This window comes from Lissotriton vulgaris, chromosome 5, assembly GCF_964263255.1.
Source record: "Lissotriton vulgaris chromosome 5, aLisVul1.2, whole genome shotgun sequence".
NCBI classification, from domain to species: Eukaryota; Metazoa; Chordata; class Amphibia; order Caudata; family Salamandridae; genus Lissotriton; species Lissotriton vulgaris.
The window spans coordinates 1,936,353,926-1,936,426,014 of NC_141693.1; positions in this window are offsets into that span (position 1 = coordinate 1,936,353,926).

A 72,089-nucleotide genomic window follows, 5' to 3' on the forward strand; every position below is an offset into this window, starting at 1 on the left:
TTTGAAAATTACATTTTATTTAATTTCTTAGTGCTTTTTCTGTGTGTTTGTGTTGTTGAGGGTTGTCCTTCTTTGCCACTTCCTTGATATACAATTCTAGTCCTCGCTCTGTGTTTTTGAAATGTCCCGGTTTTTCAGTCGCATGATCTGGTCACCCTCTGTGGTAGGCATCCCCGACCAGAAGCTTCCTATTGGTTCTGGTCGGGTTCATTGCAGAGGTGGGCTGGGAGTCGTGGGTGTGGTCGGCCCGCAGGAGCAGGGTTGATGCATTCCTACAGGTTAGTAAACATCGATGTGATGTTTGGTGCCACAACAATTTATCTTAAGGGACCAGGTGCGTACCCATTCATATTAGTGCAACAGGAGCAGTGGCACCGGGCTCTGTCGATACTGGGGACAAGGCACTACACCACAGTTATGGTTGCATTTTACAACTGAACCAGGGCACCCTAGCTACGCCCCGACCCAGCACTGAAAGGAGCATTAAACATATCACTAGAATGTAACCAGGTAACCTATAGGTTACACATGCATCTCTGCAGTTGGTTCCTCAACCCGTTGAGCGGTCTCCCTTAGAACAGAAAGTGTGAGCTCAGTTGCAGGTTATATTCTGGGATAGCAGCCTCCTGAATAAACTGATAAGTCGATCATACCTTAAGCTGTGTAGCAAGCACATTACCCCTTGGGCCCCAAGTCATCAATCCAATAATATATGGAGAGTTCTGTAAACCAGATAAAGCATGGATATTTCCTGGATATGATCAGATAATGGCTAAGCCAATGTATACACTTTTAAACATATGTTCTGCACCTTTTACAAGGACAGTCATTAGCCAGACGCTCCAGTGAGCTATTTACGTAGCAGTAGATAATGTACATGAGAGTTAAGAAAGAAACAGATCTCTTTATTAATCAGACATGGAAGAATAGTTGGGACGAGCAACAAACGGAGCAATATCCTTTGAAGCCATGCACAGACTCTCACACTCTCACAGACTCTCACTCACTCACTGACACACACTAACTCTCACTCACACTGACTCACTCACACCACTGACTCACTCACACTGACTCACTCACACCACTGACTCACTCACACTGACTCTCTCACTCACTCTCTCACTCACACTGACTCTCTCACTCTCACTGACAGACTGTCCCACTCTCACTGTCACTAACTGACTCTCCCACTCTCTCACTCACTCTCAGTAACAGACTCTCACTGACCGACTCGCCCACTCTCTCCCACTCACTGACTCACTGTCCAGACTCTCACTGACCGACTCACCCACTCTCTCTCTCTCACTGACTCTCCCACTCACTGACTGACTCTCCCACTCATTCTCACTCACTGACTCACTCACTGACTCTCAACACATATTGTATTACAAATGTAATACGTGTCACATTTGCGAAAGTTTAAGCTATTGGCATTCTAAATGACAATGCTATTAATGTATCTATTTTCAAAACCAACACATAAATAAAAAAAGTGTCATTTACAATGCCAATAGCTCAAACTTTCCTAATGCGAGATCTATTGCATTGCAAGCTATTCGAGCAAGATGCATTGAAAAGTTGGGTGAGCAGCGGGCCCCAAAGATCCATATTGCACTTATAAAGATCAACAGGAACGCCATCAGGGCCTGGAGCTTTTACTCCTGCGCTTTCTTTTATGCTCACTATTACTTCGTTCAGAGCAATACCCAATTCCAATTTAGTCCTAGTCTGTGTTGTTTCTAACCTTACTCAATTGGAACTTTGTCCAGGTCGCTCTTAGCACAATGCAGTTCTTGATAATGTTTAACCCACTCATTATCAGAAATGGCTATTTCTACTCTGGCTTTTGTTTTATCAGAGAGGCGCATTTACTACTTTCCAAAAGGCCGCTGAGTCTTTGGACTGGGACGCTTCACACAATGCGTCCCATGCTTCCTTTTTAATAGTATCTTTCCTCTTCCTCAGAGTTTCCTTGTAGTTCTTCCTTAACGCCTTTATTAAGTCAATGTCTCTTGTGGATGCATTTAAGGCAAGCTTGAGTTTGGTATAGCTCTTAGTCCAGGCTGTATGAAACCAGCTCGATTGGTTCTCCTTAACTTTTTTTTATCTCTACCCAAAGACTATTTTTAATGTGTTCGGCAATAATCTTAAAATTTGTAATAACTATCAGATCATCCGCATTTTCCTCAAGACAAGCTTCAATACTAAAAATACATATCTTTAGTATTTTGATCAAAAAATCTTCAGGTACCACTTTACTCCATTTTAGGGTGTAACCATTCTGCCAGCTCAGATCAATATTCCGCACTTGCTCAATTGGGGCACGTATCTTGGGCCAATCTTTACCTAATTTTGTTATCTCCAGGCTTAAGGGGAAATGGTCACTCAGAGGATTATCAAGAGTTTTAAACTCTTGGACCTCCCCGCCATATCTGGCCGAAATCAATACAAAATCTATAGTGGTATATGCTCCTCTGCCATTAAACGTTGGGCGAAATGGGACATCACTGCGGCAAATTCTATTTGCGAACCCCAGATCGCAAGTAAAAATTATCTCATTCAGGTGATCCCCACAGATGGTATGTTCAAAATGACATAAGCTGGTCAGCTTATCCAGTATTAAGCCACAGGTACCCTTTTCCCCACGTTTACACAAGGAGCAATTAAAATGCCCGCCCCAAATGACACAAACGGATTTTACTCTTCCTTCCAGAAAACATTTAATGTCTTTGCCAATGTTTGTTCCATGGCTTCCACCAATACATTATTGTAAAAGTTAACAACAATCATATGAAGTTCTAAGTCAATGACTATCCTAATTATGTGATAGTACCTGTTATTAAAAACCATCTCAATCTTGCGGCACTTAAGCAGGTTCGACACATGGGTACATTGTCCCCCTTTAGCCCTTCCATGTATTGAACTAATTGCCGGTGAGTGAAAAGTCTTAAAGCCACACAGATGTAAAGCCTCTGTCAACCATGTCTCCTGTAGACTTACTATGTCATATTCATCGATCAGATTTACCCAATTGCTATTTAACATTTTTGATTTTTGGCCCCCCAATGTTCCAAAATATTATTGACCATGTTCCATTTATATTTATATTTGTAGCATTCACCATATTAATGGGTCCACAAATGCCTGCTACATCTACTGTCAGCATATTAACATCATTACCACTATTAACCGTAATACCTGCACTTTCCTTATCATTATCCCCTGCGTCTGTTCCTTGTCCCACCCAACTAGTTTGAGCTCCTTTAGTAGCCTCTCCCTGATTCAGGCTTTCATTTTTAGCAGGGGGGACCGGATGACTAAGCCCCAGTCAGTCCACCCCCTCCAATCCTCGGAGCATATCAAAACGGTTATACAAGGGAATGCGGAACTCATTTCTATGTGCATGGATTGGTTCCCTTTGCTGGATTTCTCTCACATTTAACGATGCAAAGGAAGGGCCGAGACCGGAGCATGGGTAAAAGTAGCTCAAATCATGGCTTTGGATACCACCATCACCTCTGTGGCCTTGCCAATCACAGACACTTGTGTCTCTAATATTCACAATGATGCAGTCTCCTCTTAACTTCTTCATTCTATGGCCCAACCAACTCACCCTTCGAACAAATAAAATTTCTGCGTGAATGTTGCCCGGGAGTGGTTTATTTTTATTAAGCCAAAAAGTAACCTTATTTTTCAGTTCACTGTGGCTTTCTGATTTACCATTGTGGATCTCAGGAACCCCAGTCAGTATCATTACATAAGGGGTGGTAGGTCAATGCGTGGGTGCTTAACTTTTTGATCCTCAACACTTATACTTCCCTGTTCTATGTTAGTTACTTCTTCAACCAGAACCGGTGCTGCAATTTCCTTTCCTCTCCCCCCCCCCAGTCTCTTTTGCTCCTACCCTAGTGGATGGATTTGTCCTTACTGCCACCTTCCTGTTCACATTACAGTTTACTTTTTGTAGCCCATTCCCTGACATTGGTATTGAAAGGGGTGTATCTGATGTAGTGTTAATGGTCTCATGAGCTATTCTAGTGTGTGATGCAGAGCCCAAGTTCTGTATACTAGCAGCAAGAGTATCCAATGTATACGAGTTAGCTGTTGCAACCCGTTCTAACTTCCCCAAATTCTCATTTATTACTTTCACTCTTTCGAATAAAGGTAGCATTAGAGACTTTATTAGCTGCTCTACTTGTTCCATAAAGCCTTCAGGGATTTGTGATGTTAAAGAGAGTTGCTGAGACGGCTGTAAGGTAGGAGTATTTGGAGTTCTAGTGGACGGTCGTGGGAGTGCACTATTTAATAATGGTTGGGTTGATGTTGTCAAGTTCCCCTCTTTGTTGGTTATTTTAATTACTTTCGAGCATCTTCCCTTTTGCGTTCCTCCCCCGTGCTTTCTTTTACCAATTGGTGCTAGCCCTGTTGCTTGTTTTTTAGATCGTAAATCAATCGAGACATTGGGAGTACTCACTTCTGCGTGTCTATGTTCTACTGATAGAGTGCTTTCCATTGTGGTATTGACCGAGGTATACACCAAGGGCCCGGCGGACCCTATGCTCACCCCCGAAAGTCTGTCACCATTAGATTTCTGGGCACATGACTGTTCCGGAGTTATAGCTGACATAATAGTGCCCAGCGATGAACGTTTAGAATATAAAGGTTCTAATGATAATCTCCTTTCAGTTAGGGCTATTTCATGCTCTAAAACTACCGCAGCTCTAGTTATGAACTGGTCCAAGGTCCCTGTGATGGTCCCCCCAATGGAGCCTGGCGCTGCTTTCCTCCCCTTCCCTAATCGCAGCGCCATTTCCCAGGCTGTTTAAAATAAGAATTTTTATCTTTGTTAAGTAAAGCCTAGAAACTAGTAACAACAGCAAAGTGACCGTATCCAGATCAAAATACATACAATAATGCAGAAGCAATAAATGAAAGTCTCACTTTGGTAACAACAAGTTAGGGGGGTGGCCCAGCCCAGCCTCCGCCGGCCTATGATGGCCGTAGATGGCCCGCCCTTGTCCCGGGCTTCTCCCGGCGCCGCCCGCGCGCGTCCCGCGTTGCGTAGGGGAAGGCGGTGCTTTAAGCACAATGCCAGCGCCTCCCCCAGCAGCAGCTGCTGTGTCAGATTGGGCTTGAGCGGCAGCAAGGGCTGTCAGATGCACCCTGGGACCATTAGTCCCACCAGGGTATCAGGTAAGTCAAAGCGGGCGTCTCCACCCACGCACAGAACGGCAACAGGACCGCAGCAAAGGTTGCAACAGGACTGCAGCAAAGGTTATATGGATACTTAATTACAAACCATTACTTCATTTGGTTATACAAAAATTGAAGAGCTGGAATAAACTTCCAATAACTATTATTGGTTGGTCCAATATAATTAAGATGACAATCCTGCCTAGGTTTTTATATTTGTTCTGAACTATTCCAATACCCCAACTATTTTTTCCAAAAATTGGAGGGTGCTATCAACAGTTTTATTTGGGGCGACAAGCAAGCACGTTGAGCGATACGCTTTCTTAAACTCCCCTATAAGCTGGGTGGATTACAACTTTCTGATTTTAAACTTTATTTTTGGGCAGCATTTACTGGCCGTTTGCGAACCTTATTAACTGATAAACAACCATATTTTAGCCTTTCTCTTGCTTTGGGCACAGGTAGCAAAGTGGTTTTGTATAGGATTAATGATCCTAATTATTATAAAAAAGGGTCCGCTTCAAGACCATTAGAGACAAGGTCCGTATATGGCACGGCATCCTCGATAATTGTTCACTTACTCTCGAAGATGTCATACAACATGACTACTTTAAACTATGGAATAATCCAATTCTCCCTAGCACATTTCATGATCTCACTGCTTGTAGGTGGGCAAGGTGTGAAATTGAACGGCTTGGCCAGCTTTATGATCTGAACGGTTTTTGTATCTTTGCCAATCTGCCTTTGGTCTTCCACAACGATCTTTTTTTTAAATATTTACAAATTAGAGATTATTTTTTAAAACGACAACGGATGCATCTCCCACATTCTTCTTAAATCTTTCGCTTGAAGCCAGAATTAGTTCAATATATTTACAATTCTGCCGTTTCAGCCAACACATTTTGTCCACCTCTGTATTCCGAATAAGGAAGCAACTTGGGCCATCTCTGGAGAATGCTGCAGTCTCTAACGGTTTATTGCCCATGAGCAAATTTGACCTCGGGGACCAAGAACTTAAATAAAGAAACTTTACTAAAGACGACGGGGAATATTACGAAGACCGCGAAGGCTCGGTCACAAGATCCATCCATTTACCACCTCAGAATGGTTGGAGGAAATTAATATGGCATATAAATATAAATATGGCTGTGGTGTAAAATTTCGAAGTTACGATCAAATGTACTGAAGAATCTCGACACTAATTACACCCTGACGAAGTCCACAGAGGTGGACGAAACGCGTTGGCTGATTTGAAAAGGAAATTTGTGAAGATTAAAGGAATTTATGGACATGAAATTTAATTGATTGACTACGTCTTTTTTTGGAAACTACTCTATGGTGGTGCATTTTCACAATTGAAAAAAATAACGTTGATCAGTTTGATCGCTCTCTGGGAACGGCGGGAGCAGTGGATGTGCACACCAATAAGATGAATATGGCTAGATATGGACTATGGGTAATTATTGAGGGAGGTGTGGATGTATTATAGCCTTGCTGTTTCTATATTGGTATTAGGTATTATTACGGATACCTCTGAGATTGTTTCTGCTTTGGACAGTTTAGATAATTCCATCCACTCTATAAGTTTAAAGCTGCAACAATTCCGAACTATCTGCATGCTTTACTATACGCCTGAAAGGATTAGTAAATGGCAACAAAAAACACAGGGGTCTTTGGGAGATGGCTTAGATTGATCATGTTGCCCCAAGTGCGGTCTTATGGCAGCTAACATTCCCCATATATTCCGCACTTGTCCTATGTTATGTGATTTTTGGGAGAAAGTTACACAATATATTGGTCGATGTTTGGGTTCTGATCTTTCTCTCACTAATAAAGAGATCATGGTGGGATTTAAAATCCAACAATGAGTTCCCTAAAGCAAGTCGTTGTAATAACTTGTGTTGTAATGGCACGTGTGGTAACGACGCATTTGTTGTAGTGCCTGCGTTGTAATGGCACTGCGCTGTTCTGACAGCGTTGTAAACGCTGTTTCCTCTTGAATGCACACATCGCTATTAGTACGCTTAAAACTAACACATTCAGAGGTGACAGGGGCATCCCAAATTTCACCACTTACTAAACTGCATTTCTTGCTAGACCACCCACCCACTCGGTCAAACAAAACTTACTCTCACTTCTTCTTTGGCTGAACATTTAAACGGAATTGGTTAGACCACTCTCTTTAATAAACCTATGTATGCTTAAACACATCAAGGCGCCTCACTCCTACTCGATTCTAAAATATACCATCTCAGTAGTGAAATCCCTAGGCAAATGTTTTGAAAATAGACTACACAAATCAGAGATTTTTTTTCTGTGGTTTGACCCACTCTTTAAAATAGACCATAATCACATTCCCTGGAAACATGGGCACAAGCAGGCATTCTTGTAATCGGCCAAACGACTGTCTGCGCCGTGGTTTACGGAGGCGTTGCGCATCGCTCGCAGCCAGTGTAAGGTGGCTGAGAGGGCATGGCGCCTTCAGTATGATGGGGAGGCCAGACTTGCCTATAGGTTGGCAGTTAAAGCCTACCATCGCAATATTCTCTGTGCTAAAAAGGAATATGTTGCCAGAAGGATAGAGGCGTCCTCCAACTCTTGCAAGGAGATCTTCACTGTGGTGAGGGAGTTTACGGCCCCTAGATCCAATCTGCCTCAATTAGTGTCATCTGACTCGTGGGTCTGTGATCTTGCCAGGTTCTTTACGGATAAGATCAAATCGATCCAGGCCTCCTTTTCAGAGAGGTCCGATGAAGGGTTTCTCAGCATTGGGGCGGGACCTGCTCCATCGTCCACGCCAGTTGCTGTTTTGGCGGAGTTCCCCGCGGTTTCCAGCGATGCCTCCCTGGTGCTTCTGGCCAGTCTTAAATCAGGTTCGCCATTAGACCCCTGTCCGGCCAAATTTCTGGCCAGGATGGCGCCGGTGGTGAACCCATTGGTCAATCCTCTCTTGAACGCGTCTCTGAGAGAGGGTAGGGTCCCGTGGTCCTGGAAAAGGGCTATGGTGATCCCCCTCCTTAAAAAGCCTGGATTAGATGCCGAGGTTCTGGCCAATTATAGGCCAATTTCCCTCCTCCCGGCTCTGGCTAAGATCATGGAGAAGCATGTGCATGGAGTTCTTTCTGGCTTTCTAGAATCAAATGACCTACTGCACCCCTCACAATCCGGCTTCCGGCCTAATTTAAGTACGGAGACGGCACTCCTTGAGGTGTCAGAGGTTATGCGGGAGACACTGGACGCAGGAGGCAAGGCCATGCTTGTCATGCTAGATTTGTCGGCGGCCTTTGACACCGTCCCCCATGAGGCGCTCCTCCCCAGACTTTATGACATCGGTCTAAGGGGGACGGTGCTCAAATGGTTTACATCTTTTCTTGAGGGCCGCCGACAAACGGTCTGGGCCTCCCCGAGCTCCGCTGAGATGCCGCCTCTGGGAGTCAGAGTTCCACAGGGTTCTGTGTTGAGCCCGACTCTTTTTAATATCTTTATGACCCCTCTGGCGGCACTGGTGGAGTCTTTTGGGGCCCAGATCGTGTCCTACGCGGATGACACGCAACTGCTCTTTACGTGCAGGAAAGATCAGGCATTCGATGGAGAGAGCATTCGGGGGTGTCTGGGGATGGTCTTTGACTGGTTCCAGAGGAGCAGCCTTAAGGCCAACTCCAGCAAATCGGAGGTTCTGTTCTTTGGCTGTGCCGCAGACCCTGAATGGCGGGAGTGGTGGCCAACGGACATGTGTCCCCCTGCTCAGTCATCTCAGGTGGCCAAAAACTTGGGAGTCAAGCTGGATAACAATCTCACGCTGAGATCTCACATTCTTGGTCTGGCGGGCACTTGTTTAGGTATCCTGAAGATGCTCCGTAAGTTTCTATCTTTACTTACAGAGGAGCACAGAAAGATCACTGTTCAAGCCTTAATAGGCTCTAGATTGGACTATGCCAATGCCCTTTATTTAGGGCTTCCGGATTATTTGGTTCAGCGGCTGCAGGTGGTGCAGAACTCCGCGGCTCGCGCCATCTTTGGCCTTCATAGGCGAGCAAGAGCATCCGGGTTGCTACAGTCGCTTCACTGGCTGCCCATCCGGAAGCGGATTATGTTTAAAACTCTGACTTTGGTGCATAAAGCACTTTTTGGCTCGGGAGCAAGGTATCTGCAGCGAAGGCTGGCTTTCTATCGTTCAGCTCGCTCACTTCGGTCGGAATCTCTGTTCACGGCCGTGGTTCCTCGAGTGAGGAAGGCTCGCACCGGGGGCCATTCCTTTAGTCTCAGGGCCCCCCAGCTGTGGAATTCTTTACCTTTGGCTTTACGCAGTACTCCCAATTTGTTCCTGTTTAGGAAGAGCCTTAAGACCTGGCTTTTTAACCTTTAGGTTGTTTCTCTTTTCTTCTGTTTCTGTTGTATGCTGTTATGTTTGTTAACGCTGAGCTGCATGTACAAAGCGCCGGGACACTCTTTCTGAGTAGCCGTGCGCTATACAAATAAAAGTATAACATAACATAACAGATCTTGGATCCCCTAAATCTCCTCTATCCTTCGTCCTGTTCTCAAGATCCATCCTTCGGAGTTGTACAATTTCTTGAAAATCAACGTTGCAATTCGAAAACTGGGTCCTGTTCACACATCGGATTGCATAAAATTCCTAGTTTCCACCCCCCAAAAAAGCCCATGTACCCATCACAATATACAAACTGATAATGAAACTCACAAAGGCAGGGGGGCGTGGCTTCGGAGCCGATGGAGTAGGAAGCGTGAGCCTGTAGCTCCGCACCAACCCCGCTAATTCTCCTGATTTAGGGGCTCCTTTGGTCCCCTAATATAATCCTTGCAGAGCGTAAGAGTGTCGGGAGGGGTCCCTGCCCGCGCTGGGGAGGGCGACACCTACTACGCAGAGCGGTGCCCATGAAGATCTCCGGGCTGGCGCACCTTGAAATAACTGGTGGCGCCCATCCTGGAGGACTGCCCGGTTGACCGTAGATTGGTATGAGGACTCTGCTGGGTGCTGCTGGCTCTGTGTGACCTTTGAGAGCCGGTTCGGACCGAGCAGACGGAGGCGGACGCAGGAGCCTTTCCCTGGTGGCAGGTTCAGAGGTGTGCCTGTGCCCTTGTGCTCCGTCAGAGCGGGACGGCACGGAAAGTGCCCTTGATCCTGGGGGATGCGGCTGGCCGCCCGGTGCTGGGGAAAACTGCTGGGAGCGAGGCCGGAGCTGCGTTGGGGTGACGCCGCCCATCGCGATTCCCCCGGAGCTGTCACGGGACATAGGTCTGCGAGGATCTGCGGGTAGCAGTTTTTCTGTCTGGAATAAGCCGTTTGCTGACTCGGCTGGTTTGGTGGACCCCCGGTGCCGCTAACGTCTTCCCCCCACCCTGTTGGATATTTATGGATACTCCGCTGTGACTGGTGTGGCCTTCTCCACGGCCTCTTTGCACGGAGGAGCTAATTGTTCTGGGGCCTCGCCTCCGCTGCAACTGAGAGCTGGGACCACTTCTTTGAACGTTTGGAGGCTGCGTGGGCCCTGCGGGGCATGGCAGCAGTGGGTTTGCTTGGGGGCCACATCCCGTATCTTCTTCCTGGCTGCTGGACTGACTGGATGCCGTGGGCTGAGGTATATGACTGTCATATCCCCTTGGGGTGCCGGCGGTGTAGGAGTGACGGCAGGTGACTGGCTGGGAATGTGGATCCATGCCGCCTCCCCTGGTTGGAGCATACGTGCATGGGACTACTGTGCAACACGGTGGTTTGGCTTGCGGTGGCTTGGCGCTGTCACCCGGTGGGGGGGCCCTGCCCTTGATCTCTGGGAGTGCGCACGGACTGCTCCTGCGTCCCGCCTTGAATCCCTGTTCCTGAAAGTGGTGGCGGCAGTGGGAGCCGTCTGGCCCTGCTAGAGGTGAGAGTTGATCATCGGAGTGGGCTGTGGGGTGCCTGCGGCGGAACAGTGCCAGGGAGATGGACTTTGGTTGGCCGCCAAGACTGAGTGATTCCTGCCTCGTGATAGTGCACGGCCAGTGCAGTGTATTGAGTGTGGTGGGACGCTTTACACTGGGGCCTGCACGTTGCAGACTGGACCTCTGGAGCGCAGTGGTGTTAGACCTGTCAGCCCTAGGGTGGTCTTTCCCTATTTTTTTTCGCCCTTGCCTCATTTTTCCCACCTTCTTTTTGTTGGCATTAGGTCTCCGGGCACCTTCCCATTGCTAATTAACGCTAAGGTGCAGGTGCTCTCTTCCCCCAACATGGCTGCCACTGACCCCTGCTACCGCAGCATGGTCTTGTTAGACGCACTCTAGTAGCCAGGAGCTGGCTGGAATCCCTAAACATTGTAGCAATGCCAGCCTGCCTGCCTGCCCATAGCTAGAGTGAGGAAGCTCCTGGAATCTTCCGGAATAGGGGAGTGGTCACCAACTGCACTATAAAAGAAAAGGGAGGGAAACTTTCTAGTCAGTTGGGGCATCACTTACCTGGGGGACCCTACGCAGGAGACTTAGGCGGGATGGCCTAGTAAGGAACCTATACCACTGGGGGTGACAGGGTTTAGGCGCTGCCCACCAAGCTGTGTGAGGAACACTGAACTAGCCCACTGATCTGGCCCGGCGGGAGGGGAACCCAGGGACCACCTGAAGTGACCTGCTGAGGAAAGCCTTCAACTCAACCCCCCCCCCCTCCTCAAGAAACCAAGAGACTGAATCTGTCAAGGGCGCAGGAACCACCAAGCGCCAAGAACAAACCTCACTGCAAGGACTACTGGGGATCAATCAGGTATAGGGCTTTGTCCACTCTGCGCCCCTTTCTGCCTTACCTGGGTCCCTGCGCTGTTCTGCCTAACTCCCCCTGACGGATCTGCCTGAATTGCTGTGCACTGAGGCGCTTTTCTCCTCGCGTGGAATCCTGAGGGGCCTCATTAATTGGACTGCCTGACTGGCCCCCTCGAATTGTAGTGCCTCTCCAGCGCTTCCCACTGTGCCCTTGGAGAAGCGTTGGATCCCTGTCACCTGTGCCAGCTACAGCGCTGTTGCCCCTGAGCGCTCTGTCCTGAGAAGCGCTATTGAGGAAGCCTCCCCCAAGCGCTGTAGCCTGTTGAGCTGCTGTCTGCCTCTAAGCGCTAGCACCCCCAAGCGCTGTGATTTGTGGGCCCGGCTGTGCCGGGAAGCACTGTTGTCCCTGTGAGCCCCCCTGACAAGAACTCACCATCGCGGCCCGGCATCACGTCAGAGGGGTGTCGCTATCATCCTCGGGGCCTCGGAGGGAATCGGGGCCTCGCCATCGCTGACGCGACCTTGGCGCTTCTCCCTGCGTGAGCCCGGCTGCTGTGTGTGCCTACGCGGCGCCCCCCGGTATCATTAGAGGACCGCCGGAATCCAAGGTAGGCCGCGCTAGGCCTTGCGAGGCCCGACGCCGCATACACCCGCACCACGTGACGGGGGCGCCCGGCCGGGTCATAGGCCGCGCCCCGGACTTCAGCTGTGATTGGCCGTCGGGCCGAACCCCTGCCATCCTGTCCTCCGAGTGGCCTGTTCCCGAAAAAGCTCCTGTCCGGCCCCCAGTTCATCGCGGAGGGGGCCAGAAGGAGCGACAGCCCCCTTGCTACTTGCTGCACCCTCGGGGCTGGCGGAATAATCGGCGTGGGGGCCCGTGAAGCCCGGCTGCGCCCCGCTTCTGGCCCCGCCTTGCAAGACCCACCGGAGGGCTCCAGAAGGAGCACAAGCCCTCCCTCAACAAGCTGTGCCGCCGCAAGGTGCCTAGAGGAGGCCTGAAGTTGAAAGGTAAACCTCCGGGGAGGAGGGCGGAAGGCCGAAGGAGGCCCTGGGTTCGCCCCTCCCCTGGGGAAGCTGAAGTTGGGCCCCATTGGCCCCCGATTAGCCCCTGATTAGCCCCTGAACCGTTTGAACTGGGCTAAAACTTTGATACGCCCCTGGAGCCGGGATAAGTTAACCCCTGCCTGGGATAAAGTTAAAGGCTCATTTAACTCTATACATGTTTGACCTGGCTACCAAAATGCTTTACTTCTGCTAATTAACTGGTCTGCATTTAATGAAAAGTCCTGCCTACCTAATGAGTTGCCTGTTTTCTTATAATGAGATGTTGCATGATCTTTACTGACATGTCTATTTTTACCAAATGAAAGGCGTACTTTTGCCTAATGGAATGTTAACTTTTGCGTAATGCAGGGTTGAGGAAATGCTGACTAATTGTTCTATATGAGGAGACGTTATTCCTGCTAAATGAAACGGTATTCGAATGTCTCTCTAAGGAATTTCTTGCAGGTGCTGACTAGGAGCAAGGCTGATGCCAGGCCTACAGTTATTTACTATTTACTATTTATTTATTTATGTATTTATGGCTGAGTAATGAAAAATATGCGTTTTTAAGGAAAGGTAATGAGCTATTACTACTGTGATCTTTGATTGCCCTGATCTTGATCTTAGATAAAACGTATTCATTTGAATCAAACATACGGGTGTGGTCTCAGCCTCTGCTTGCACTTATTGTCTCTGTGGATGCGTGTGCTGTGCAGTTACTTAACACTTAAGCTTCGGGTGCCTACCTGCTCGGTCCATGCTACCCCCCGGGGATCTGGTGAACCCAGTTCCTACAAGGGGTATCTTATTGCCCGTGGGGGTACCATGCATCAAGCCCTTCTGCGAAGTCGCTGCACTGTGAGCAATCAATCTCTGTGAGGCAACTGCCCCTCTTGCACTGCGCCTACTGTCTCAGTGAGCTGTACCATGGGGAAGCCCCAGGGCAAACAAGGGAGTGCCTCCCAGGACCGTGAGGAGCCGGTGACGGAACAGGGGCCGCAGGATCTTGTGTCTTCCCCTCCTGGGATTCTGCTGCAGACCCAGGTGGACCAAATACTGCAGGCTATAACGGATACCAGAACGGCCCTGCAGCAGGACTTAGCGCAGGTGGCGACTTGCCTGGGGCTCTTAAAGGCTCACCATGCGAAGCTATCCGATAGGGTGCGACAAACAGAGGTCAGGTTAGAGAAAGTAGAGCCGGCACAGCGCAAGCTGGATCTTCAGATGGGAGAGGTACTGGACCGGATGCGGGCTTTGGAAAAGTGGGCTTATGACGCTGAAGGCCGCAACAGAAGAAATAAGGTCCGCGTGGTGGACCTGCCGGAAGGCATTGAAGGGCCGGACATGGTGGCCTACTTAGAACATTGATTCAAGGAAGTGATCGCACCGGAGGGACTGTCACAGTTTTATACCCTGGAAAGGGCTCCTGGGCGTCCACCCCGACCGGTGGTGGCTCGCCTCCTTCATTACAGGGATAGGGATTTACTCCTCCATAAGGTCAGGTCCTCAGGCCCCTATGCTGTTGACAACAGCAATGTCACGCTATTTCCAGATTACACGCTAGAAGTACACCGTGCCCGGTCGTCCTTCTTGGCAGTTAAGCGAGCACTCCGGGAAGAAGGCATACAATACTCCTTGATGTTCCCGCTCGATTGCGAATTGTATTGGATGATAAAACACATTTTAGCAACAGTCCTGAAGAAGTCTGGACATGGCTAGAATCTTATTAAAACATGCAAGGGAGCAGCTGGTCTCCCCTTGCGCCATGCAGTACGGGAACAACAACCTCGTTGATCTCGCCGAGTTAGAGGACGATGGACAACTCTTGAGGGCCCTTCTACGTCTCAGACGGAAACGGAACGGTTGGAGGCGCCACGGGCTGTTACGGATATCTCCACGTCCAAGTCCTCCATGCCGGTAGCATCCACTGGCTCGGAGAAAGAAGCAGGGGATACAGACACCGAGATCTCTGAGGCAAGCAGCCTGGTTCTCCCCCAGGTGACTCCGGGTACGGCGGACGACATGGTGGACGCCTCCTAGCAGGCAGGGACTCTGTGACTAACCCCGCTGGCGACTGTTGCTGAGTGACCCCCCAGTCAGCACGTCCCTTGTCACTTGATAATGTTGAGGTTGTGACACTTGCTGGTCAAAGGGGGCAATTGATCGTTAATATGTTACTGCCCTTTCACCCGGGGCCCCTTCACTAGTGGGGGATTGGTTCTTTTTGGGGGGTTGGTGCTGGACACGTCAGCTGACTGTTGTTGCTCTTCTAGGTTCTACCCTACCCCCACCGGATGGTTCCCAGTTAGTACGTCTTTGGTCCTCACTAGAGGGCGTTTGTTGGGATGGCAGTTTGGATGGGATTTACTATGTTAGTGCCTGTTCTGGGGAGGGAGGGTCATGGCGAGGGTGGGTTGGGGGTCTCTAGGGATGTTGGGGGTTTTGATTGGGAGATAGTGCTCACCGGCATGTCTAGGGGGAACTGGTGGCCTAATGTACCTCTGCAATTGATCCATGGGTCCGTTACCTGATGTAAAATGTATAACTTTGAATGTGCGGGCTTACACTCCATGCAGCGGCAACACAAGGTCCATTCTTATTTGGTGCGCAGAGGCGCTCAAATAGCATTTCTTCAAGAGACACACCTTACTAGAACTGAGGGGTTAGCATTGCAACGTAGGTGGAGAGGGCAGCTTTATTATACTACTTAATCGGCTTTTGCAAGAGGGGTGTTGATCTGGGTCAGAGCGGGAGTCCCTTTCCAGGTGACCGACCAGTTAGTGGACCCTGAGGGCCGCTATGTGGTGGTGGGCGTGATGTGACCCTTTGCAGTATATACACACCCTAACGTGGATCAAGCAACCTTCTTTACTCGTATGTCCGAGACTTTGGCCACCTACCTCATGAACCCGGTGATGTTAGGCGGAGACTTTAACTCTATAACGGGTGTGGCCATGGATAGATCCCATCCCACTTACCTGATTCCCCAATACATAAACTATCGAAAATCAGAGGTCAATGGCAAGACAGTTAAGGGCTTATTGATGTATGGCGGGTGCATCACCCCGGGGAACGGGATTATTCCTATTATTCAGCTTTACATGATTTGCATTTGTGAGAATTGATGCGGTTTTATGTAGCGCTGGCATCTCCGCCATGGTGGTCCACAGCCAATATTTATCGCGCACCATCTCGGATCATAATCCTCTGTTAGTGGGTCTCCTCTGGGCCCCGTAGCGTCTTCTATTCGGCCTATATAGATATCCTTGCCCCTAGATTACTGACGGTTTTCAGGGAAGCCAAGGAATTGGGGGTCCTGCCGGCCTCTGCTCGGGAAGCGGTCATTGTTCCTCTGCTTAAACCAGGGAAAGCTCCCACTGACCTAGCTGCGTATCGTCCCATATCCATGCTCACCACGGATTACAAAATCTTGAGCCGCATCCTTACCACCCGCTCCTCCCATACATGGTGCGACTGATTCATTCGGATCAGACTGGTTTCATTCCCACCCGTAACTCCGCCGGTAACGTATGACGATTACTGCGCATCCTCGATGAAGACCATGGAGAGGACAGCCTGGCGGTGGTCCTCTCTGTGGATATTGCAAAAGCGTTCGATAGTTTGGAGTGGCCCTACTTGTTTTCTATCATGAGAGTCTTTGGGGTTGGAGAGACCTATGTGCGCTGGACGAAAATATTGTATTGTTCAGCGAGAGCCAGAGTGAAGGTCGGAGCGGTCATTTCTTCCTCGTGGTGCGTGGTGCGCGTCAGGGATGCCCGCTATCCCCGTTGTTATTTGCCTTGGCCATTGAGCCATTGGCCGCTCGTGCTAGATTGGGGAGGGCATACCAGGGATTATATCTCCGTGGGCATATGCAATATATTTCATTATATGTGGATGACCTCTTGATGTTTTTGGCAAATACGGGAGACGCATTAGAAGGGGCATGCGCGTTTCTTCACGACTTTGGGGAGGTATCTGGACTCAGAGTGAACTGGGCAAAGACTTGTATATTTCCGATAGATCCGTTGCGTGACATCCCCACACATGTCCGAGACATAAAGGGGGAACCCCGCTGCCTTTTTTACCTTGGAATACACATTTACCACACTCAGGGGGACCTACTGGACGGAAATATCGGCAGAGCGATACAGAGGCTTAAGGGCAGCATGCAATTTTGGGGGACCTTGCCTCTGTCGGTGGCCGGTCTAGTTGCCCTCTTGAAGATGGTGGCCCTTTCCCGCTTGCTATATTATTTTCGGACATTGCCGGTGTGGATAACCGCTGCCACTTTTAGCCAGCTCCAATCCTTGCTTGGCGGCTTTATCTGGGGAAACGGGAGACGGAGGGTGGCGTTGGACACATTGATGCGCCCGAGAGGTGAGGGGGGGGCTTGCGGTGCCGGATTTTGAATGATATTACTAGCGGCACAGTTTCAGGGGTTCACCCAAGCTATAGCTCTAGAATTCAGGGGCCCCGGGCATGGGGGAGAGCCCGGAATACCTCGACACGTGCTGTCATTTATAGTGCTCCAGCAAAAATTGTACATGGGCTCATTGTCCCATGAGGAACGCACTCTGAAGCTTTGCTGGAGACGGTATCATTGCAGAGCCAAGGTACATCGCCCATATGCCCCGGAGATACCCTTGGGCATGTGCATGTGCACGGCCCTGCCATACGGTGGGGACTGGACAGCGCTCGAGGATTGGGAAATGCTTGGAGTACATGTACTTGGGGACCTATAAGAAGATGGCACTTTACTACCCTATCATGTAGTGCAGAAGCGGTTTGGGCTCCCACGGATGCATTATTTAGTTCACACAGCCCTGGTGGCGACCATCCAAAAATATTAGGGGAGGGGCCTGTTGGAACCACCGGTGAGCTTAGCTTGCCAATACGTGGTAATGGCAGCGGGCACTTATAAGGCCGTCACCTGCTTATATCGACGTGTGCTCAGAGAGGGCTTACCACCTTTACAGAAGATACGCGATCAACGGGAGACAGATATCAATAAAGAAATCCCTGACACGGACTGGACACACAAAGGGGCACATTATGATGGAGGATTTTCCGCATCCTCCGGGCCGGCGGATGCGGAAAATCCTCTGCGGACCCACCAAAGACCCACCGCCAAATTAGGATGGCTGGTGGGTCCTGGTTTAGGTCCGCTGCTTTTCCGCCGCGGTTGGCTTACAACCGCGGCGGAAAAGGCCTAATATGGTGGCGGTGTTTCTCAGACACCGCCAGCCATATCAGGATGTCTGAATTTCAATGCCTTTACACGGTGGCATGTCCGCCGTGCAAAGGCATACAGATTCTTGTTTGGGGGTCCGTTGCGGGCCCCCAGGGGTGGAGGGGGGAGGGTGGTGCAAATGGGGGGTACCTACGGTACCCCCCTGCCTTTGCGTGCACAGAGCAGCAGGCACCGCGCGTTGCCTGCCGCTTTGTGCATGCAAATGCATAGCTTTCATTTTTAACATTGCGGCGGGTGCTGCTTCAAGCAGCACCCGCCGCAATGTTAAAAATAAAGGATGTGACTGCCAGGGTGGCGGTCACATCCTAATTGCACAGGAGGGAATTCCGCAGGCCATGCGGAGGTTCCCTCCTCCTCTATGGTCAAGGGTTAAGCTGGGAGACTTTTTATCTCCTCCCACACCTGTGCAATCTGGGGTCCCTCAAGGGTCGGCATTAAGCCCGACCCTGTTTAACATCTATGTGGCCCCACTTGCTAGGTTGGTGAGATCGTATGGGATAGAGATAGTCTCCTATGCTGATGACACACAGATCTTGGTCTCTCTCCCTCACTCGGTGCGCGCTCCCATTCATAACTTTAGAAGTTGTACGGAGGCGGTTGCTGAGTGGATGATTAACAACTCACTCAAACTAAATGGGGAGAAGACCGAAGTTTTGGTCTTTGGTGGAAACGCCAACATCTAGATGGCCGAATGGTGGACTCCCTCGTTGGGAGCCTGCCCTACTCCTACAGATTCTGCTAAGAACCTGGGAGTAATTATGGACCTTGATCTTTCAATGGCACAGCAGGTCAATAGAACAGTTGCTACCTGTTAGGGCATTATTAAAATTCTTCGCAAAATTAAGCACTACTTGTCCACACAGGCTCGCAAGCAGGTTGTCGTTGCACTGGTGGCTTCGCGACTTGACGTTTGTAATGCTCTTTATGCTGGGGCCAACAAAGGCCTTTTGCAGCGCCTACAGACAGTCCAGAACGCGGCCACATTTGTATTGGATGCTCCTAGACTATCCTCCGCCACGGCGGCCGGGAAAACCTTACACTGGCTCCCTATTGAGTTTAGAATTGCCTTTAAGACTCTCTGTATGACTTATGGGGCGCTTACTGGTAATGGGGCTGAGGGCGTGAGGAAACTGTTGCATCCATACGTTCCGGAGAGAGCTCTCCGTTCCTCAACCAAGAGTTTGTTGGTGGCTCCTCGCGCTCGTAGAGCCAAATGGGGGGGAGGAGGGGGCGTTTTCAACAGTAGCCCCCAAACTGTGGAATAGCCTGCCGCTTAGAATTAAATCCCAGCCGTCACTCCAGAACTTTCGGAAAGCCCTAAAAATGTGGCTATTCTGCAAGGCGTATCCGTAGTGCTTGTTAACTGGTTATTCTGATTTGTTTTTTCTTAGGCGCCGTGATGCCTCCGGGCTTAGTAGCGCATGATAAGACTCGTTTCATTTCATTTCATTTCATTTCACTTCATATGGTCGCGGACAGACTCAAGTCCGTCCGCGATCATAATGACCCCCATAGTCAGGAGAGCATGGAAAAGCACTAGGAATGCCAGATTCCAGCTAGATCATTTTTTATACTGCATAGAGCATATCTAACCCCAGCGAAGATTAATCAATATTTCCGCGTAGATACTTCCCGGTGTCCCCGTTGTAGTCTTGTGGGAGCAGATCTACTGCATATGCTGTGGGATTGTCCCCAAATGGGTACATACTGGAAGGAAGTAGTGGCACTACTTTGTAATATTACGGAGCGGCGGCTTGAGCCAAACAGGGACAGCTGCCTACTGCATTGGTTCCTTCACACTAGTTAAACAAAGGTGACTAGTAAATTTCTCGATTTGGGGTTGCTGCAGGCCAAAAGGGAAATCACAAAGCACTGGAAGGCTAGAGGGGGGCCCAGCATCACCAGATGGAAGCCAACTTTAACTACATGGGCAGGGGGCGAGAGCATAGTTCCTTTGCAACAGGCCCAAAGATCTAATAACGACAAGGCACTGGAGGCTGCACGGGAATGGGAGGGCCTAGTCATAGATTTAAAGGCCCCGACTTGAATTCAGACAAGGACTCCAGTGCGCTTGCAGAGGCTGGAATCACGTGAGTGAGTACGATTATTGAAAGGTCTAGGAGAGCATGAGTGAAGCACCCCCCTGAGATAGATGTGTTATGGGAGAACAACATCAGCACGGACCCCCCTTGACTATTTAGTGCTGCTGAGGCATACTGTTGCGTTATGATGGGCTGCACACTATGACACTCCGGTGGGAGTGGGAGGGGTTAGGGGTGGGTTTAGTGAGGGTGGGATATTTTTGGTTATTACTGCATGGCTCTCCAAAGTGCAAATATTTACTCTTTGAATGAGACCTGGAGCACAGTGCCTGGATACCCCCAGGGGTGATTAGCCGCGCTATACCAATTCTGCTTGATTGATTGATAGATAAACGTCTTGTTGTGGATTCACAGGTTGCAGGATCCTGCGTGAGCTGTTTTGTTGATTGTGCTGCATCTCTCTCGTGCGACATGCCGACTGCATGCTCATTGTGTGTGGTGTCCGACTTACATGGTGCGGCCCTCTGAGGTGACGGCATACCCATAGTGGTGCCACATTCTACCTCAAGTGGCACTGCTGAATTTGCTCCTGTGTGTGTGTAACTGGAATTGCCTGGTGTGACCAGTATCAATACACCTAAGGTGTTGTGCCTCATTTCCAGGGAGCCTGGGATTTGCAACTCTTCATTGTGTGTGACCAGAATCATCTGCTGCAACAAGGATCAACGCATGTCGGGCGTTGTGCCTCATTTCCAGGGAGGCGCGGGATTTGCAGCTCTTCTTTGTGTGTGATCGGTATCATCTGGTACAACAAGGATCAATGCGCACCAGGCGTTGTGTCTCATTTTGAGGGAAGCGCAGGATTTGCAACTCTTCATTGTGTGAGACCGGTATTGTCTGGTGCGGCTGGTATCACTGCGCATCAGCTACTGCCTGGGTGCGACTTGGATCAACGTGTTTCCGGGCGAGTTGCCTCCTCCTACCAAGAGGCCTCCCCGCTATGTGCCCTATTCATTGCTTGTTCCTTTTTGGCCCTCAGTGCGGTGGACCAACTGCCCTCCTCATCCAGGCTCCTATGACATTGTGCAGCCAGGTGCTGTTGCCCGGATTGGGTCTGGGTATTGGGAGTGACTGACTGGGTCGAAGGTACGCTTCTGTGAATGATAATAAGCGGTTCAGTGGGCTGTGTGACCCCTTCCCTTAATTTGTGCTTCATAGTGCTAGGCTGGTACCGGAAGGCCCCTGGTGGACCCCTGTTTAGTTACCGATTGTTGCTCTCAGCCCTCTCCTGCTCCCCATCCTGTGGGTGAACTTCTTTTTTAATTTTTTTTAATTAAAAACCTTTATTGTACAGTTCAATAAAATTACAAGCACTGGCCAACAACAGCAGGGGCCGGCCGCAACACAAGAATAAGACCCACTATATTATCAAATGACACAGCTCTTCAGCCGACAACCCTGAGGTCCGGCAGCGAATCAGGATAAACATTGTATTGAGCTCACAGCACATTACAGGATAAGACGAAGGTTCCATTTTATGTTTAACCCCCCCCCCCAAACTAAAAAGCGAGGAAAAAGAAAGAGACATATCTGGTACCATACATTCAAACGCTATGATAAAGTGAGCAGGTACAAAAAATAGGATAATCACAGATCAATTTAAAGGGAACGACCGAGGCGCCCGCGCTAGCAAGCACAAAACCGGATGTACGACAAAGCGATCTATAACCCAACGCAGTCGCCCGCACACAGACCCCGCCCACCCATTAACGCCAGGATAGAAAAAGAAGTACGGTTACCAGATACCGGAATACATACGAAATCAGGATAAAACCCCAACGTTATGAAAGAAGAGCGAAAGGAAAGCATGAGATAAAGAAACCATAAACACTAAACTAACTAACAAAACTATAGACCCATCCCCCCACCCTGCACTCCTGCATGTGGCTTTCGCCTAACCCCAACTAGCAGCGTGCCTGTCGCCCAGACTAACTAAACTACAAAAATTAAAAGAAGAATGGAGGAGGAGAATGTCATACAAACTCCCGGTGACCTTTCCCCCCCGCCTGAAACTAACAGACCGAGCCAGACAGGGGGGACGTTAAACACCGCCCAACCTCCCGCAAGCATTACGTTAGCGAATCCCCTGTCCTTTAAAACCCGGAAATCAGACCCAGACCAACAGTCTCATCCTTGACCCCTCCGATCTTTCATGCGGACTCTGTCCAGTAACACCATCACCACCCCAGGAGAGTCAAAGTTCGTAGGAAGTTCAATTAAGATTAATATGAGACCGGTCGAACACATTGAGTCTCTACAAGCATCCGCCACCGGTAAGATCTCCCTCACCGACATGCAGTCCAGATATCCTTTCCTCCGTAGATGTAAAAGAACCACAAGGGCGGGAAGGGACAGTAGTGACTTTCAGTGTTTGCTAGTCGTAGTCTCAAGGGGTGAAAAACCAGGTAGCTCCACAATAATCGGCTGCGATGGTGAATGCAGCGATACCCCCAGAGAAACAATTCCGCAAGTATTCTGCAAACAGGTCAATGGCATCAAAACTTTATCGCTCACGGGGTCTCCATCCTCCTTTACTACGGGCATTGTGGGAGAATCAGTTCGTTGAAAGTCATGCAATAGAACAGAGTCCAGACTCGGTCTCCCAGTTTCGATGTCACCAGCGATCATTTTATGGACAAGGGTCTCCAGATGCAATTGAAGTTCCCCGATGGCGGCCATTACGGTCTTCAAGGACGGCTCACAGTTCGTCCGATCCGCCTCCACTCGCTCGGTTCCAAGCATGGCCGGGTCTCTCCGGGAGAAGAGGCAAGAGCGGAGCAGACGGCAACGGAGGGTGCATTATCGGTCAGCAGTACTCCACCGCGAGCGAGGGCCCCGTCCCAGCAGACCCGGGAGGTGGCGACCGGGTCGCCGTGGACGAGGACTCCCCCCCCACAGCCCCAGACGAAGCCTATCACCACTCCTTCAGTATAAAACAGACAGACGCTCGCCACCAAATCAGGCCAGGATAACCTCCAAATCAAGAGACCGGACCCTGTCTGAGTCCCACGGCCGATGTTATTCAACTGCAACCCGGCTGGGCAAGTACTCGAGGCCCCGGCTCAGAAGCTGGGTTAGGCCGAGATCTTAAACACGACACAACTCAGGATATCTGACAGAATCATCAAGCAGCAGACGGTGGTCGGCGGAGCCGGGAGCCTATGCGGCCATCTTGGTTGCTGGGTAGCTCCTCCCCCTCTGGTGAACTACTTGAGTGGTGGCCAACACCCCCATTTAACATTTAACAACATATCAGTGCTAAGTCAGTGTGTGTTTGCAGGAGTGACAGTCTGCGGACCGCCTGTGATTGATATCACTGGCCGGTGGGGTGTTACATGATAATTTCTTGCCAGAAGAACACTACGTTTGACATTGGTTTTACCTGTGAGATCTCAGCCAATGGTTCTGCTAAAAAGTGATATAATTCCTTGTATGTATATACTTCCAATATCGTGGCCTAGGGTGCACCTCATAACTATGTAGCATTGAATTATCAGAACTGCCATGGTGGGCCTAGGTTTCACAGTCTGTTGCACAGCATTAGGGTGTTGTGGGGGGGGGGTAGAGTGGATCTTTCCCCAGTGTGCATACTATTGATGTCATTTAAACACAGTTGGGCCTAGTACTGCCAGTAGTAAGTGTGATTTATGCCTAGAAGTACATGATGTTCATGTTGTGTTGATTATTATTTGTTGGATACAAATATTATTTACATAAATCATGTGAGAAGTCTCTTTTGTGACGCTCAGTATATTGATTATGAGTAAGTGCTATGCCAATGCTTTACACATTGCCTCTGTGATAAGCCTGGCTGCTCAGTGCCAAGCTACCTAAGGGTGAGTGTAATCACCCACCCCTGACGGAAGTGGCAGGTTCTGCCTGGCTAGGGCATCGCCTCAGCCAACCAGAATGGGCCAGTTCCAACATTTGGCGGTCAAGCGGCGGGATAGGACTTGCATTTGCATTGCATCGCGCAGTAACTAACTGCACCCCACAACTTCACATAGGCAAAGTGTTCCTTTGTTTCCTAAGGTGTTTCTGAAAAGGGACAGAGGGGTAGCTGGGTATTGGTGATTGTTTTTTGTTCCTCATAGATCACTATTTCTACTTCCAAGAGTTCGCTAACATGTCTGAGGGTCTACCTGAGGTAGAGTTTGAGCTGGAAACCTATACGGTGGCACTGCTCAAGAAGGTCAACCTTGTACAGGGGGGTAGCTTGCAAGAGAAGAGCCAAGAAGGTGGAGCTGCAGGAAGCCTTGAGCGTCTGAGCAGAGGCCCACCCCAACGGGGACCTGAATTATGGAGAAGAATCTGAGTATGGGGAAGAATCAGAGCTGGGCTGAGATGCCCTGACGGACATACTCTAGAGGGGGTGGAACCTCTTCTCCCAGACCTGAGGGACCATCCTAGAACCAGAAGCAGTCTATCCTCAAGGAGCCTGTCTCCAAGGAGCTGGAGGGAAGAAAGGAAGTTAAAGTTAGAGCATGATAGGACTGCCGAGGAGCAAGCCGTAGCCCATGCTAAATTAGAAAAAGAGCAGGTCCTGGCCAAATTGGACAAAGAGCAAGTTCTGGCTTTAAAGAGACCAGCCATTCAATGGAAAAGATGACCCATGAGCTTAGCCTCAGAGAGTTGGACTTTAGAGCCCTATAAATGGGGTCCTACAACAGTTATGGTGGCAGCCCCCCTGCAGTGTCTAACTATGAGAGCAGAGGTTAAATCCCACAGGAAATGGTACAGACTTACCAGGTGGGGGATGACATTGTCAAATGGCCGCCAGCCTATGAGGTGGCTCTGAAGGTACACTGTGTCCCCAAACAGAACTAAGGAGGTACTTTATGGTGGTACATGCCCCTGTGGGAAGGGACACCCTCGGAGGTAGGGGACCAGACTGACTAGCCTGCCATGAAGACCCTGTTGGTAAATAAGCTCGGATTGACCCCGTAGAAATACAGCCAGAGGTTTAGGGCCAGCCGACCACCCAAAACTGAGCAGGCTTCTAAGACTATGCGGGTAAAGCACTGAAGGATTGGGTGTTGGGCAGTAAGGTCAATGATTATGAGGTCCTGAGGGAGCACCTCCTTGAAGCCTGTTTCACCGACCTGCGGCAACACCTGGAATTCAGCAAGCTGGTGGATTGGCAGAAGCTTGCTGAGAAGGCGGACCTTTGGGTCAGCACAAGGGTGTCCAAAAAGGTAACTGGTTGGGGGGGAGGCAGGGAGACTCCCAAAAGGGGGGCCAGGGTCCCCAGTAGAAGGAGGAGGGGGTGACAAAAAGAAGGAGTCTTCTGTCAGCACTTAAAAACATTCCCCGGGAAATGGGTCTTGCACGAATTCCTACTCCGGTCCCCTGAAGAAAACTTACCAGGACAAGAGTCCACTGTTTAAGACCCCTAAGTGCTGTAAGTGCTACTGGTACTGACACTGCAAAGGAGTTCCTAAGTGTACAAAGCGAGTGCCCCCACCCGTTGAGGAAAGGCTCCAGGGGTGGCAAGTGTAGTAATGGAGGGTGGGGGGAGTGGGTAAATGGTTCCTGGTAATGGGGATAGGGTGACCAACTGTCATGGGTGCAAATTCAGGACGGTGAGTGTAAAAATTCAGGACAAAACTTCGGGACAAAAGCTCGTTTTACACATACATCAGAGGAGGTCGTGCAATAGTATATAAGTAATCCCATCTGTATCCAAACATATTCATTCATTTACAAACCTATCTACCCTGTATCCTTACATCCATCATTTCACTCACTCATCCATCCCTCCATCCACACTTTCACTCATCCATCCATCTACCCTTTCACCCTATCCATCCGTACACACATCCATCCAGCCATTTACCCTTTCACCCATCCAGACATCCTTTCACTTACTCATCCATCCACCCAGTCACTCCTCCTTCCACCCATTCACCTTTTCAATAATGCATCCACTCTCCCTTTCTCTCTCCATCGACCCTTTCACTTAGCCATCCTTACTTCCATCTACCCATCCTTCTAATCATCCACTCATGAATCCATCCATTGACCCTTTCACTCATCCATCTATCCTTTCGCTCATTATCCTTCTATTCATCCTTTCATTTATCCATTCACCCTTTCACTAATCCATCCAGGCATCCACCATCTCTTCCCTTACTCACTCACTCACATTTTCATATTAATTATGAGCTGAGCCTTTGTCTGCAGAGTTGCAGACAGAAGAGGCCCATCAAGAATTTCACCCTGCTGTAGTTCCTAAAGCAAGGGGTGGGGGTAGAGTTCACTATGCCCCTGTACATAGGCAGTCTGAAAAAGTGGAAGTCATAAGTCATGCATGATGCACAGTGCCATGCTATGGGGTGACTGTGACATGGTGTTTTTCCAGGGCTTTAAGCAGGATGAAAAAAAGGTGTGGGGTCCTCTCTAAATGGGGTGTTTGATGTAATTAAGTGTGTGGCTTAAAACACCTAAGATAAAAATCTGTGCTTAGCATAGTGTTCCACCGGACTGGTATGTTGTTTCTGTCATTGCAGCCAGATATATAATACAGTAAGTATCATTACACCAACAACAAGCCAGGACTATTGGCTTTGTCAATAGTTGTCAGTTGCATAAAATAAAAATGCAGCAACCATGGCTTCGTTGACTACTAATATTGAAAGTGCACTTTTCTAACATAATGAGACTGAAAGAACTCCAGCCCCTTCTTTTCAACTTCTTTCGCCAGCTTCTTTAAAGGAACTGGTTTCTCACATAGCAGCACTGGCGTGTTTGCACATTTCTTCTGACAGAAAGCACTGCCCTAAACTGTGGCAGGAAGAGGCTCATGCTTTGCCAGGACATGCTTTGCCAGGCCATTGTCATTCTGTATGTGCAATCAGCCGCATACAGAATGACAATGGGCGGGTGGGGCTGCTCTTGTGCTCCAGGCGGAGTGTGAGGCGGCCCCATCAGGGAGCTGAGGTTTCATGCAGGGAACAGCTCTGTTCCCTGCAAGGCCCAAAATTACGGACAAAAGGCGTCTGTAAAAGGAATCCTGACGGACAACGGACGTCAGGGCCAAATTACAGACGGTCCGTGAAATTTACTGACGGTTGGTCACCCTAAATGGGGAGGAGTTTAGTGGTGTCACCCTAATGCCCCTGGGTGACAGCGAGATGGTTCCCAGAATGAAAGTGTCTGATAATACAGCAACCTGCAGGCAAAGTGTCAATGGGCAAGGGATACAAGGGGCCAGCATGACTATGGCAAGGAGTCAGCTGGTCTACCCATAGCATGCAAATCCCCAAGCCACCCACCAGGTTGTGGTGGCTGATGACAAAGAGGGTTGTTTCCTGGTGGCCCAGGTGCCATTTGGATGGGGAGGGGGCTCGGCCTGTTGAAAGTCACTGTGAGTCCTGCCATGCCAGTGACTTGTCTGTTGGGTAATGACCTGGAGAACACCATTTGGAAGGAAGTAGAGCTCCGGGGTCATGTGGAAATGTTGTGTCTACCCAACTGAATCACTGCTATCACACGGTCCATGGCTACCCGAGAAGGGAGTCCGAAGGGACTGCAGTCTGGAACAATGGCCCACCCCTCTGCTAAGAAGGGGAGCAGAATAGGACAGGGGAAATACTCCGTGGAATGTATGGATGGGGAACTGACCGAAGCCCCCCTAGAGTCCACTGAATAGGACATTAATCCTGGTGCCCTGCCCCAGCTTGCTGGTTGGCAAGTGGAAGGAGGCCCCATCAAGGAGTAGTTTTGTAGGGCACAGAGAGAGCGCCGCACCCTCGAGGGCCCAAGGTGGCAAGCAGCTGGTGATGAATCTGAGACTCATCACCTTTACTGGGAGGACAACCTTCTGCACAGTGAGTCTAAGGCTCCTGGCCCAGGGGGCCCTCAGGGCCCTGGTGGCCCCCCAGTTTTATCAGGCCTTCCTATTGTAATTGGCCCATGACATTCCCCAGGCAGGACATTTGGGCCCGGACAAGACCTTTGCCCCAGCTTGCTCCTCACTTTTATTGGCCCAGAATCAGAGTAACCAGGACCTGTGTGACCTGCCAGGCCAGTGGCAAGGCAGGGCCGAAACGTAAAGCTCCCCTTAAGCCATAGCCCGTCGTTGACACCCTCTTTGAAAGGGTGGCATCAACATAGTAAAGCCTCTGGATCCCTAGATGGCCGCAGGGCACTGGTTAATCCTGGTTCTGGTGAATCATGCCACTTGGTACACAGAGGCGATCCCTCTAAGGACCATAACCGCCCTGGCGGTGTCAAAGGCCCTGATGGGGATTTTCACCTGGGTGGGATTCCCCAAAGAGATGGTGTCTGACAGGGGCACGAACTTCATATCTGCCTAAATGCAGGCCATGTGGAAGGAGTGTGGAGTGACATGTTAGTTCTCCACCCCTTAGCACCCCTAAACTATTGGGCTTGTTGAGAGATTCAACAAGACCCTGAAAGGCAAGATCAGAGGCCCAGTGGAAAAAGGGGGCGTCCTCTTACCATGCCTGTTGTTTGCCTACTAGGAGGTCCCTCAGAAGGGAGGGTATTTTAGCCCCTTCAAATTTCTATTCAGGCACCCAGTCAGGGGACCTCTGAGTTTGGTCAAGGAAGGGCTAGGAGCAGCATCACAAGAGAGCTCCCAGGGATGTAGTAAGCTATGTGCTGACCTTCTGGAGCCAAATGGCCAAGCTGTGGTAGCACATCTCCCTTAACTTAGAATTCAGTCAGGATATGATTGAGGAGTCATATGACAAGAACGCCACTCCAGTGGAGTTGACACCTGGACAGAAGGTATGGGTGATGGAGGCAGTAGAGCCGGGGACACACCAGGACTGATGGACCTGAGGTGATTGAGAGGAAGGGGGAGACCACCTACCTGGTAGATCTCAAGACCCAGAGGCATCCCCTCCAGGTACTGCACATCATTCGTCTCATGCCACAAATTGAAAGGTCTGATGTTACCATGCTAATGGTGACAGATGGGGATGTGGAAGAGGAGAGTGAACCTTTCTCTGGCCTCTAAGTAAATGGATGGACATGGGGAAGGGTTAATCTTTTCCCCCGACCATAACTCCTGACCAGCAGAGGGATTGTCCCCAAGTGTTGGGGCAGTTTTTCTCTCTATTCGCTCTTTTCCTGGGGATAACCCACCTGTGCACCCATGATGTGTACACAGGCAACAACCTCCCTGTCAAGACTAAATCTTAAAGGTTGTCCGATAAGGTGAAGTCTATTAGCAAGGTGGAGGTGCCTAAAAAGCAAGAAGCCCTCTAGCAGTCCCTGGTCCAGCCCAGTGGTACCAGTACCGAAAATCGCTCCGGCTGGATCCACACCTGAACTATGGTTGTGTGGACTATAGGGGGCTGAACTTGGATGCTTCTGATCATGCTACAAGGGTGATATGTCAGGCGTGGCTTGGGCGCCGATGGCGATGGTCGCCTGAGAGCTCGGCTCCGGGACTAAGCCCGAGATTATCCTGAAAATCGGAGGCTGCGGGGCACCCCAGACCCCGCATTCGGCTGAGCGAGGCGACGACACCCTGCCGGGGGCCTTGGTGGAGTTTGGACGAGGGTTGCTCCGAAGAAATGCCGAAGTTTGCGGAGTTGCGGAGTGCGACCCAACATGGCGCCCGGACTCCTTTGTCCCCTTGATCGAAACCACTGAGTTGAAGAGGTGTCGCGGGTGTCGACTGGCGCCCGGCTTCACCATCCTCGGTTGTTCCAGACATTGGACATTCACAGGATTGGACCTTTTGCATCGGGTTCATACTTGGTTGGACGGCCGGACGGGTGCCCGCGCACTGGAGGGCACCGGGTGCGGGTGCCCTCTGATCCAGGCGGTGGACCACATCGCGACTCCGCAACTAGCTACGATTTTCTGGCCAGTCCAACTACATGGGAGGCGCGACACTCTGGCGCCACAGATCGACCGAGGGAGTTGGTGGCCCTCACCCCGGAGCTATAGTGGGTGAACGGGTCTGCCCGACCCGGCGACGGTTGTCTCCGCCCCCTCATCGGTGCCCTCGGACGCCGTGGCGGTGGCGTGAGCCGAAGCGGCGGAGTCTCCACAGGCTCTGGAGAAGGAGATCGCCCATACCCGACGTGAGAACGAACACCTGGGAAGGTCGTGATCGACACCTGTACACGGAGACGCCTACTCCGGGACCCTCACGGAGAGCCCCTGGCAGCATGGGGAAACCTAAAGGGGCCAAGAGATCCAACCAGACCACCTCGGACTCTGAAGCCCAGGACAAGGAAGAGCATGGGGACCCGAAAAGATCTGGTAGCGCACCACTGCAGCAACAGTTCGACCGTGTACTGGAGGCGATAGAGGCTACGCGGTCGGCCCTCCAACAGGACATTGCTCAGGTGGCGACGGGCCTGGGCCTCCTTAGGGCGGACCATGGCAAACTCTCAGACCGGGTCAAGGAGGTGGAGGGCACGGTGAAAACTTTGGAACCGGCGCAGAGAACCTTGGCTGCGACGATAAAGGACGCCTTATCCCGAATCGAGACCCTCGAACGGAGGGCGGAGGATGCGGAAGGCCGCAACAGGAGGAATAACATCCGAGTGGTGGGCCTGCCGGAAAAAATCGAGGATGGCGATATGGTGCGATACTTGGAGACCTGGCTCCGAGACACGGTGGTCCCGGAGGGTCTGTCCTCCTTCTACACTCTAGAACGGGCCCACAGAGTCCCAGCACGGCCCCTACAACAGGGACGTACCCCGAGGCCGGTGGTGGCGCGGTTGCTACATTTTCGGGACAGGGACTCGATCCTCAATGCCGCCAGGCACAATGGCCCATTCCACGTTGCGAACAGTCAGGTGAACATCTTCCCTGACTACACCTACGAGACGCAGCGCAAGCGATTCTCCTTCCTAGCGGTTAAGCGCGAACTCAGGAGTGAGGGCATTCAATATTCACTCCTATATCCTGCAAAGCTCCGCGTCATTGTCGACGAGAAAACCCAGTTCTTCGACACCCCGGAGGAGGTCTGTGACTGGCTCGAACTGTACCGGACAGGGAAAGATGGTTTTGGCTCCTCGACCCAACAGGCGGATGAGCCGGAACAACGGAGGCGATCCAAGAGGGTCAGGAATCGCCGCGGCCGCACCGGAGGGCCCTCGACTGCGGAGACATCATCGGAACGGAGGGGAGTGTTGGAAGTTCTGTCGGAACTGTCGGGAGCAAGAGACGAAGCCATCGAGGAGGAAGAAATCCCGGGTGCTCAGGGGGCACCATCGGACTCGGAGGATTCAGTGGCAGACAGTACCCATACACCAGTGATCACACCGAAATCGGTGGAGGACCTTCTGGATGGACAAGGGTAACGGGGTATGCTGCCTTGTTTTGGGTGGGGGCCCGGCAGGGGGGAGGCGGTTGCCGTCCTTTATTGCTGACAATGAAGGAGAGAGGGTTGGGGGGCCTCTGCTCTTGCCCCGGAAGGTTTTGACACTGGGGGGGGCTTGCTATAGTCCTGGTAGCCTGGGCGACGAGGGCCCGCTGCCTCCGCCTAGCCCGCACCTGGCCCATAAGGCCTTCCTACGGTGGCGACCGTAGGACTAGTGGGGGTTCTGGGGTTGATATACGTCGAGGTTTGGATGGGATCTAGATGGTGCAGTTTGGGTCCTGTTCTGGGGTGGTTGGGGGGGGGCTTTGTTGGTTTTTGGGTGGTTTGGTTTTGGTTGGGGAAAATGGCCGCCATCAGCGCTGGGAGGATTGATGTTTCTTCTTTGTGGGGACCCGAACGGGGAGACTGTGCAAGAACACTCTGGGACAATGGCTGATGTTGCTAACTTGAAATGTGTTACTTGGAACGTGAGGGGGCTTCACACTATGTCCAGGCGTCACAAGGTCCATGCTTATTTAGTGCGTAGGGGAGTGCAAATGGCGCTGCTGCAGGAAACGCATCTGAACAAGGCGGAAGGGGCGGCGCTTCAGCGTAGATGGCGAGGGCAGGTCTTTTCCACGGCGTACTCTGCTTATGCCAGGGGGGCGCTAATATGGATCAGGGCAGGGGTCCCCTTCCAGGTCACGGGGACGGTGTTGGACCCAGAGGGGCGTTTCGTGGCCATCTCAGGCACTCTAGGAGGGAGGGACCTGAACGTTTGCTGTGTGTACGCTCCTAATGTAGACCAGACTGCCTTCCTTTCCAGGTTATCGGGCTCGTTGGCCCACTTTTTCGCCGGGCCCCTCCTGCTGGGGGGAGACTTTAACTCCGTAGTGGATGTGGACTTGGACCGCTCGCATCCCCCGCTCCCCGATTCCCCGGTCCGTCGCACGGCTAAGGGTCGTCAAGATTGGCAGACCCACTGGGGTTTGACGGACGTTTGGAGGGCGCATCACCCCGCGTCTAGGGATTATTCATACTTCTCGAGCCTCCATGAGCTGCATGTCAGGCTAGATGGCTTTCTTGGTTCGCCCGAACTAGTTTCGGCAGCGGTCCGTTCAGAATACTTATCGAGGACCATCTCGGACCATAACCCCCTCCTGCTGGACATTCGCTGGTTTCCTGGGACGCCGGCGGTACCCACCTGGAAGATGCGCCCCGAGATCCTTGAGGACAGTGTCTTCAAGGCGGACCTAGGGGAGAGAATCTCGGATTATTTTGCGTCCAACGGCGGTTCCGCGAGTACTAGGGCGTTCGAATGGGACGCTTTTAAGGTAGTGGTGAGGGGATACTGTATCTCTAAGAAGGTGGGCATGAGGCGTGTTATCCTGGCTGATTTAGACACAGCGGACCGGGCACTCCGCGTGCTTGAAGTTAGCCGCCCCGGACACCCGGAATTGCAAACACAAACGGTAGAGGCGAGGGAGAGGGTATCGGTGGAGGTCGAGCGGCTCCGCTGTTTTGATTATAAGGCCTATACGGTCCGGTCTATTGCGGAGGGAGACAGGTCGAGTGCGTTGCTGGCGTGGTTGGCCAACCCTACGCGCCAGTCCCAGACGACGACAAATATGCGTAGGGCAGATGGGACCGAGGTATGCACCCAACCGGAGATTCTTAGTTGCTTCCGGCATTACTACGAAAGTTTATACCGCAGTCGCTCCGCACGTGACCCAGACCGGCTTGATAACTATCTTCGCCCACTGGAACTCCGCACAGTAGGACAGGAAGTAGCGGAAACCCTGGGCTCTGATATCAACTTGGGGGAGATCCGCGGGGCCATCAAACGGATGGCGAGGAACAAGACCCCGGGCCTAGATGGCCTTCCGGTGGAGTTCTATGCAGCTTACGCTGACCTCTTGGCCCCTCGGTTACTGGTGGTCTACAGGGAGGCGAAGAGGTTGGGTCGACTCCCTGGCTCGATGTGTGAAGCGTTGGTGGTTCCTCTCCTCAAACCGGGCCGAGACTCATCTGACCCGGGGTCCTACCGTCCCCTATCAATGCTGACGGTAGACTACAAAATATTGAGCAGCATCTTGGCCTCGAGGCTGCTGGGACATATGAGTTCCCTAGTACATGAGGACCAGGCCGGCTTCATTCCACGGCGGAATACGACTATGAACATCCGAAGGTTGTTCCGATTGCTTGGGGAACCACTTGTGGATGCCCCGTCCCCGGTAGTCTTGTCGGTGGACATGGAGAAGGCTTTTGATAGCCTAGAGTGGGACTACCTATGCACGGTGTTACGGAGATTCGGCCTCGGGGAGGGATTTGTCAAATGGACTGCGGTCCTCTATGCTTCCGCTTCGGCCAGGGTTAGATCGGGCCCTTTGATTTCATCGCGATATCCGGTGGAACGTGGCACGCGGCAGGGGTGCTCCTTATCCCCGCTTCTTTTTGCACTAGCGGTGGAGCCACTGGCGATGCACCTTCGCTCGGGAGCCCACTATACGGGCTTATGGACGGCAGCGGGCCCGCATTATGTTTCGCTATATGCGGACGACCTGTTGCTCTTCCTGGAGGATCCGGTCGACGCTTTGCGGGGAGCGGAATTGGCGCTAACGGAGTTCGGAGCGGTTTCAGGCCTCCGAGTGAATTGGTCTAAGACCTGTCTCTTTCCGATGCGCAGGGGTACCCCCGCCCCTGCGCTAAGTAGGGAGATCAGATGGGAGCCCGACTGCTTTAAATACCTTGGGGTATTTGTTTACCACGACCAACCCGACCTCCTAGATGGGAACATTGCCCGTTGTATTCGAGCACTTCGAGGTTGCATGGACTTTTGGGCCACGCTGCCGCTCTCAGTGGCGGGACGTATCGCCCTGCTCAAAATGGTGGCGCTCCCCTGGCTATTGTATTACTTCCGAACTTTGCCGATCTGGGTCCCACCGGCCACGTTTCGTCGCTTACGTTCTATGGTGGTCGGGTTCCTCTGGGGAACGGGCCGGCGGCGGGTGGCCCTCAATACCCTGATGAGGCCGAAGGACGAGGGGGGGCTTGCTGTGCCGGACTTCGAGAAGTACTATCTGGCGGCGCAACTCCAGACCTTCGCCCAGGAGATAGCCAGGGAATTCAGAGGCCCGGAAGACGGTAGAGGGACGGGTATGGCCAGGCACGTCCTTTCCTTTATCGCGCTGCGACAACGCTTGGTCCTACGGGACTTGTCGATGGAGGAGCGGACTATCCGACTATGTTGGAATCGGGCTCACGCCAGAGGCCGCCTACGGACGCCATATGCGCCTGAAATACCGTTGGGGATGCTGACGGCCCTCCCCCACGGAGGGGATTGGTCACGATTGGCGGACTGGGAGGATTCCGGTTTACAGCTCGTCGGGGATCTGTACGAGGACGGAGCGCTCCTGTCCTTTCAGGATCTCATTGACCGCTTTGGGATCCCCCGGGGCGACTTTCTGCTGCACTCGGCCATTGTGCGAGCGATCCAGGCGCACTGGCAGAACGGGCTGGAGGAACCCCAATTGTCTCAGGTGTGCCAGTACGTGATGATGTCGGCGGGCACGGTGAAGGCGGTCACTTGCCTCTACGGCAGGTTGATTACCGAGGGGTTGGTTCCTCTCACCACATTAAGTCCCGCTGGGAAGAGGACATTGGTAGGGAGATCCCGGAGACGACCTGGGCCCAATTGGTGAGACGTGCCTGGAAGGGTACACGTAGCGCCCGTTTCCAACTGGTCCACTATTATGTTCTCCATAGAGCGTACCTGTCCCCGGTAAAGATCAGGCGTTATTTTGCCACGGCTTCAGCGGAATGTCCTAGGTGCCCGGCTCAGGAGGCGGACCTCCTACACATGTTATGGGCCTGTCCGGGACTGACGTCCTACTGGCAGGAGGTAGCGACGACTCTGGAGGAGGTGACGGGGAGGCACTTATCATTCGATGTGGCGGTAGGGCTCTTGCACTGGTTCCCCCACACCCCCCGGAATAAAATCTCCAGTAAATTTATCGACCTGGGGCTCCTACTTGCTAAGCGAGAGGTGACCAGGAACTGGAAGGCACGAGCTGGTCCGGCAGGTAGCAGATGGCACAGTGAGCTTTTGAAATGGGCGGCGGGTGAGAGCGCGCTGAGATACCAGCTGGCTTGGAGGCAGGGTAATGAGAAGGCGCAGGAGGCCGCGTTGGAGTGGGAAACGCTGGTGCAGGCCCTCAGGGATTATTGTGCCCCCAGCGACTCCGAAAGTGAAGAAGCGACTCGCCCCGAGTCCCGATGAACGTCAGCATTGACAGTACTATTACCTTCCCCGTGGGTCAAGTAGTGGATCCTATGTTGATAAGCTCCCTGGCGCTGATGGTGGGGGGGGGGGGAGGGGGGGTTTCACAGTTAAACGGGGATTTCGAGGGGGGGGCTTATTTTGGGGGTTTTGGGTTTGTTTAGAAAAGCAGACGACGGACAGTGTGTTATCCGGACCAGCTCCAGCATTCTACTGACCCCTGTTGCATTTCGCCGCCCAACCCTAGGGTTATGGGCTGGTTGGCTGTGTACAGACTTTACGGAGGGGGGTCGGTGGGCTTTATTCTGTATATGTTGCTTATGATACAATGCTGGTCGCTACTGTATTGATTTACTGATTCCTGCAATAAAAATATATTTAAAAAAAAAAAAAAAAAATACAAGGGTGATATGTCTCACCTGAACGAGTAGGGCCTTGACCAGCTGGTAGCCTTCATTGCCCAGAGGCTACTCCCCTAGGAACAAAGGTGGAGCGTGATAGAAAGAGAAGAGTTCCCAGTGGTCTGGGTCCTGAAGAAGTTGGGCCCTTATTTGTTTGGCACTCACTTTTTAGTTCAAACGGACCACTGACCCCTCCGGTGGTGAATGGCAATGAGTTGCAAGAATGCAAAGCTGTTGAGGTGGTCTCTTTCTTTACAGGGGATGGACTTTATGGTGGAGCACCAACCAGGGATCGACCACTGCAGATTCTCCTGTAGTGGCCTTGGGGCTCTGGGCACTTTCCCACTGTAAATGTAGTGTGAACGTGTGTGCTCCCTTCCTATCAATGTTAGGAAGTGGTGCTTACCAGATGATAAACATGTCACAGCCTGCCTTTGCAAGGTGGTGTGTTGCACCCTCGCATCTATGATGTGCTTAATTATGTGTCAAGCCTGCCAATGCAGGTGGTGTGTGCACACTGGCACCTGTAGTGTTTTTAACCATGTGTCCAGCCTGCCATTGCAGGCCGGTGTAGGCGTACTTGCGCCTATGGTGATTTGTGAACTGTGTCAAGCCTGCTATTGCATGCCTGTGGGTGCGCACTTGCACCTATGGTGTTTTTAAATGGGTCCATCCTGCCATTGCAGGCCTGTGGGTGCGCACTTGCACTGATGGGGTTTTTAAACATGTGTCCAGCCTGCCAATGCAGGCCTGGGAGTGCGCCATAGCGCTTATGTTTAGTAAGGAATCTGTGGTTAGATAGAGTCTCTACCAGATAAGATGTTACCGAAGGTAAGTAACTTGTCCATCTGATAGAGATTCTAGCCACTGATTCAAACCTTAGAATAGATACCCAGGACATACCTCTGCAAAGCCAATTAAATCAGAAAGTCCTGCAGGACAAAACAGGTGAAGTGCCTGTCACGACAGACCTGACTGTCCAGGCAGTAGTGCTTGGTGAATATGTGCTTGGACATTGCTCCCTGATAGATGTCCAGAACAGGAACACCACACGGAAACACAGTGGTTGCCACTTTGACTCTGGTGGAGTGAGCCCGCAAGCCTTCAGGGGGTTGCTTTTGGCCAATGCTTAGCAGATCTTAATGCATAGAACGATCCATCTCGAGATTGTCCGTTTCTGCACAGCCTTCCCTTTTTAGCTCCTACATATCCCACAAGGAGTTGATAATCCACCAGGAACTCTTTAGTGTGGTCAAGATGTAATGACAATGCTTTTTTGGGATTCAGATGGTGGAGTCTCTCCTCCGCTTTGGAGGGATGAGGCAAAGCAAAAAAGGTAGGCTGGGTTATGTTCTGGCCTACATGGTAAGGAGTCGTCCCAACCTTTGGAAGGAAGGGGCACGTGTCTGGAGAACTAGTTTGTCCAGGAAGAAGGTGGTATAAGGAGGGTGCAGAGAATAGCTGTAATTCTCTGACCTTCCTGACCGATATTATGGTGACTAAAAAGGCAGTTTTGATAGCCTAAGAGGGCAATTGTGCAGAGGATCAATTAGTGCACACATTAGAAAGGTATGGACAACGTTGAGGCATTAGGAATGGCATGGGGTGGGGGGACATATGCTGCAGGCCTTTAAGAAACCTAGCCACAACAAGTGGCTCAAGCAGAGAAGGTTGGTTGGGCAACCGCCAAAATTCTAAAATTGCAGAGAGATAATCTTGCCAAGAGCAGAGCCCTACTAGGCCAAAGATAAAGGAAACAAGAGAACCTTGGATAAAAGTGCAGAAAGAGGGTTTACATTGTGGGAAACACACCATGACACAAAATGATCCCAACGAAAGGCATATACCGACTTGGTGGAGGGACGCCTTGCTGCCAGAATAACTTCACTGACCTTGGAAGGTAGGTCAAAAGCTGTCAACTGTCACCGCTCAATCTTCACTCATGACTCTTCGTGCCCAATTTCGAACCATAAAAATGGCTTGCCTGGTCATTTCTTATATTCTTGTGAAGTCTGGGCAGGAGTCAAGTCAAGTCAAGTCAAGGAATTTATATAGCGCACTACATACCCGGAGGGTTTCAAGGCGCTTAGGAGGGGAGGAGGATTACTTGTCAAATATCCACGTTTTAAGTTGTTTTCTGAATGCTAGGTGGTTCTGGGTAAGGCGAAGGTAAGCGGGGAGAGAGTTCCATGTTTTAGCAGCCAGGTATGAAAAGGATCTGCCTCCCATGGTGGTCTTGTTGATGCGCGGTACAGTGGCGAGGGCTTGGCAGGAGTGGTTGGCAGAAAGGCATACAGAAGGCTGGAGCTCCACTCAAGACTAAAAGCATCTCCGAGCGAAAGCCACCTTGGAAACTCCAACATGCAGAACTGCCGACATTGCGTGTCCTGAGTGATGACGAACAGTTGTAACCAAGGCTCTCCCCACTGCTGAAAGAAACCTTGCACCACCTCTGGGTGGAGATGCAATTCGTGATTCGCTAGGCATCTTCGGCTGAGTTCATCCTTCCTGGTATTCAGAGAGCCTGCCAGGTGTTGAACCACCAGAGAAATGCCCTGACGTTCCAGCCATGCCCAGAGATGCAGAGCCTCTTGGTAAAAGGGTCCACCACCTCACGCTACCCTGTTTGTTGCAATACCACATGGCGGTGGTGTTGTTCGTGAACAGCTGCACCAGCCTACCTTTGATCGAAGGGAGAAAGGCTTTCAGTGCTTTCTGCATTTCTGGTAATCTGAGATCATTTCTCATCAGAAATGTTCTTCCTTCTACTGAGAGTGGAGCAGACCCTTTGACTCTAGCCTCATTATCAGGAGCTTGGATTAAGGTCCGGGAGCAGCTGTCTCTTTGGTCAGCTCCATGATATGTGAGAGACACCCTAAAATACATCTTTGTAGAGTTTAGTTGACCTGTCAATACCTTTCTCTGGGCCTTTTCCCTTTTTACCGAAAAAAGCAATTATAGAAGTTTGTATTTAAAAACGGAATCATGTTACGGAATTGAAGCCCATACGTGTCCTCATTTAACACAGGGCCAGAAATGCCAAACTCCTGAATTAAAAGGGATATATTTCCAGCAAGATCTCTCATTGCTAAAATGGAATAGACAGACATCCGCTAGAGCCGCTTTGGACTGTAGTACAGCAAAAGCATCATCCTTGACATCTTTAACCAGCAAAAGGACAGAATCATGAGACTTAGAAGGTTTGCCTCATTTTTTTTCCTTTGGGAAACACTCCTTGCTATCCAGGGTAACAGATGACCCACCTGATCGCCCTGCCAAATGCTTGCTCCTGAACCATGGGTCATTCTCAAGGCCAAGATGGGACTAAATGCAATTAGTTCATGAAAGCATGCAGCAATGGAGACCACGATAGTCACATTATGTCTGTAAATCCTCCCTACCTTCCAGAGGATAATTTGTGGAGAAAATTCCAGACACTGCTCTGAGACCTACATGTGTTAGTCTGTCATAATTACTAAAAAAAAAAGACTAAAACAAGATACATTGTCACAAAAAAAACTTAGTGTGTACTACAACCAAACTGGGGAAGTGGCTCACAATCAACTTTTGAGGGAAACTAACAAATTAACAATCATTTGCAAAGCCAATAGGTCTTGTCTTTGCTGATGCAATGTTCTTTTTTTTAATGCAAGCATATGCCTGAAAATAAGAGGAAGAAAAAAAAAAGCAGGCACCCAGTTGTGGCTGTCATACGCTTGTGATAAAAAAAAAACATTCACTGCGGTCACTACTTTACTAGTGACTTTTTTAAAAATAATAAGCCAGTTGTACCATGCATTTCATCATTATAATTACCACCAAATCAATGTTACAGTGCCATTTAAATACTTCATTACGGCAACATTAAAAAGCAGACCGAAAATAAATCACCATGTAACAGAGCAAGCAAGATAAATAAATAGCTACTATTTAAAGTTAATTAACAAATATGATCAAATAAAGTACACTTAGAACCAGTATTGTCAATGAGGAGAAAGGATTTTTTAGGTGACTGGGAACAACATGTACAAACGTAGGCCCATATTTATCATTGTGTTGTATGACCATTGCACCACGCAAGAGGGAACAAGGGCGATGCACCACTGAAGTAATGTAATGTAATGTAATGTGTCTTGTAAAGCGCACTGCTGCCCTGAGGCGTCGTGGCGCTGTAGACCGCTGGGGAACCTGTCCTGGCTATCCCTGTGAGATGGTCCCTACTGGGTATCTCCAAGGTGAAACCAGGCATCCCCGGCGAATGTGGGGGGCCGTTGTAGAGATGAGGCAAGCTAATGCCCAGAGTTGCCGAGTGTGATCCCTGGTTAGAGTAGGCACCGAGGCGAGAATTATCGAGTCCGCTGACCCTGGTCCACGACCCTGCCGCGTGGGGAATTGAACCCTGGTCCTGGGACGTGCTCTGCTTCCGGGTCTGCCGCCTCTAACCAGTGAGCCACACCACTCCACCCAGTGAGCCACACCACTCCACAGTCCGATTCATCAAGCAACACTGCATGGCTTGATCAATCTAAAATAAGGCAAGGCAGCGCAATGCACAGCCTTGCGTTACCCTGCCCCAGGGAGACGTTCAATGGGTGAAGCATGGGTGTTTCCATGCATCCACCCATGGATTCTCTAAAAATAAGAAGCTAAGCAGGGAATTTGTTCTGCTGGGTTTATTTATCGCAAAAAGACGCATAGCAATTGAATAGAAACGATCATCGCCCCCAAGGGTAGACAGATGGTTAACCACGTTTCAGGTTTTAATGTCTTTATTTCGATAATAAAATCATAAAAGACAAATTAAAAACATTACAAAACAAAACAACCACTATACATTAAGTTATATAAAAACCAATGAACATATTATTAACTTTGCACTGAAAACACGATTAAAACTAATTATTAAATATTAAACTTTGTTAGTTTTACAAGACATGTATAAACCTGGGGCAAAAAAGAGCAGAATTAGCACATTTTATAAGTGAGATCTTACATGATACAATTAAGATAAGTTCCTTCTGGCCCTAATTGCCCATGCCCAGCCTAAAAATTTGGCCACGCATATCACAAAAGTTTCCGAGGTATTAGTTTTCAACACCCAGATCGCCTCGGAAGACCTTCTACAAGAAAGGCGTTTGAACAGGGGTTTTAGCCATGTGGAACGAGGTTCTGAATACTGCGGACAAGCAAACAATAGATGACCTTCTGTTTCTTTTTGATCAGGGCACCAGCTACATGAACTAGAGGAAGTTTTACCCCAGGATGAAGTAAATGAATTCAAAGGTAAGGCACCCACACGAAACTGATGATAAAGTTTCTTGTCCAGTGGTCTGGTGATGGTGTCCCAGTAAATCTCGCGGGAGGGATCTAGCTTAGAGCTTAAGAATCTTCCAGTGAGGCTGCCAGAACTGGAGGCGGTTACCAAGGAGTGGCGGGTTGAGGCTCAAAATAGTTCTTTGAATTCTTTTTTAGATGGGAAAGTGTTGGTGCCTGGGGAGACCCACAGATGTTTTAAACCCATATCATGCAGGCTCTTTTTCACCGAACGAAGCCATGGGATTCGTTCAGAGCCCCCCGTGGACCTCACTTCTGCTAACTCCTTAGCAAAGAGTGTGAGATCCAGGGAGGTCCACAAGCGCCTCCAAGTAGCCACTACTCTAAATCTAGCCATGTCTGTAATTGGTGGGCAGCCCATATCATGACAGAGGGGTATCGATGGGGAGGATTGTGGCAACCCTACCAGGTTCCGAAGGAATTTGCACTGGCTTCTATAGAGACTAGAGAGGTCCATAAATCCCCATAACTCAGCCCCATAGAGTATGGCGGCGTGTATTTTAGTGTCATAAATTCTAATGGCAGGGATGACCCGTTTGGTAATAGATCTCTTCTGCTCACGCAAAAGACATCGGTCAATTGGGCGAATTTTAACTGCTGGGTCGCTATTTGATCTTTCCACGACAGACGGCGGTCCAGGGTGACCCCCAGATAAGTCATGGTTTCAACTTGTTCCAAGTCGACCCCGCTCATTTGAACGTTACTGCGTACGAAGTTATTCCTGGTTAAAACCATGAACTTAGTTTTGCCCACATTTACCTGGAGATAATTTTTCACACAAAACTCCTCAAAACGGTTCAAGGCCCGCTGTAGGCCTGTCCGGGTCTTGGATAGGAGTAAGGTGTCGTCGGCGAAGATAAGCATGGGGAATTTGGTCCCTGCCAAGGATGGGGCATCAGTATGGGTGGCCAAGAAGAATTTTGCTACTTGGTCTATAAAGAGTAGGAAGAGAGTGGGCGCGAGAACGCACCCCTATCGGACTCTTTGGGTTACAGGGAAGGAATCCGTATGTTGTCCTTGTTCTCCCCACCTTACCCTAGCGTAGTTCTCTTCGTGTAATCTAATGATCAACTCTAGTAATTCTCCAGGCATACCCAGGTCCCTCAGTACCTGCCACAATTTACCCCTAGGTACCAGATCGAAGGCTGACTTCAGGTCTATAAATGCGGCAAAGATGGTACCACCGCCTAGCGTAACAACCTTCCAGAAGATCATACAAAATCGGAGCACCTGATCAATGGTACTCATACCAGATCTAAAGCCCGCCTGCATGGGAGACAGTATGTTTTCAGAGTCCATCCACCCTTGCACTCTGGCCAAGATCATACAGGCAATGACCTTTTGGAGGCAGTCGATTAAACTAATCGGGCGAAAATTGCCCGGATTAGACCTGTCTCCTTTTTTATATATAGGAAGAATCTCAGCCCCCTTCCATGTTTTGGGGATGCGTGCACCCTTTGCTATAGCATTAGCTATATTTGTTAGAAATGGCACCCAGAGAGCAGTATTTGTTTTAAACAAATCGGCTGGTATTTGGTCCAACACAGGAGCATTCCCCTGCTGAGTCAAACCAAGGGCTAACTCTGTCTCGATATTAGTGAAGATCAGGGTCGTTTCACAAGTGGGCATTACAAGCAACTGATTCAAAATAGGGGGAGGGTCAATACCTTCTGAGCTAAATTGGGATGAATAATGGGTTATCCAGGCTTCTGGGGACACATGGTTGGTTGGAATACGGGAGTCACCATCCTTCCCCCATTTTACTATGTCCCAAAATTTAGTCTGGTTGTTTGACTTGGTGGCATCCAAGAAGTCGCCCAATAATCATCCTCCCACGCCCTCTTTGCTTCCCACTGTTCTCTTTTGTACCGTTTCCTAGCCTCCTTTACAGCACACATATTTCTAGATTTAACTTTTTCAACTAGGTTACTGTGAGCCTCCCTACAATCTTTGTTATACCATTTTGCCCGATTGGCAAGCGGTCGCCCAACACCCTTCTTACATGGTTTAGAGAGAAGTAGCTTAAGCTCAGCAAAACATTGATCATGCAAGTCCATAATTTTGTTTAGTTCAATGGTACCCCTCCCGAGGTCCTCTGACATCATTTTGTTTGATGCGAGCTTCACCACTTTCTCTATGTTAGTCTGTATGGTTTCATCTCCTGATATGTTAGACCATTTCAATCTCCTCCGATCATTTGATAAGATTACAACCCCTTGCCCCTTAGGATCTGGAACTTCCAATCTTACCACACCGTGCAACTTTAGTTTCAGAGACAGAGGGTTATGATCGCTTTCTGGGCGAGGGACAATTTCCATATCGACCATCAGACTCCAGAATTCCATTTTTAAGAAGATATAGTCTATACGGCTTTTTCTCCGGCCATTGTCAAAAGTAAAATTGGCGCCAAGGTCGGATGGAGTGCGTCCGTTTGCAGCCCTTAACCCCCAGGTAAGACAAAAAGCAGTCCAGTTCAAGGCAGCCTCCGTTGCTTTAACAGGTTTGCTGGTCAATAGATCCGGTATATTCCAAGTTGCATCCTCTGCGGACCCCCAGCTATCCCCTGCTAAGTAAAGCGGCTCAATGGTGCAATTTAAGTCTCCAGCTAACAGGATCAATGTTCCTTTGTTCCACCCTGCCAAAAGATTGTCCAAAATCGATTTACAAAAGGGGGTGGTGATGAACAGAGTGTCTGAATTGAGCAGACCACTCTTACCCAGTCCAAAGATCAGGGCTTGATCCATCACCGTTATTTATCTCACTGCCCCATCCCAGCTCAGAACCTGGCTATATGCAAATCAGTCTGTCCCTGGCCTAGTGCATCATGGGAACAGGGCAGACTAAACTACCAAGCCAATTCTTTACCAGAAAGGAGACAAGCTACCGGGGACCGGTTTCTGGCATTTCAGCCTCTTCGGCCCGGCTTGCTTGAATCCTGATGGAGCAGTGAGAAAGGGACTCATGTCTGAGTATACCCTGCCACACCTATAGTGGCCAAAATCGATTTACAAAAGGGGGTGGTGATGAACAGAGTGTCTGAATTGAGCAGACCACCCTAAGCGTGGAAGGGTATTCTCAGATGTGAGACCCTTGCTCATTGCACCATCAGGATTCAAGCAAACCGGGCCGAAGACGGCTGTAATGCCAGAAACCGGTCCCCGGGAGCTTGTTTCCTTCCCAGTGTAAGAATTGGCTTCTGTAGTTTGGTTTGTCCTGTTCCCATCATGCACTGGGACAGGAACAGACTAATTTGCATACAGCCAGGTTCTGAAACTGGGATGGTGCAGTGAGCTAAAAAACGGTGTTGGATCTAGCCCTGATCTTTTGACTGGGTGAGAGCTTTCTGCTTAATTCAGAGACTCTGTCCCTCACCACCCCTTTTTGTAAATATTTTTGTCCACCCTAAGCGTGGAAGGGTATTCTCAGATGTGAGACCCTTGCTCATTGCACCATCAGGATTCAAGCAAACCGGGCCGAAGACGGCTGTAATGCCAGAAACCGGTCCCCGGGAGCTTGTTTCCTTCCCAGTGTAAGAATTGGCTTCTGTAGTTTGGTTTGTCCTGTTCCCATCATGCACTGGGACAGGAACAGACTAATTTGCATACAGCCAGGTTCTGAAACTGGGATGGTGCAGTGAGCTAAAAAACGGTGTTGGATCTAGCCCTGATCTTTTGACTGGGTGAGAGCTTTCTGCTTAATTCAGAGACTCTGTCCCTCACCACCCCTTTTTGTAAATAAAAGATTGTCCAAGGCACCCACCATCGGGGGACATCGACCACCAGGGAGGCCACGAGAGTAGATGTTAATAATAAGCATGTCCTGACCACCTTCCTTGCTCAACCTAATAGCCAAGATATCGGGATTGTCCTCATAAAGTTCCGTGGTTGTATATCCCCAAGCCTGTTTAACCCACGTTGTCAAACCCCCCGAAGCGCGCCCTTTATTGCTCTTTGTTGCAGGTTTGAAAAAGTTTATGAAGCCAACTTTGTGTATAGGTTCCAGTTGCCCAAGTTTCTTGTAGTAACACTACGTCAAATTTGTCGATAAACTCCAGCCAATCCTCAGAGTCCATACGAGCCTTCGCTCCGGCAACATTCCAGGACACAATGTTAAATGTCGCTGTAGTGAGTTCTGTAAGGTTATTACCTAAATGGGGAGGGGAGGGGGAGTTGGTTAGGGTGGTGCTTATGGGCAAATTTCTGACCCCTTTTTCTTCAGTGTTGATTTTTTGCACACTTTCCCCCTCGGCCGGGACCATCCTATTTGCCTTTTTGTATGGCATAAACTGATTACCAAGTGTATGTGTCATAGGGGGTTTAAGTAGAATTTGTACTTCTTCCCCGCTATCATCGGTAGGGTTATTCGTCGTACTGGGTAAACACAGTCAATCCACCAACTCCAAGTCAGACAGCGCTCCAAAATGATTGAAAAATAGGGGGTACTGTTGTGGGTGGGGTGTTCTAGGCCCGCGAGACCTCCCATCTCTCACTCTCCACTGGTTTGGGTCTATGGGATAGTTGGTATGTGTATGAGGGTAAAAGTAAGCAAGGTCCAAAGTTTGGACGTCGCCCTGACGGGCAAATCTAGCATTCCGTCGTATTAGGTCGACCACCCAGGGGTCTTTGAATGATATCAAGATACAGTCCCCTTCCAAATCTTTGGTGCCCTTACCCACCCAGTCTACTCTCCTTACAAAAAGGATTTCAGTAGGGGATGATGGTGGAAGTGGGCTATTTTTGTTTAACCAGTAGATTACTTTATTCCGCAATTCCCCTTGGGTCTCCTTGATACTGTCCCTTAGGGGAGCTACGCCAGTTAAAACTATGGTATATTGGGACGCTTCTGGGGGTAGATTGACTCAGGGTGAGGGGCGCATCTTTTGTTTACTCACCAGCTGAGTCCTAGAAGATTGAGGGTTAGTTTTACCCCTACTAAGTGATTGGACTGGGGTACTATTAGATTGTTTTACCAAGCCATTTGACATAGACTGATTCGCTATAGCTGAGTTAGATGTGGGTGGGTGTTTTTCCCTTGGTAGGTTCTTTGAGGTACCTCTACTAGCAGTGGTTGTTGTAACAGCGGACTTTGCCCCTACTATGGGTTTATTAATATTGGTAGTTGCCCCTGGCGGTGCGGGCTTGGTTACCTGGGTCACTGAGGGATTACATGCTGGTTGTTTTTTACCCTGAGTCGGATTACGGATTAAGACATTGATAATTTTTGCAGTAGACCCAAATTGGTGTTTACTACTGTTTCCAGTGCATCAATTTTAACGGTCATCAGCCTTGTTCTCTCCAAAACCGGGAGCAGAATGGTTTTTAGCATAGCCTCAATTTTGACCAACAAGGTGTCGTCACTATTGAGGCATGTTGGGCAGGGATTAGATGACCCCAGGGGAGCTAATGATGGACAATACACAATTGGGAAACCATGGGGGGGGTTGTAAGGGTGGTATACTCACACTGCAAGTGTCATTCAATTTGGGCTGTTTTTGATCTTTTTCCCCCTGTGGGCTCGAAACATATTTTCTCTTCCGGGATATCGGTTTTGGACTCGTTTGAGTCAACTCAATCAAATTAGGTGGAGTAGAATCAATAGATTGGGGTGGATTGACCAAACTATATTCGTCATCCCCGGTATTCTGGCTTTCATCCCCATCCCTTGTCTGATTAACGTTGGATTTCTGGGCCCTGTTGTCTAGGGAAGGGGGTAAGGTCACCCCATCTCCATCCACGTGAACTATTGCCTCAGTCTCAATGGTAGAAATGCAGTTAAATGCTGCATGAGAGACAGGGCTTTTGGCTAAAGCTAAAGCACCCATTGAGGAGCGCTTTCCGGTGACTAGGTCGAGGGACAGCCTTTGTTCCACCATTTCTATTTATTTTTCCAAAATCCCAGTGGCTCTGGTGATAAAGGCGTCTAGGGGACCAGAGACTACGCCCTTAGAAGTTTGTATGTGGACTAAACGTTCTTTCCCTGATCTCAATGGCATGGTGAGATTCTAAGAGGATAAGTATATAAGTCAATAAATAGTTCCACTGTGCTTTGGGTGCTATATGTCCCCCTCCCTTGCGAAGGCTAATAATGACAAGATACCTTTTAGAGCCGTGCAAGAGGAATAACGTAGATCTGATGGTAATTTTGACAGGGGTCCGGGCCCAACCCAACCTTGTCCGACCACGGACGGCCACAGACAGTCCCGCCCTTGTCCCGGGCTTCTCCCGGCGCACTCCCGCGCAGCGGGACACAGCTGCTACTGATGTACAATCCTAAGAAATGGGGAGGAGCCTGCAGGGAGGAGCTGCAGGGAGAGCGTCCCAGGTGGTGGCGGTTGGGGGTTGCTGGCGCTCCTGGGACTTGTAGTCCTGCGCCGCAACATGCTCGCAGCCCTGCAGAGTCAACCTCCCACAAGGAGCCCCACACGAAGCGGGACCCGCGCAGCGGGTTCCGTGAGCAGTTAGGGTGAAGGCAGAGGTCCAAAACAGCAGACCAGGGTCCCAGCTCAAGGCAAAAGCAGTTTTCCAAAGTGATCCAACTTGCAGCCAACGGAGACAGCTTTTAACTGTGTTGTTTGCAGGGAGGAGCTGCAGGGAGAGCGTCCCAGGTGGTGGCGGTTGGGGGTTGCTGGTGCTGCTGGGACTTGTAGTCCTGCGCCGCAACACGCTCGCAGCCCTGCAGAGTCAACCTCCCACAAGGAGCCCCACACGAAGCGGGACCCGCGCAGCGGGTTCCGCGAGCAGTTAGGGTGAAGGCAGAGGTCCAAAACAGCAGACCAGGGTCCCAGCTCAAGGCAAAAGCAGTTTTCCAAAGTGATCCAACTTGCAGCCAACGGAGACAGCTTTTAACTGTGTTGTTTGCAGGGAGGAGCTGCAGGGAGAGCGTCCCAGGTGGTGGCGGTTGGGGGTTGCTGGCGCTCCTGGGACTTGTAGTCCAGCGCCGCAACACGCTCGCAGCCCTGCAGAGTCAACCTCCCACAAGGAGCCCCACACGAAGCGGGGACCCGCGCTGCGGGTTCCGCGAGCAGTTGGGGTGAAGGCAGAGGTCCAAAACAGCAGACCAGGGTCCCAGCTCAAGGCAAAAGCAGTTTTCCAAAGTGATCCAACTTGCAGCCAACGGAGACAGCTTTTAACTGTGTTGTTTGCAGGGAGGAGCTGCAGGGAGAGCGTCCCAGGTGGTGGCGGTTGGGGGTTGCTGGCGCTCCTGGGACTTGTAGTCCTGCGCCGCAACACGCTCGCAGCCCTGCAGAGTCAACCTCCCACAAGGAGCCCCACACGAAGCGGGACCCGCGCTGCGGGTTCCGCGAGCAGTTAGGGTGAAGGCAGAGGTCCAAAACAGCAGACCAGGGTCCCAGCTCAAGGCAAAAGCAGTTTTCCAAAGTGATCCAACTTGCAGCCAACGGAGACAGCTTTTAACTGTGTTGTTTGCAGGGAGAGCGTCCCAGGTGGTGGCGGTTGGGGGTTGCTGGCGCTCCTGGGACTTGTAGTCCTGCGCCGCAACACGCTCGCAGCCCTGCAGAGTCAACCTCCCACAAGGAGCCCCACACGAAGCGGGACCCGCGCAGCGGGTTCCGCGAGCAGTTAGGGTAAAGGCAGAGGTCCAAAACAGCAGACCAGGGTCCCAGCTCAGGGCAAAAGCAGTTTTCCAAAGTGATCCCAATATGTGTGAATGGGCCACTGCTGAGCACGTAAGAATGAAGTTAGTTAGGAAAGACGAAATTCTGCTTACAATGCAGGTACCCATGCACCTTGGTGCACGAGTGTCTTGTCTACCTTGGTACTAGGCGGCCAAAAGTGCACCAGCGCAAGGAAAGGACAGGAATATGCCCATTTATGTTAAATGCAGCGCACTCTTGCCCTTTCACACAGCTCAGAAAGGTAGCTTGCTGTGTTGCGCTACATGAAAGTATGATAAATATGCGCTGTGATGTAACTAACGTGAAGTGAGCCCTTGGGTAAAGTTGGCTGGCCCTTGGCCCCATTCAACATGCTGCAAGTGGGCAGAAGCGAAATGGGAATGCCAATTTAACAGACTAGTGGATGAAGGCCACTGTATTTTTTTATTATTTTTTTTAATAATAAAATGGTGAAATAGCTAAGGCACACTCAACTGCCAGAAAATTACAAAGATTATATTCCAAACCTATAATTAACAATCAGAGGGGGGAAAGAGAGAAATCAGAATGGATTCATTCTCCCTGGGCATATTTAAATAAACAGTTAGAATCCACTCCTTGAGATTAAGGGTGTCTCCTCCACAGTGGGGAACACCTTTATGTTTTTAGGTCCCCTCACACACCAACAGGCCTCTTGGTGTCATGCTTCATCATCGGGGTCATCGTACCCCTCTACGCGGTACGGCGTGCTGCGACCTACGGAGACGTGGGAGCACTTGTTAGACTATGTGTGGTGTTGGTGAGGGGGTATTTTGAATAAATGTGAGTATATTGTGGGGTTTGGGAAATAGTGATAGTTAAAAAGAACCTGGCTCGTGGGGTGACTAAAAATTATTTAATAAGCCCCCGGGCTGGTGCTGTTAAAAATGAGGGTGGGAGGTCAATACGCTGACAGTGTGCGTTACCTCCTTTTTGTGTGCGTCGACATGTTTCGGTGCCAGAAGCACCTTCTTCAGGACGGGGTGCACAAATCCCCACCTTACTCACGTTTCTCTAACTAATACCAGAATTTTCTAATAAAAGTGAAGAAAAATTACAGTGCAGGTAAAAGTAATGTACCTAGCAAAAAAAAACGTTGTCTATTGATCAACCTGTAAAGGAAAGAAGACAAAAAAAAATTTTCTGGCGGTCTCTCTCTCCATATCCATAGGTAAAATGTCCAGTGGTTACAGGTGACATACTATAGCTGTATTCCAGTGCTTATAGTGGGATAAAAATATTTTACAAAAAACACACTAGACTCACTGACACACAACATAGAGCACACACACTTAATGAGGAAATTTTTGATCAGATGTTTTCAAATCATTTCCTGGTCGTAACACTATTGTTGGTAAAGAGGGAAAGGACAAAGTTTGTGTTATATCCCTGTAAAGTGAGGAGGAAAAATGTCAATTTCATGCCATTACATATTTACAACATACTGTTTTGGAGTTGTAGATAAACCTCATGAGCCAAAACGTCAGGATCTGGTGTGCTAACTAGCACCTGTTTGAGAAAGAAAGGCATATTCAGGTCTTGGTTTAACTTACATTAATGTAGTGGTGGCAGTGCTCACAATCATCAGACCTTTCTACTCACGATTTCTACGAGGAAATACCTCCCGATCGATCCCTACGTGGCTCCGGTGATAATGCCAGAAGGAATTTTGAAACCGGGGTTTTATACCTTTTCCTGGGTTGGAGTTAATTAGTTAATTGCATGACTAAGGTTTCCTTATGGCCATATATGGTCATTGTCGGTTTTAGTTAGTTAATTGCATGATTGTGGTTTCCTTATGGCCATATATGGTCATTGCCGGTTTTAGTTAGTTAATTGCATGATTGTGGTTTCCTTATGGCCATATATGGTCATTGTCGGTTCCTTGCTCGCGGTCATTGTTTTCTCGCGTCTTTCCTTCGCGCATGCGTCAATGCGATGTGTTTTGTCCTGCTGCACATGCGCTGTTATGGGTGTCTTTGTTACCCGTTAAGCGCATGCGCTATCCTGCGCTTGTCTCATATCTCATGATGGTTAGTTATGGCAATACGAATGATGTTTTTCCTCCTAACGGACACAATGGGCATGACGTTTCGTTGGAAAAAATGCCACTTTGTTCATAATACTGCGTTTCATTGTTTGCTTGTTTTCTTTTGCCACGGGCAGAGAATACATATTACCAGGATGAGTGGATATATATTCTAAGGATGAATGAAAGATGCAGACCCCCGGGCATATTATGGTTCGTCTGGTAGATGCTCATGTGGGGAAAGTCTGGAAATCTTCATGAGACACTCTGTTTACATAAATTGTATTTACGCCGCGTTTAAGAGGACATTCATCAGGGCATCATCTAAGTTAACTGACCCCAGGGGATATTGTCATTTAGACCTGTAGTGTTAGTCCCCAGTCTAAAAACCCATCTCTGCTCTTTCTCAAAGAGTCCTTGTTCAGATGGGAGTTGTTCAACTACTGTCCACCTGATGTCATTCACACAATGTTCATTCTCAATGAAATGTGTGGCCATTTTTGTCGTCGTCTTCTTGCAACGGATATTGCTCTTATGTCCCCCGATTCGTGTTTTCACTGATCTTTTTGTCATGCCAATATACTCCAAATTGCAAGGGCAGGTTATCATATAAATGACATTTTTTGCTGTTGCAGTTGGTTAGTTTCCGTTGTTCCCACCTCGTTCCGTTAGTAAAAGTTAGATTCTTACTTTTCTGAGTCAGGTGACAGCTCGCACAGTTACCACATGGGTAGTGGCCTCCCAGTCCTTGTGGATGGAGTTGTGGCATTTGTTGCAGTTTTGGGCGTGTGTGCACTAGGATGTCCTTGAGATTTTTGCCTCGTTTGTGGGCAAATAAGGGTTTCTCAATGTTTAGTTTGCCACTTGTCAGGATGCGCCAATGTTTATTCAGAAGTTTGGAAACCTCATTGGTTTGGGGGCTGTAGGTAGTCACGCAGATGGGTCTGGCTGATGCCAGATTGCTCTGGGGTTTGTTTTCCAGTAGTGCCTCCCGATGGTTATTTCTCGCCCTTTTCAATGCGTTGTTGATGACCTTCTCTGGGTACTGTCTTCTCTGCAATTTGATTTTTAAATCCTTTGCTTGTGCCTTGTAGTCCTGGATTTGTGTGCAATTACGTCTCAGGCGTAGGAACTGACCATACGGCAAATTGGTGCGTAAGTGCCGTGGATGAAAGCTGTCATAGCGAAGGAGACAGTTCCTCGCCGTTGGTTTAAAGTGGGTATTGGTATGTAGTTTCCCGTCTTTTGGGAAGATGTTAGGATCCAGGAACACCAATGTTTCTCTTGACTCTGTATGAGTGAACTTTAAGAAATGGTTCTGCTGGTTTAACCAAACCATAAACTCCGAAACGGATTCTTGGTCCCCATGCCATATCACAAGCACATCATCGATGTACCTTCTCCATGTGTGTATGTGATGTCTGTATGGGTTGTCGGTATGTAGGATTTTTGTGCTCTCCATACAGGCCCGCCAGGCTCGGCGCGAAAGTGCTGCCCATACTGGTGCCATGGCGTTGGAGGTAGAGGGTCCCTTCATACTCAAAAAAGTTTCTCGTTAATGCAAGTGTGATGCACTCCATTACCACACCTCTCGGTGTTTGGTATTTCCAGTCGGTACTGTATAAAACCTCTTCTATGATAGCCAAGGAGGAGGAAAAATGTCAATTTCATGCCATTACATATTTACAACATACTGTTTTGGAGTTGTAGATAAACCTCATGAGCCAAAACGTCAGGATCTGGTGTGCTAACTAGCACCTGTTTGAGAAAGAAAGGCATATTCAGGTCTTGGTTTAACTTACATTCATGTAGTGGTGGCAGTGCTCACAATCATCAGACCTTTCTACTCACGATTTCTACGAGGAAATACCTCCCGATCGATCACTGTTGGTACATTTGGTTAGGTGGAGGTGGAGGGCCGTAGGGAAAAGGTGGAAACGGAGCAGGCCCCCCGTACTGTGAGTAGAAAGGTTGTGGTTGGTAACCCCTCCATCCTCTTTGTCTTGGGTAATTTTGGCCTCTTGACCTTTGTGTGCCCCTGTGTTTGGGGTTACTGCCGGTACTTGAACCCGACGATCCACTGTCTGAACCTTCACTGTCAACATCGCTGTTGACGTTCCGGGAGACGTAGTCATCCTTCGTATAGGGGTACGCAGTTTCTGGAGTGAAGCGGTCTTTATCTTTCCCTAGTTTTTTTAACTTGATCGTCGGGATCAAGTACCGGCAGTAACCCCAAACACAGGGGCACACAAAGGTCAAGAGGCCAAAATTACCCAAGACAAAGAGGATGGAGGGGTTACCAACCACAACCTTTCTACTCCGTTTCCACCTTTTGCCTACGGCCCTCCACTTCCACCTAACCAAATATACCAACAGTGGTGTAATGAATATGACAATGGTTTCTTTCAGAACCAGTCTTTTTTAGCCTCACGCCCAGGACCACGCAGAGGCAGAAACAGAAAAGGAAACAACGTGTCTTGGCAGGACCCGGCCCAAACGGATCCGAGAATGAATACCAGGAGTATGACGGGGGCCCTACCAGAGAACCCATCAACCAGCCGGAGGGGGACTTAGTAATAAACATTACCCCGTATGAACTAACTGATACCCAAAGGAGGGTCTTGAACAAAGGATTAGGCTTCGTTCCCAACAACAAGCTAGACCTATTCAAATTACACACTGAAGTACATGAATTTATACGGAAAATAAAACTACAGGTTTTCTTTGAAGGTAAAGAAAAACCCATGGAAACCGATACAGGACTAAGACCGAAATCGTCCTTTGTCCCACTAGACAATACACTACCTATAGATGTCCTGGCTTATGAAAATGCGGTGATGACTGAGTTACAAGCCCTGAACAAGGATAATCGCCAGGTCTTCCAAAATACCAACCGTTATGAACACGAAGCCATTCGTGACCTGGCTAACAACCAAGACATAACAATCAAGCCAGCGAACAAAGGGGGAGCTGTGGTAATCCAGACAACAACAGCCTATAGAAAGGAATGTCTTAGGCTACTGTCGGATCAACGGAATTATACCATCCTAAACGAAGACCCGACAGAATCCATTAGAATTCCATTGAAGCCATGGTGGAGGAAGCCCTGGCTCCTAATTGGTTGTCAAAGAAAGAAGCTGAATTTCTAGCCCAGAAGACACGAAAAACACCGTATTTCTACTGCATCCCGAAAATTCACAAGAGACTGGAAAATCCACCAGGCAGACCCATCGTCTCGGGGATAGGCTCCATCCTTGAGCCCCTGTCAAAATTTTCTGATGCCTTCTTGCGCACCTTAGGCCAGGGTACGAACACATACCTGAAGGACACAAAAGCAGTCCTCCAGCTTTTACAAGAACTGACTTTTGATCCAGAAAATTAACTACTTCTTAGCCTGCACGTGGAGAGACTCTACACGAGCCTCCCTCACGATGAAACCTTAGCTATCATAGAAGAGGTTTTATACAGTACCGACCGGAAATACCAAACACCGAGAGGTGTGGTAATAGAGTGCATCACACTTGGATTAACGAGAAACTTTTTGAGTATGAAGGAACCCTCTACCTCCAACGCCATGGCACCAGTATGGGCAGCACTTTCGCGCCGAGCCTGGCGGCCCTGTATGTCCACCACATGGAGAGCACAAAAATCCTACATACCGACAACCCATACAGACATCACATACACACATGGAGAAGGTACATCGATGATGTGCTTGTGATATGGCATGGGGACCAAGAATCTGTATCTGAGTTTATGGTTTGGTTAAACCAGCAGAACCATTTCTTAAAGTTCACTCATACAGTGTCAAGAGAAACATTGGTGTTCCTGGATTTTAACATCTTCCCAAAAGACGGGAAACTATATACCAATACCCACTTTAAACCAACGGCGAGGAACTGTCTCCTTCGCTATGACAGCTTTCATCCACGGCACTTATGCACCAATTTGCCGTATGGTCAGTTCCTACGCCTGAGACGTAATTGCACACAAATCCAGGACTACAAGGCACAAGCAAAGGATTTAAAAATCAAATTGCAGAGAAGACAGTACCCAGAGAAGGTCATCAACAACGCGATGAAAAGGGCGAGAAATAACCATCGGGAGGCACTACTGGAAAACAAACCCCAGAGCAATCTGGCATCAGCCAGACCCATCTGCGTGACTACCTACAGCCCCCAAACCAATGAGGTTTCCAAACTTCTGAATAAACATTGGCGCATCCTGACAAGTGGCAAACTAAACATTGAGAAACCCTTATTTGCCCACAAACGAGGCAAAAATCTCAAGGACATGCTAGTGCACACACGCCCAAAACTGCAACAAATGCCACAACTCCATCCACAAGGACTGGGAGGCCACTACCCATGTGGTAACTGTGCGAGCTGTCACCTGACTCAGAAAAGTAAGAATCTAACTTTTACTAACGGAACAAGGTGGGAACAACGGAAACCAACCAACTGCAACAGCAAAAATGTAATTTATATGATAACCTGCCCTTGCAATTTGGAGTATATTGGCATGACAAAAAGACCAGTGAAAACACGAATCGGGGGACATAAGAGCAATATCCGTTGAAAGAAGACGACGACAAAAATGGCCACACATTTCATTGAGAATGGACATTGTGTGAATGACATCAGGTGGACAGTAGTTGAACAACTCCCATCTGAACAAGGACTCTTTGAGAAAGAGCAGAGATGGGTTTTTAGACTGGGGACTAACACTACAGGACTAAATGACAATATCCCCTGGGGTCAGTTAACTTAGATGATGCCCTGATGAATGTCCTCTTCAACGCGGCGTAAATACAATTTATGTAAACAGAGTGTCTCATGAAGATTTCCAGACTTTCCCCACATGAGCATCTACCAGACGAACCATAATATGCCCGGGGGTCTGCATCTTTCATTCATCCTTAGAATATATATCCACTCATCCTGGTAATATGTATTCTCTGCCCCTTGGCAAAAGAAAACAAGCAAACAATGAAACGCAGTATTATGAACAAAGTGGGCGTTTTTTCCAACGAAACGCCATGTACATTTTGTCAGTTAGGAGGAAAAACATCATTCGTATTGCCATAACTAACCATCATGAGATATGAGACAAGCACAGGATAGCGCATGCGCATAACGGGTAACAAAGACACCCATAACAGCGCATGCGCAGCAGGACAAAACACACCGCATGGACGCATGCGCGAAGGAAAGACGCGAGAAAACAGTGACCGCGTGCAAGGAACCGACAATGACCATATATGGCCATAAGGAAACCACGATCATGCAATTAACTAACTAAAACCGACAATGACCATATATGGCCATAAGGAAACCACAATCATGCAATTAACTAACTAAAACCGACAATGACCATATATTGCCATAAGGAAACCTTAGTCATGCAATTAACTAATTAACTCCAACCCGGGAAAAGGTATAAAACCCCGGTTTCAAAATTCCTTCTGGCATTATCACCGGAGCCACGTAGGGATCGATCGGGAGGTATTTCCTCGTAGAAATCGTGAGTAGAAAGGTCTGATGATTGTGAGCACTGCCACCACTACATGAATGTAAGTTAAACCAAGACCTGAATATGCCTTTCTTTCTCAAACAGGTGCTAGTTAGCACACCAGATCCTGACGTTTTGGGTCATGAGGTTTATCTACAACTCCAAAACAGTATGTTGTAAATATGTAATGGCATGAAATTGACACTTTTTCCTCCTCACTTTACAGGGATATAACACAAACTTTGTCCTTTCCCTCTTTACCAACAATAGTGTTACGACCAGGAAATGATTTGAAAACTTCTGATCAAAAATTTCCCCATTAAGTGTGTGTGCTCTATGTTGTGTGTCAGTGAGTCTACTGTGTTTTTTTGTAAAATATTTTTATCCCACTATAAGCACTGGAATACAGCTATAGTATGTCACCTGTAACCACTGGACATTTTACCTATGGATATGGAGAGAGAGACCACCAGAAAAAATGTTTTTGTCTTCTTTCCTTTACAGGTTGATCAATAGACGTCTTTTTTTGCTAGGTACATTGCTTTTACCTGCACTGTAATTTTTCCTCACTTTTATTAGAAAATCCTGGTATTAGTTAGAGAAACGTGAGTAAGGTGGGGAGTTGTGCACCCCGTCCTGAAGAAGGTGCTTCTGGCACCGAAACATGTTGACGCACACAAAAAGGAGGTAACGCACACTGTCAGCGTAGTGACCTCCCACCCTCATTTTTAACAGCACCAGCCCGGGGGCTTATTAAATAATTTTTAGTCACCCCACGAGCCAGGTTCTTTTTAACTATCACTATTTCCCAAACCCAACAATACACTCACATTTATTCAAAATACCCCCTCACCAACACCACACATAGTCTAACAAGTGCTCCCACGTCTCCGTAGGTCGCAGCACGCCGTACCCCGTAGAGGGGTACGATGACCCCGATGATGAAGCATGACACCAAGGGGCCTGTTGGTGTGTGAGGGGACCTAAAAACATAAAGTTGTTCCCCACTGTGGAGGAGACACCCTTAATCTCAAGGAGTGGATTCTAACTGTTTATTTATATTCCAAACCTAACCTAGACAGCCTTCACACCGAGGGAAGACACCTGCACAGAAGTACTCTAGCGCCTCACTGTTTCGTGTCTCTTCTCTCTAAACCAGTGTTCTTCAAACGTTTTAATGCTGTGCCCCTGGGGAAACAAAATCACTAGGGGCCCCCTCAGAATTTTTCACAATTATACTATTCAATTGGCGATGTTTAACTATGTCTACACTTATTTAAACATTGCAATTAAGTTCTGTTACTATTAAAAAAAAATACATGCTTGCCAAACATACTATTTTGGTCAGGCAGCCTTACTAATGCGTACGAGAATCCACAGTGTTTTATTTATTAAGTTTTATATAGTGCGAACATGACCCTAGAGGGTATCAGAGCGCCTTAAATTACAACATACGGAAACAGATGGTTGGAGGGTAATATACATAAATTCAGTAAACAACATTAAATATAAAAAAGGTAGACAGTAGTATATAGGATAACATAAGTTGCTAACAGTGACATAAGGTTTAACGTTTTAGGGAATAAATGTGATTATTTGAAGCAGGGATGTGGGTTTTGAAAAATATTTGGAGTCCCTTCCCTTTAGACACATACTCTCAGCTAGGATATAAATTACAAAACGTGTTAGTGATGGCCCATTACAGAGTGGCTTACGGCCGCTCATTGTTTTAAACTCAAAACAAAGCACTGTTATTTGCATAATGCTTGTTTTGGCTAAAGGCTGGAGCCCCCCTGGGGTCACTTGAGGCCCCTCAGGTTGAATACCCCTGCTCTAAACCTGCTTGATCCAAGTTGGTGGAAAGCTGTTTTATTTTTTATTTTAATCAGGCGGCCTCCAGAGGGCGCCCTGTCATCGAGGCTGACGGACTGCTCATTTGGATAAATCCATTTCCTCAAGGGTCATTTTCGTTCCACTTCCTCCTCCACGCGGTCTGTCCGATCATGCAAATCTACCAAGGGGGCGTGGTCTTGTGTTTGCGTTCAGGCGTGGAGGTGTAATACTATGCTTGCTTTTCTGAAAATCACTTCCCTTTCCTCGTTTTTTCGTACTTGACAAAACGAAAACCACTTTGGTATAGTTTATCAGGAAGATATAACCAGTGAGAAAGTGCTCTGGAGCCAGATTCTCCTCCTATTACTGAAAATTACGGAAAATCTATAATATGTGGAATAAGTCGAAAGGCACAAAAAAAAATGTTGTCAAGTTGTGAAGCTAAGCGAAGAATAACGGTGAGACAAAAAATTGACCTAACTGTCGTTACCTAAAAAACGTTAAGAGAATGTTGGGAAATCGTCAGTACTTATAAAGGAAACACATTTAAAATAAGAACCTGTCAAAACCTGGCTAGTACCTGGGGAAATTATTGTCTAACAAAGATATTCAGCTCACATCCTGCAGAAACTTTACGACAAAGAAATATAGTTAAAAGCTCAAAGATGTATGAATATATGTGGGACCCCGCCGAAGACAGCGGAGAGAAGCATTGGGTAAAAGGCTACAGCCAGTGAGAGAGCAGAGGGGTAGCTGGGGTCTCTGCTATCTGGCTGGATGTCGTTGCATCGTGATCAGGGCCCCTGATCACAGGGCCCCTAAAGCCTCCATAACCACGCTCTCTCTCTTTCAGATGCATTTAATTAGTTATATAGCCCTAATGATACCAGTGCAAGGTGTCAGAGCACTTTGCATCTCACACAAATTACACAGAGACAATCAATCATGCATGGGTAAATCAGTTTATATGAAATGTTACACAAGACAGAGGACTACATGTGTTGGAGCCATGGGCCATCCATCCTGGTAGGCAGTATAGTTTAGGAGGGCTTGGTCTGAAGAAGCACAAACTCAGAACTGAAAATCCAACACCGTAGTTGGGGGTTCTCTTTAACAATAGGAATCAATTTCTACCCAAATGAACCCCTTTTGCAAACTAAGCTCTGATCTATACTTTGCAGTGTTCATGCAGTTCTTTGATGAAGGTTAATAATTCACTGTTCTACATCAGGATTTCAACTTATAAACTGCAAGTAACAAAAGGATGTCTGTTAAAAAAGCTGTAACCCACTCACCTATTTACATTATATGCACTTGGTGATCTGCATAGTATGTGTTCTTTGCAGCAGGCATATTAACCCTCTGTGTTATTTTATGATCAGTCAAACCCTCAACTGGACACAACTCTCATCTCTGTCCAGGAAGAACATTAATCACCAGAGTTATTTTGACATTTTGATTGTTGCCTGGAAATTGCTGAAGGCAAGGAATGCAGCAGCAGGTGCTTTTAAAACCAAAATAAGCATGCAAACTCTACGCCCCCTGAAGTTAGCACCTTGTGCTGTGGCACCGGTCACACCAGTCGTACTGCCCTATAGGCCCTGATCGTTATGTAGTGTTCCATAACAGAGGCGTCTCCAGTTCTGTCCTAAATTGGAGCAGGATTATGGAGGTCCTGTTGAGTACTGCCATGTTGTTCCAGATTCGGAGTTCATAAATGAAGAAATCATGTTGCCTTTTACCCCACTGTAATCGGTGTCCTGGTTGTGTGTGTGCGGAGGGCCACAGGAGATGGTAAGCTAGTCAGCCAGACACGAGGCATGCTGGTTGTGATGACTTTTTAAATGATGCAGCTGGTTTTGGAGATGGTTCGGGCCTTCAAAAGACACCAACGAAGTTCCATCAAGATGAAGATGATGTGATATATCCTTGGCCTTGGATGAGATGTGGTGCGGCATGCAGAATGCTCCTAAGGGGAGCCAAAGTACAGTCTGGAAGGCTATGGAGCCATCCAGATGTGAGAGTACGAGTGCTTGAACAGCAGTTCTGCAGAAGTATGTTTCTTGAGCGGGTGAATCAGAGAGCCTTAGCTTTGAGTTAAAGGTGAGACTCAAATAAATAGAAATTCATGTTAAGCCAGGTTTAGACTGGGGGGTGCTAGAGGGCGCAAAGCAGAATGGCCGCTCCGTAGAGCAGCTCCGCCGGCCGAGACACCGATCCGAATATCCTGCTTATTTGGTGTAATCGACCCCTCAACTGCTGTGGCCAAGAAGGAAAGTGTGAGGGCCAGATTTTGTGGTGTGCTGTGTCGTCCCGTGGGTGATGTGTAAGCTGAGAGAGAGCCCGGCAAACTTCTGGGCCTGCGGAACCAATATGACGGTCCAGCGCAGGCCCTAGTTGCGGTGTTGCAGTGAGTGCTGCGCTACTCCAGTTGTGGCTTAGTCCCGACGGGGTGGGGGTGAGGTGGGAGGTGGTTGTCGCTGCCTGACCGATGCTGAGTGAGCTGTCCGGTCAGTGCTGGCGAGCGCGAGTGCTGGTAACTGTCGCCATGGCTGCCAGACCTGCACTGTTTCTTGCCCGGCCCCGCATGGCGCTCTGATCGCGGGCTAGGTTGGCGGCATTTCCCACCCGTGGCTTGGTGCCTCGATAGCTGGACTGTGGCAACACGATCGCGGCATACTGCCGACTGCGGGCCGGTGTGCTGGGGGCGCATTGCTGTGTACGCCTTCCCCGCCTCACGGCCCTTCTCATAGCGGTATCTACTGCGGCCCCCCACTCCTGTATACTGCCTGGACCCTCGCCCCTATTACACTGAAGGTTTCTCACCTGCAGGCGCTCAACACCCATTGGGCTCACGGGGCTTCAGCCCCCCCCCGTTGTGTGTGTTAGCCCGGGCTGGGACAGCTTTGCGGGCTGGCGAGCATCTAATTGCAGCCGCACCCGAGTACTTAACAGGTCTTTAAAAGACCATTTACTTGTAATCTGGCCGCAAGGCCTCCTGCTTTGTCCAGCCCGAGCGTGCCTGCCGCCTGAAACGGAGACGGAGGGTTGGATTAGCGAGCTCCAGCCTGAGAATTGCTGTGCTGGACAAACTCTGCTGCGTGCCTGGGGATCCTCATACTCCATTTCATTGGACGGCGCCACGTGTCGAGATCCGGCATTGAGCGGCGCTTCCACATTTGTTGGCAATTGAACTAACTGGCGGCCAGGGCCTACTCCCTATGTCACCCATTTGCGCACCCACGAGAAGCTATTGCCTCCATCTCCTATTCAGTGCCTGTGTATATTCTAAACACACGATCTGCTGTGCAGCAGCGTCTGCTTTCTGTACCCTGCGACACATCTACTCTTTGCCTCTGTGCTGTCTGGCCTTGAACACTTTTGGCCCTAAGGGTTGTATCCGGAGCTGGCACCTTGCCCCAGACTATTGGTGGCCCCTGGTGGTGTTTGATCGTTGTGTGGACCGCGTAGCCGATGGTGGGGCGTATTGTAGCCTTATTTTCAGTCCTCAGTACCATTGCTTTGTGTCTCCCTCTGCTTGTCAAGTTTGCCCTTTCTGTTGCTGACTGTCCCCAACTGCACGGCCATTGGGGCTGGAGACAAGCGTGTACACCGGATCCGGGCACTTCCTACATTAACCTTCTTCCCGCTCTGTGTGTGCCAACATGGGGAAATCTGAGCGTAGTCAGCCGCGCCTCACCTTTGAGCCCTGTAGGTCCACCAAGACTTCTCAAGAGGCCGCCTCAGACTTGGAACTTGATGCCCCTGGTGACCATTTGTCCAGTATAGATAAAACTCTCCTTACTGTTCAAACCAGTTTGCAGTCAATCGATGGGAAGATTGACAACCTGAATCCCGCATGGATCACATGCCACAGAAACTGGACAAGCACGCATTCCGCTAGGGGAGGCAGAAACACGAATCTGAGACGCGGAGGATGGCCTGCACCAAGTGACCACGAAGACGACGTCCATGGAGAAGGTGCTGGCTGTAATACAGGCATGCAAAGGGGATCGGGAGGATAGATCGAGGTGCAATAATGTGCGCCTTACTGGGTTGCCGGAATCCACTAATAAGAGCCGCCCCAAGACATACATTGAGAATCTACTTCGCTAAATATTCGGCGCTGAACATTTCTCACAGGTGTTAATAGTTAAGCGGGCTCATAGATCTCTGGCTGCTCACCCCCCTCCTGGCGCGCCACCACGCCCTATTATCGCCTGTCTATTAAACTACCAGGACCGTGACACTATCCTTCGTATGGCCCATGAGAAAGGATATACCACCCATGAGGGTAACACTCTTGCTTTTTATCCTGACTTCACGTTGGCGGTACAGGAGGCTCGAAGCGAAAACCTGCCTGTTAAAAAGCTCCTTATGTCCGCAAAGATATCCTACGCCATGCTCTACCCTGCGCGGCTGCGCATTGATGATAACGGAAAACCTACGATTTTTACCACTCTTAAATCTGCTATGGACTTTGCGAAGACTTTGACAAGGCACAGCCGCTCCCCCACTGCGCAGCTGGATCCACTGGAGATATGGCAGATGAATGAGGACATTGTCGGGAGACGTGCATTGCTGACTGGTGTTTCTCCCTCCACTGTGCTTTGCCTTGCTTAGATGGCACCCTTATTTTTATGCTATGGTGTGATTAGATGACGTGCCCTGTGGCACTTATGGGGTCATGCTCTGTACCACTGTTGACACCTTATCTACGGCAGACTGAATGTTATGGAGAGGGTTCACTGTTTATCGCTATCGAAATATTGTATGCTACTAGCCAGATAACATTATTGCTACTGCTCGGCCACCTCCCACTACAACGGAAGGGGTATTGTGTTCCCACGCCCCCCTATGGGCATTCCCCGTTATTGTTTTCTCCCTTGTACTTGTATTCAAGGGTTACACTGGGAGGTTCAGGATGGCTTTGGCATGTAGGGGTCGCTGAAGTGGGTGGGGGGCGATGGGGGGGGGTTCGAAGGGTTTGGTTTTGTGGCTATTTTTCTGGTCAATATTGTGATTACTGCAAATGTGCATTTATAGTCTTGCATTGTCCTGTTCATGGTATGCTATGCTTCTGCATCACTGTAGTTAACTGTCTCACCTGGAATGTACGGGGGCTCAATACCCCAAAGAAGATTCGTCAAGTTTTGGCGTTCCTTGATAGATATGACGTTGCAGTCGCCCTACTTCAGGAGACGCATCTCACACCCCAATCAGACGGTCTGGCTGGGTCACAGTGGGCTGGTTAGCACTTAGCGTCCTCTTACTCCTCCTACTCATGAGGTGATCTCACATTAGTTAAGAAGCACCTGCCTTTCACCATGCTCCAAACCTGTATTGATGATGCCGGGCATTACGCTATAGTGCATGGGAAGTTAGCAGGCATTTAATCACCATAGCGAACACTTATGGCCCAATTATAGATGATCCAGGGTTTTTCGAACGCATACTCTCCGTGTTGCGCGCCTGGCCTGATGCTGTGATATTGTGGGGAGGTGATCTTAACACACATTTGGATGGTGGCAAAGGTGATCAATCACCTTGAGTGCCCCAGGTTATAAATGAAGGAATATCTGAGCTGGGTCTCATTGATGTCTGGTGGCAGCGGAATATGGAGACGCGCAAGGGCAAACATATCACAGCGCATAATAGTTGGTCTCGCCTAGACTACTGACTCCTGAGCAAGACGGCGGGAGGTGGGGTCTCCAAAACAGCTGGGCTGCCTTGTACACTCTCTGATCACAGCCCTGTTCTCCTGACGCTGCACCTCCCTATCACTGCGCACCGCACGTTCACATGGCGCCTCCACACAGAGGCTCTCCTTGAACCCCTTTATGTCACCACCATTCGCGAAGCCATTACACAATATATCTGAAAGAAACACGTTAGTATTAGATTCCTTACCTTAGAATATCCCCAGGCGTCAGTCTGGATCCGGAAACTTTTGCGTAGCAGTACCCCTGCGCGTCAGTAGGCGTCGTCTGCAGGCGTCCCCTGCGGCTCCGCGTCCGTCGTCGGCGTCGTGCACCGTGATGACGTCGCTGGAGTATATAGACGCCGCCTCCGCTCGCTGACGTCAGTTCTTCTTTTTTCCGCGCCAGTTAGCGCAGATCCGAAGAGCAGTACTCCGGTCTTTTGACCAAGTTTTGTTAAACTTCTTATAACTTTTTTGGTGCCGGTAGGATGCCCGGTTTTAAGGATTGTGACGGTTGTGACCGCACGATGTCGGTCACGGACCATCACCGACTGTGCCTCCGGTGCCTGGGCCCCGACCACGACGTGGACGCCTGCGTCGATTGCCGGGCCTTGACAAATAAAGCTAGGCGGGAGCGGTCCCGCAAGCTACTCGAGCTCCGAGTGTCGGCCCCGCGTCGAGAGCGGTCCCTGGAGCGGTCCCGGTCCGGACGGAGGTCCAGGGAGCATTCGAGGGAGCGGTCGCGGAGCCGTGCTGAGCGCTCCGGAAGTCGTCACCACTCGTCTGGTTCCTCAGGTAGGAAACACAAGAAGTCGGGGCGTCGTCATCGTACCTCCGGCTCCCCCCGACGCTCGCGCGACGCGGCCGGGGGTTCGGGTGACCCCACCCCCGCGGCTCTGCAAGAGTCGCCGGCGCGGCCTGCTCCATACCCTCCGGTCCCTGGGCTAGGCGCGACGCCTGAGGAGATTGAGGCGTTCCTCATGGCCATGAGGACGCTCACTTCTCCGACGGGGCCTACGGCGCCTTCGGGCCCAGTGCTACCGTCCGGGGGCCCTAGCGGTCCGGGTGTCCCTGCCTCGACGCCATCGGGTGCTCCGGCCCCGGTGCCGCCGACGGCTCCGACCCCGGCGCCGCAGGGGCCTTCGGGGTCGACGCCGGCTAGTCTTCCGGCCTCTCCGGCGCCGATTACATCGGGGTTACCCCCGACGCCGTCCCCGCGCGGCGCCGGTTCTCCTGCGCCGGCTCCGGGCGGCGTCGTCCCCATACCCTCCCCGAATCCGGACGCGGAGTCGGACCGGCGTCGCACGACGCCGGGCTCGACGTCGATGGGGCCTGTGAACCCCGAGGAGCCGGTCTACATTGTTGACTCCGAATATGGAGATGATGTGGAGTACGGAGAGGGTTGGGAGGGGTCTGAGGATCCTCTGTCACGTGAGTGCCAGTACGACGTGGACTGGACAGGTGATTTGGGTGATGCCAGTGGTCTACACGACTCTCCTAACCCTGGCTTTGTCTTTCCTCCTTCCATGGCGTCGGAGGAAGGGGCTGCCTATTCAGTGGTGTTGATGAGGGCTGCCAAGGCCTTACACCTTGAGCTCTCCGTCGCGGCCGTGAGGCCTAACATCCTCACTGAGGTCTTCAAACCGCAGTCATGCCCACAGGAGCCACTGCTGCCGTTTAACGAAGCCTTGTCAGACGTTCTGTTGGGCACGTGGTCCAGGCCCTCTTCAGGTTCGCCTGTTGATCGGAACGTGGCCAGACGCCACCGTCCTTGTCCGGACGACCCCAAGTTCCTGTCCACCCATCCCACCCCTCAGAGTCTGGTGATCCAGGCCTCGACTTCCCAGACCGCATTCCCGTCGGCCCCTTCCGACCGGAAATCTAAGAGGTATGACCAGTATGGCAAGAAGGTCTTCTCGTCCCTGAGTTTGGGACTGCGGTCTTGCAACACCGCTTGCCTCTTGGGCCGTTACACCCACTCTGTGTGGGATACGGTCGCAGACCTGCTGCCAGAATGCCCCATGGAGGTGCGGGCGAAGCGCGGCAAAGCTGTGGCTGAGGGCCCAGACGCAGCAAAATATTCCATACGGTGTGGTCTTGATACGACCGACTCGCTGGGCAGGGCAATGTCCACGACGGTGGCGATTCGTCGCCACGCCTGGCTGAGATCCGTCAACTTTTCGGCAGATGTCCAGAATGCCTTGATGGACATGCCGTTTGATGGCTGTCGCCTGTTTGGTGACAAGGCGGACCACGCGCTGGAGCGCTTCAAGGACTCCAGGGTCACGGCCAAGTCCTTGGGTATCTCGACCCAGCGCCAGCAAACGGGTTCGTTTCGCTCCTTTCGTGGCCAAGGAAGGGGCGCCCCACACATGCTGCCAGCCACGCGCCCCAACAATCTTTTCAACGCGGTGGCGGCTGTGGAAACCGCCGTGGAGGCGGTCGGGGTCAACGGCGGGGTCAGACCACACCTACCCCCGCAGCATCAGCCTCCAAATCCTCCTAGTCCGTGCTTTCAGGCCCATGTGACACCAGTGGGTGGAAGGGTTCGCCATCACCTCGCCCGCTGGCGCGCAGTCACATCGGACAGGTGGGTGCTGCAAATCGTCCGAAGGGGCTACTCCCTCCCCTTCGAGACCACTCCTCCAGCCATGCCACCGCAGAACCACCGTGTGTCGGGGGACCACTTGACACTTCTGCAGGAGGAAGTTATGGCCCTCTTGGCCAAGGGGGCCATCAAGCGCGTTCCTGGGCCAGAAGTAGGACGTGGTTGCTATTCCCACTACTTTCTGGTGCCCAAGAAGGACAAAGGGGGCCTACGTCCTATCTTGGATCTACGGAACGTCAACGGCTTCCTCCGGAAGGAGAAGTTCAAGATGTTGACATTAGCTCAGGTCTTGGCTGCTCTAGACCCGCAAGACTGGATGGTAGCGTTGGACTTGCAGGATGCGTATTTTCACATCCCCGTCCTGCCGGCCCACCGGCGTTACCTGCGGTTCACGGTAGGCCAGGAGCACTTTCAGTTTATCGTGCTCCCCTTCGGCCTTACCAGCGCCCCACGGGTGTTCACAAAGGTGATGGCGGTGGTCGCAGCCCATCTGCGCAGGTTGGGGGTTTCAGTCTTCCCCTACCTAGACGACTGATTGTTGAAGGCGGGCTCGCCGCAGACAGTCGTCCACCACCTTCAGATGACGGCAGACCTCTTGCACGACCTGGGATTCTCCATCAATGTGCCGAAATCACACCTGTGTCCCTCTCAAAAGCTCCTTTTCATTGGAGCGGTTCTCGACTCGGCGCAGTTTCGGGTTTATCCTCCGGAACGGCGGGTCCAGGATATACAGGCTTTGATTCCCATCTTTCAGCCGCTATCCCGGGTTTCGGTCAGGTTGCCGCTGCGGCTGCTGGGGCTGACGGCTTCCTGCATCCTTCTGGTGCATCACGCCCGGTGGCGGATGCGGGCTCTGCAGTGGGACCTGAAGTTTCAGTGGGCACAGCATCAGGGCAACTTGTCCGACCACGTCTTGATCTCAGAGGGCACTGCGAGACAACTGCAGTGGTGGCTTACGGACCGCGATTGGGTCAGAGGCAGATCCCTCTCCCTTCCCCAACCGGAGCACGTTGTCGTGACGGACGCGTCCCTCCAGGGCTGGGGGGGCCACTTGGGAGAGGCGGAGATCAGAGGCATCTGGTTTCCGGCGGAGTCCCGTCTCCCTATAAACCTGTTGGAGTTACGGGCGATTCGTCTAGCACTGAAGGCATTCCTCCCCTTTGTCAACGGGAGTGTAGTGCAGGTGTTCACGGACAACACCACCGCCATTTGGTACTGCAACAAACAGGGCGGGGTGGGGTCGTGGACCCTTTGCCAGGAGGCTCTGCGTCTCTGGCAATGGCTGGAACGTCAGGGCGTGACTCTGATGGTTCAACACCTGGCAGGTTCTCTGAACGCCAGGGCGGACGAACTCAGCCGTCGGTGCTCGATGGATCACGAATGGCGTCTGAACTCAGACGTGGCGCGAGGCCTCTTTCTGCAATGGGGAGAGCCTTGGTTAGATCTATTCACCACAGAAGAGAACGCGCAATGTCATCAGTTCTGCGCGTTGGAGTTTCCAAGACGGCACTCGCACGGCGACGCCTTTCGGCGCGAGTGGAGTTGCGGTCTGTTATACGCGTTTCCGCCTATACCACTTCTGCCCAGAGTGCTGAAGAAGATCAGGCGCGACCGGGCCCAAGTTATCCTTGTGGCTCGGGACTGGGCTCGAAGGTACTGGTATCCCGAGCTACTCAGCATGTCAGTCGGTCCCCCGATCCGCCTGCCCCTTCAGGAGGACCTTCTGTCGCAGCAGTAGGGGACGGTCCTCCACCCGAACCTGTCCAGTCTCCACCTCCATGCTTGGAGATTGAGCGGCGGCAGTTGAGGCCATTTGACTTGCCTCCTGAAGTCTGTGATGTGATTCTGGCAGCCAGGCGTCCCTCCACAAAGTCGGTATACACCTGCCGGTGGAACAGATTTGTGGCATGGTGCACAGCAAAGGCTGTGGACCCTCTTTCTGCCCCTCTTTCCGAGGTTCTTCTTTTTCTTCTCTCTCTTGCCTAGCAGGGCTCTGCTCTGGGCACTATCAAGGGCTACCTTTCTGCCCTTTCGGTCTTTCTGAGGCTGCCTGATTAACCTTCTTTGTTCAAGTCCCCTGTTGTAACGAGATTCTTGAAGGGCATCACACACATGTATCCTCCTGTTCCGTTTGTGATGCCTCGGTGGGACTTGAACCTGGTTCTAACGTTCTTGATGTGTGCTCCCTTTGAGCCACTTCATTCCTGTCCTCTCCGTCTCCTGACTTTAAAGACGGCTTTCCTGGTTGCCATCACCTCTGCCAGGAGAGTGAGTGAGCTCCAGGCTCTTTCTGTCAAATCTCCTTTCTTGTCCATTCATCCAGACAAGGTGGTTCTAAGGACTAGACCTTCTTTCCTGCCCAAAGTAGTTTCTGCTTTTCACATCGGGCAGTCCATCACCCTCCCCTCCTTCTTCCCGCCTCCACATCCTTCGAAGGATGAAGAGCGGCTCCATCGTCTGGACCCAAAACGTGCGCTTTCATTTTACATGGATCGCACACGCCAGTTCCGGGTGGATGACCAACTGTTTGTTGGCTACGTGGGTGCGAAGAAGGGACGGGCGGTACATAAACGGACCATCTCTCGGTGGGTCGTTCTGTGCATCAAAGCGTGCTACTCTTTGGCTCGGAAGGAGCCTCCTGTTGGGCTGAAGGCCCATTCCACTCGGGCCACGGCGGCTACTACTGCCCTGGGCCGGGGAGTCCCCTTACAGGACATTTGCCAGGCGGCTACGTGGGCCTCGCTGCACACCTTTGCGAGGCACTACTGCCTGGACAGTCAAGTCCGGAGAGATGGCTTCTTTGGCCGTTCTGTCCTCCAGGACTTTCTGGTGTAGGAATGTATTGGTTCGCAGACCCACCACCGGGGTTGGTATTGCTGGGGTATCTATTCTAAGGTAAGGAATCTAATACTAACGTGTTTCTTTCAGATGAACAAGTTACCTACCTTCGGTAACGATATATCTGTAAGAAACATTAGTTAGTATTAGATTCCTTACCGACCCACCCATCCTCCCCGTTCTGCGAACTGATACCTAGGGTTAAGGACATCCCTTTCAGGGCCCTAGTTTTCAAATGGCACCAGTGTTGGTTCTCACATGGCTCTGCGTGTTCTGGCGCGGAAAAGCTGTGTGCAAAGAACTGACGTCAGCGCGCGGAGGCGGCGTCTATATACTCCAGCGACGTCATCACGGCGCACGACGCCGACGACGGACGCGGAGCCGCAGGGGACGCCTGCAGACGACGCCTACCGACGTACAGGGGTACTGCTACGCAAAAGTTTCCGGATCCAGACTGACGCCTGGGGATATTCTAAGGTAAGGAATCTAATACTAACTAATGTTTCTTACAGATATATTGTTACCGAAGGTAAGTAACTTGTTCTTTACGGATAATAAGGGTTCGGTGGACAATGCGCTGACCCTCTGGGAGGCCTTCAAGACCACTATCCGGGGCACATGTATCAGCACATCTGCTGATATCCTACAGGACCTGCGTGGACAGCTTAGTAAACTTGAAAACACTATACATGATCTTGAGCCGGAATATGAGGTTTCCCCTCGTGGCCAGACATTAGCATCGACTAAAGAGGTCACGCTGGAATACACTGAGCTAGCTGAAAGGGAGTTCAAAAATATTTCTCGGCGGCATATTGCCGTGCGTTTGGGTAGGGTGGGCAGCCGGGACGCCATCTAGTTCGCAGGATCAAGGATCGTATGACCCAACACGTTATTCCCAAGATCACTGATGCCACTGGCCATGACCACTACACTACCCCAGACATTTTAGAACAGTTCAGAATCACATATGAATCATTATACACTACGCAGGGGGTGGCTAACACTGATGACAATGGTTGCATATTTCTCTGACATTGTCATCGCCTGGTTATCGGATGGGCAACGGGAGTTTCTCAGTCAGCCGATCACGGAAGAGAAGGTGCGTGCAGCCATTAAGTCCCTCCCGAACAATAAAGCCCCGGGCCCCAATGGCTTCCCTAGCGAATTCTACATAGAGTACACAGAGGAGCTAATACCCTACATACTAGAAATGTACACTGAGGCCTATGACTCTGGCAAACTACCGCCCACTTTACGGGAAGCTCTGAGTATTACTTTACTCAAGAAGGACAAACCACCTCACAGCTGCGATTCATACTGGCCATTGTCACTTATAAATACTGACGCCAAGATATTGGCCAAAATATTAGTCACAAGACTCCATCCGTTAATGCAGGGCTTTGTCCTCCCGAACCAGTATGGCTTCATTCTCACTCGCTCTACATCTCACAACTTGCATGCTCTCTTTACTACTTTTCACATACTCTATCCCGGGTTGCAGGCAGTAGCTGTAATTCTTGATGCTACCAAAGCATTTGACTCTATTGAGTGGGGTTACTTGTTTTGCAACTTGCATCGTATTGGCTTCCCAACTATTTTTATTCATTGGATAACACTGCTATATACTAACCCCACGGCGTGGGTTCGTGTAAAGGGTAGCACGTCAAATCCCATTTGCATTACCAGGGGAACGCGCCAGGGATGTCCCCTTTCACCTCTTCTTTTTGCACTGACACTTGAACCTCTTGCGCTGCATCGTCAGCAGCGTCATAGGGCCGCGGACCTTCGTTTTGGCCAACGCCCAGTCAGCATCTCCTTGTATGCAGATGATATGTTGCTATTTCTGCACGAACCCCACACTTTTATGGCACCACTACTGCGGGAATTTGTCCGCTTTGGCTTGTTCTCTAGCCTGCAGATAAACTGGTCCAAACCTGTAATAGTACCACTCACGGAGTGCACCACGCCTCACGACTTAGAATATCCACTTGAGTGGTCTTTGGGCCAGTGAATTACTTGGGGATATGGGTGCATAGAGACCCTAACACAGTGATACGTGAAAATTACGGCCCTGCGAGCTCCAAACTGGAGCGGCAGGTGGACACCTGGGTGAGACTTCCGCTGTCTCTGGCTTACCGTATCGCGTTAATCATGATACTACAACTGAGAGGTCCAGCAATATCAGGAGGCGGGGTTCCTCTTCATCTGTGGTCAGAAAGGAGTTGTCTTACAAATCCTGGACACTGCTCTTTTGTCCTTGTACTAATGAATGAA